The sequence below is a fragment of the Lontra canadensis genome, unplaced genomic scaffold, assembly GCF_010015895.1.
Source record: "Lontra canadensis isolate GAN:19392208 unplaced genomic scaffold, GSC_riverotter_1.0 scaffold130, whole genome shotgun sequence".
Lineage (NCBI taxonomy): Eukaryota > Metazoa > Chordata > Mammalia > Carnivora > Mustelidae > Lontra > Lontra canadensis.
This window is the reverse complement of record NW_022631124.1, coordinates 2770888-2842976: the sequence shown is the minus strand read 5'-3', so window position 1 is coordinate 2842976 and position 72089 is coordinate 2770888. Positions and strand designations below refer to the sequence as shown.

The 72089-nt window shown below is 39.9% G+C and overlaps 1 protein-coding gene across 1 annotated transcript; it reads right to left on the bottom strand.

The window, feature by feature from the left end:
* Positions 1-43473: 43473 nt before the first annotated feature.
* Positions 43474-69472, bottom strand: SULT1C2 (sulfotransferase family 1C member 2). The gene is made up of 6 exons (XM_032842417.1): positions 69434-69472; positions 66482-66659; positions 65895-66020; positions 62904-63001; positions 59186-59312; positions 43474-43587 (listed from the first exon to the last, which is right to left on the bottom strand). Exons 2-6 carry the CDS (start codon positions 66630-66632, stop codon positions 43475-43477), a joined length of 615 nt encoding a protein of 204 aa, XP_032698308.1. The 5' UTR covers positions 66633-66659; positions 69434-69472; the 3' UTR covers position 43474.
* Between the last annotated feature and the right edge of the window lie 2617 nt (positions 69473-72089).

The window sequence follows — 72089 nt, the reverse complement described above, 5'->3', positions numbered from 1 at the left end:
TAAAATAAAATATTCTCTATTACAGAAGGTTCTCTTCCTTTTGTAGGCTGTACAGTGTCAGTATCAAAACAGGCATGTCTCATTTAAAGCAAAACAGTTGCGGACAACTCCTTGCTTTTTCCTTGGAACCGTTTCTGGTTCCCCCTTGAATTTTCTTCTCCTGTTTCAACCATTACTTCTTCTCTGCTGGCCACCTCTCAAACAAGACTAGATTCCTTTTATCTTTTTTTTTTGTGTGTGATTTATTTTAGAGAGAGAAAAATAGAGTGAGCATGTGCACATGAGTGGGGGGGAGGGGCAGAGGGAGAGAATCTCAAGCAGACTCCCTGCAGCATGCAGAGATCTCAGAACCTCGAGACCACGACCTGAGCTGAAATCGAAAGTTGGATGCTTAACCCACTGACCCACCCAAGGCCCTCTCCTTTTAGTTTTTAACTGCTAAATATTATAGGTCACCCACCTAGTTTTCCTGTGTCTGACTGTGATGTAATAAAGAATGTATCAGGTCTTTGTTTCTGGTTCCTTGCACAGAGTTTCAAAAACTCCTGGAAGTTCCTGAGTGATTGGAGTATCTTTCGTTATTCGTAATGAGTCCCTTTAGACTATTCCTGAGTTTATGCTAATGAGGTTACTCCTGGTGGGCCCCTTAGATAGTTTCAGGACGGGCTGACCACACCAGAAAGATCAAGGAGGTATTAGAGGGTTGGAACTTTCAGTCCCATATCCAACCTCCAGCGAAAAGAAAGGGGCTAGAGACTGAGTCCAATCATGTGGCCAATGACAGAAGACCCTGGCAAAACTGTTCACTGAAGCTCAGTGGACCTTCCTGGTTGGTGAACACATTGATGTGCTTGGAAGGTGGTATATCCAGATTCCATGGGGAGAAAGCAAAGGAGTTCTGTGTTCCGTCTCTGTCAAGAACTTGCCCTGGGCACCTCTTATTTGGCCGTTCCTGATCTGTATTTTTTAGGATAAAACTCCTAACTGTAGGTATAGTGCTTTCAGTGAGTTCTGTAAATCACTCATTCTAGTGAATTGTTGAACCTAAGGGGTCATGGGAAACTCCAAATTTATAGCTGGTTTGTCAGAAGTGCAGATGGTCCCCAAGACTTGTGGCTGGCATCTAAAGTGGAGGCAGTTTTGTGAATACCTTTGTCCTTAATTTGGGGTGTGCACTAACTCTAAGTAGTTAGTGTCAAAACAATTGAATTGTAGAACACTCAGTGGGTGTCAGAGAATTATTGTTGGAATATCTTTCTTGCCCTAGGCTTTTTCAGAATCCATTCTGTTTTGGGCAATCAGGAGTTTCACTTTTGCTTAAAACTCTTCCCAGCCAACCTTTTGTCTGTACTGTCATTGCAAATAACTTCTCCCATTCCGTGGGTTGCCTCTTTGTTTTGTTGACTGTTTCCTTTGCTGTGCAGAAGCTTTTGATCTTGATGAAATCCCAAAAGTTCATTGGGAGGAGAAGGGAGTTGAGGGAAATTGGAAGGGGAGGTGAACCATGAAAGACTATGGTCTCTGAAAAACAATCTGAGGGTTTTGAAGAAGCGGGGGTGGGAGGTTGGGGGAGCCAGGTGGTGGGTATTAAGGAGGGCGCGTATTGCATGGAGCACTGGGTGTGGTGCAAAAACAATGAATTCTGTTACGTTGTAAAGAAAAAAAAAATGTACCTCAGGTTCTGAACTTCAAAAAAAAAAAAAAAAAAAATTCCCAGCCAAACCTTCCCAGCATCCTAGGAGGGCCTTCATCTCCTACCGGACTGCAGCCAGGAAGGCCTTTGTTCTCATCTTGGCAGGCCCCCAGCTCCTTCCTGTGTCGAAGCTGCCTTTCTTCTGTTGATACTGTCTTGGCTATTGCCTGTTTGGTTCTTCTTTGTTTTTGTTTTTGTTTTTTTTTTGCTTCCTCCAAGTCTCTTTTTTTAATGTCTTCCTTCAATGTATCCTTTCTGGAGAGGCTTTCTCTGAATTTTAGTGTCGTCTGAACTAGGTCCCTTCTATTTCCTTACTTGTGGCACCTTCCTTTCCTTTAGAATGGCCATCAGAATTTAGTCTTGCTTGTTTACTTGTTAACGTTTTCTGTCTTCTATCCTATACTCTTCGATGTGTAAAACAGGGCCTGGGATCTGTCTTGTCTTCTCACTCCAAGCCAACTCTATGCCTGGTGCCTAGTATGCCACTATTTCTTGAGATAAAGAATGAGTACACCTAAGTAGAAAATGGGAGAAATGAGTTCTGTGAGCCATCATTGTTTTGGGGATTAGGTATGCCTGGTGGCTATCACTTGGTAATCTGCAGACAGAAGTCAGGAGTCAGACTGTTTGTATTTGAATCCTGCGTCAACTCCTGGTAGATGTGGGTCTACAGACTTCTCACACATTGGGCACAAAGATGAAGTTGTACTCTTTCTCCTCCAATTCTTCCTCAAAGTACTACTACAGCATATGACTACTACTTCTACTTCCTCTTCTTCTGACTCTGTTACTGTTTTTTTCCTGGGTTGGAATGGAGATTCCAACTCTCCGTGCACTTGCTGGATGTCCCAGTTGCAAACTTTAGTAACCCATTCAGGGCACAAATGTGATCCATTTGAAAAAATTATGACTGGGACTTCTGGTATGTTTTTCTTAGGAAGAGTCTGAGTGCAGGTTACTCTCCTTAAATAGGTTCTTTTTTAGTGTTTTTACAAAAAGAATCTGTCTAAAATAGATTTTGATTCGGTAAGCTGCTTTAAAAGACAACTATTGGAAAGGGAGCGGAGTTTGTACTAAATAAAATTTAAATGGAATTGTGTTTACTCCTTGAGTCAATATTTAACTTAGGCTCATTAAAAATGCCTCATTTGTATGTAAGGCTACAAACCAAACCAGGAGGAAGGAACAACAAAGCCATAATCAATAAAAACTTGAACATCCAGACTGTGCTGGGATTGAGAAACATCTGTGGTTTACCCATAACTTGTTTCCATTCTACCTTATCCTGTTGAGATTGCTGAAACATCTATGGTTTACTTATAAATTGTTTCCATTCTACCGTATTCTATTTAGATGGCTCTTTATTATTATTATTTTTTTTAAAGTAGGCTCCATACCCAACGTGGATCCTAGTGTGGGGCTTGAACTCACAATCCCGAGATCAAGGTCTGAGCTGAGATGAAGAGACACTTAACCCACTGAGTCACCAAGGCACTTCTCTACTTATATTTCTTTATGGCTATTTGTAATACTCTGTTCCAGAAGTAAGTAGGGAAAAAAATTAATCTGAAATGAATTGTGTTAATACTTGCTACTTTGATCAACTCCAGAGAGGTTGGGGTTGAGTATGAACTCTAAGTGAAGTAAGGATGTAGGAAATCTTTAATCTTAGATAATTCTTTAAAATATAAATCCAAGAATTCTTTATATTCTTAGAAAAATAAGTGGTGTTAAAACACAGAACACCCAGTTACATTTGAATTTCAGATAAATAATGAAGAGTTTTCAGTATAGGTATATCCCATGCAATATTTGATGTACTTAAAAAATTATTTGTTGTTTATCTGAAATGCAAATGTAACTGGAGGTTCTATATTTTATTTGGAAACTCTAGGTAGGTAAGAAGATGCTAGCTAAATCTAACTTCAAAACAGAAAAACTCTGGAAGCTTAAGGAGTGAGATTAGAAAGATGACTGAACCAGAAAGCCCTTCAGAATTCCACACAAACTGAGTGAACTCCCTCCAGACTCTTTTCCACTGGTTTGTGGGCAAATGTGTACTGTTTGCACTTCCCAGTTATTAGCATCTTTGAAGGCTCTACTTCTAGGCCTTGAGAGTTACTCAGCTTGTTTTGTGGAGATGGCCCTACTTCATGAGTGACTATGGGTAAGGAAATGACACATAAAGATTTTCAGTATGAAAAGCGGTGAATAAACAGAAATTGGTATAAGTCCAGTGTGTTAGGTGAGACTTCTATGTATGCTTGGCCCTGATCTATCCTTATTAGTGTTGAGGGATTTAGGGGCAGGGAGAGATAGTGGGCACATGTGGGCCTCTTCATACTGTGTTTCACGAGAAGCTTACTTCATTGTGCTATATAGCATATCACAATATAGCGTATTCTACAATATCCAGTTTACTCAAATAAAACAAGAAAAGGATTTTGGTGCCAAAGAAGGAGTCTTTGAGCTCCCAGTATCAATGAAGAAAGGAAAAAACAGCAGGTAAGCAGCTGTAGCTAACATGTTAGGAATTCTGATTGACTGGTAAGGTCCCTAAAGGGGAAGGGATACCCTTGCCTCTGACACTGTGAGAACCACAAGGAGACCTCCTTCTCTGAACAGGGGGCTGCTTTTGCTTCGTCAGTGTTCCTAGGACCTGGAGCAGTTTCCTTTTTTTCTGTGAAGCAAACACAACCTGCCTCTGTTCCCAGCAAGTGGAGAGTGAGGGGGGTGTACTCTCCCTGCCTTTCCCTCCTACTCATTTGAAAACAAACACACAGGCTCTTTCTCTTTTCAAGCTTTTAAAATTCTTTTTTAATTAAAAAATTTTTTTTATATATTTTCAGCGTAACAGTATTCATTGTTTTTGCACCACACCCAGTGCTCCATGCAACACATGCCCTCCTTAATACCCACCCCCTGGCTCCCCCAACCTCCCACCCCCTGCCCCTTCAAAACGCTCAGGTTGTTTTTCAGAGTCCATAGTCTCTCATGGTTCACCTCCCCTTCCAATTTCCCTCAACTCCCTTCTCCTCTCCATCTCCCCATGTCCTCCATGTTATTTGTTATGCTCCACAAATAAGTGAAACCATATGATAATTGACTCTCTCTGCTTGACTTATTTCACTCAGCATAATCTCTTCCCAACCTGTCCATGTTGTTACAATAGTTGGGTATTCATCCTTTCTGATGGAGGCATAATACTCCAGAGTGTATATGGACCACATCTTCCTTATCCATTCGTCTGTTGAAGGGCATCTTGGATCTTTCCACAGTTTGGTGACCGTGGCCATTGCTGCTATAAACATTGGGGTACAGATGGCCCTTCTTTTCAATACATCTGTATCTTTGGGGTAAATACCCAGTAGTGCAATTGCAGGGTCATAGGGAAGCTCTATTTTAAATTTCTTGAGGAATTTCCACACTGTTTTCCAAAGTGGCTGCACCAACTTGCATTCCCACCAACAGTGTAAGAGGGTTCCTCTTTCTCCACATCCTCTCCAACACACGTTGTTTCCTGTCTTGCTAATTTTGGCCATTCTAACTGGTGTAAGGTGGTATCTCAATGTGGTTTTAATTTGAATCTCCCTAATGGCTATCTCTTTTCAAGCTTTAATGTTAATTGCTAAAAAGAAACATAAGGTTAAGAAAAGATAGCCTGCCTTTGGCTCAGGTCATGGTCTCAGGGTCCTGAGATCGGGCCCCGCATGGGGCTCTCTGCTCGGCGGGGAGCCTGCTTCCCCCTCTCTCTCTGCCTGCCTCTCTGACTACTTGTGATCTCTTTCTGTCAAATAAATAAATAAAATCTTAAAAAAAAAAAGAAAAGATAGCCAGTGGGGGTTTATAGAATTTGTAATTTTATGGTCTCTGTTTCCTGACTTCCCTGCAGTGTTTCTCTAAACCTTCATGTGTCTCCTGGACCAGAATTTAGCTGCTTTCAGAAAATAGAAGATCAGAGGAGGTAGCAGCCAGCATTAACAATGAAAGGATGGAGACAGAGCAGGGGACTTTGGCCGTTGATGAAGATAGCCTCACAGATGAAGAGGGGAGGAGGAATTCCCATTTACTAAGTGCCTTCCATTTGTAGGATCTTGTGACTGCCTCAGTGGAAAGACACAGTCTCTGCTTTCAGGGAATTTGCAGTCTGATACAGAGATAGATATGCAATAAAGAAATTAGAATATAGTATGATACTTACTTTAGTGGGGGTATGGACACAGTGTTCTACAGCATTGGAAAAGGAGCCCTGAAATCAGACTGGTCTTGGGAGAGATCTTCTGGAATAGAGAAGACATTTAAACTGAGGCCTAAAGGATGAATTGAGGTTGGCCAAGTGACTGAGAGAGGAAGTAGTCTAGGTAGAGGAGCTTGCATGTGCAAAGGCACAGAGAGGTAAGGTGTTTTCAGGGGGAAGTGGGCACACAATTCAGGGGGAAGTGGGCAGCATTGCTGGAGGGTAGGAGGTGTGTGTTGCAAGACCTTAGATGTTGCCAAGGAGCTCAAGTTAGATACTATGTAGATAAAGAGGATAAAGATAAAGTTTTCAGGATGGCAGTAAATGTCATATTTAATCCTTTGAGGTAAGAAGTTGTGTCTCGAATTTAGGTGGAAACTTGGAGAAGTAAAATAAGGGCCTCAACTTCAGAAGGTAATAAATGGTAAAGTGAGGACTCTTCCATTTGTTTTCAACTGCAGAGTTCAGGCACCTTCCATTTCACAGAGTTCTACAGTCTGGAGATGACGGATATGGGAGAAAGTGATTTTTAAGCACCTGTGCCCTTCTAAAAGCATATCTACTAACACACAGGTTAGTGTTGGGTCTGGCTGTCACTGCCTCTAGGAAGACAAGCAAGGTCATTTAGCCCTCTGGTCCATACTGTCAGCCTCCAGGGCCCTAGCATGGCAAGTTACAGTTTTAATAGTGAAGTCAACTGCACATTTTAGAAAGGTTTAAAATGAAAATCAGTATTTACATGTTAACTTCCAACTCTCTGGAATATTTGCTTAGAGTGAATGAATTATTTGAGGAAGGGCTTGTATAACCTATATGTTGGTTGGAGGCACTATCTAGCAATAAAATGAAAGTCTGCAAAACGTGGCCACAGAAAGTCCTTAAAGGTTGGGATAGTTGATTGAAGTCACACATGCTCTATGATAAGTATAGGTTGGAGTCACCAATAGTAGCATTTTAATCCCTGGCAAGGTATTGTGAATATTTTACCATTGATACAACCAGGCCATGTGAAGCAGGAGGAATGTATCAAAACTCAAGACCTCTGTGGAATTCACTCTTCCCTTGGGTTCCCAAAGTTTGAAACTGTAGACTCTTAGCAACAACTCTCTGGCTGGTGGTAATTGGTTCGGATCTCAAACCACAGGAAGCTTTATTGAATGAATATAAAATATTGTATGTGAATCCGAAACATATGGATCATCTTTACACTTGTGCACGGGTCTAGGCAAGCCTTCTGTGCTCTTGCAAAGAAAAGAATGCCAAAAAAGTTGCTAATATTACTCATAAAAATATTAATCTCATGCTGAAAATATAGTATCCCTAGTTTTTATCAGAACTATATAGCAGAATCAATGAAAATTTGTTTACTATTTTTTATTTTTGCATCACTTACAAGTACTTCATCTATTATGACACAATTCTATCAATAGGCACTGAACATAATTAATTTGAAATGTTTCGATACTTGCTCAAATACCAAAGCAAGTACTTTATTCATTCCTCTCCCTTCCTCTTCTCTTCTCTCTCCCTTTTTCTTCCTGCTACCTCTCTTCTTTCAGTACTTCTTGTCTCTGAAATGGATCAATCACCTCTTGGGCCTTTCTACTGAATTGACTATGTTGGGATGTTTACCTGTCCAGATGTCTCCTGTTGCTGGTCTCATAGCAACGAGATGAGGTAAAAATTAATAGGGTGTTTTTGGGGACTCTTTGAATCCCAGGTGTATCTCATTATCTCCTCAGTCATGTCTTACTACTTGAGAGAATATGTAGGGAACTGGGAGAGCAATAATTAATGGCTAAATAAGAGGTAATGTGGCAGAGACCTGGTAATAGTATCCCACATTTGTGTAGTGCTTTGCATCATCTCTGTTTTCCCACATATCCACATGAAGATATGCTAGCATAGGTCTTGGGGGGCAGCGGAATATGGTAAACTAAGGAGAATTCTAAATGGTGGATGTCCTTGGTAGAGGATACAGGCAAACGATTCCTCCACCTCACCACTTTCCACTGGTTATGATGAGACTGACGGATGTCAGATTCAGGTTGTCTGATGAGATCTTATTGTCCATGCCCTTATTGACACCCCTCCAGTGTCCATACCTATCATCCATGCATTTTCTCTAATAAGACTTTTTGCAATAGTCCCAGGAATGATGCAAAGTGGTAAAGGTGGAAGTATCCTCATAAAGGGTAGAAAGAATTGAAGTAATGGTTCATGGCACACTATCATCACTGGTCCTGCAAGGCCCCTCTCTCTTATTTTTATCCGTGTACCTCATTCCCATTGCCCTCTCCTGTAGAATCCATGACATTTAATATGTATCTGTGGTTTGTAAGTGTTCTTGCAAAGTGAATATTTTTGGTTTGAGTATATTTAAAAAAAAACTTACTTTTTTCCTCTAAGCACAATATTTTAGAGATATCTCTATATTTCTATGTGTAAATCTACTGCTTATAATTAATTATTTTCTGACATCCCTGAATGTGTGTCACCACATTTTACCCTATTTAAATTCCTGGCACTGGGCACCCAGACAACCTTCAACTCCTAGCCAGCAAAAAAAAAAAAAAAAAGTTACAAGAAATATGAACATAAATATCCTTATACACATCCTTTACAGAATTGCTTAAGCATTTATTTGGGATATATTAACAGGTGGGATTTCTGGGTTAAACAATGTTTACTTAATTTTAGTAGGCATTGCTAACTTGATTTTCTGGATAACTGCACATGAGTATGCTTCATCAGCAATATGGTATTTCACTTTCTAATTTTGGCTTGCTTAATAGATATGAAGTAGTAGGTCATTGTTTTAACTTGTATTGAATCTTTAGAAGATTTATTTATTTGAGAGAGAGGGAGAGTGCAAGCAAGGGGAGGGTCAGAGGAAGAGGGAGAGAGATCATCTTCAAGCAGACTCCCTGCTTAATGTGGAGCCCACACGGGGCTTGTTCCCAGGACCCTGAGATCATGACCTGAGCTGAAGCCAAGAGTCAGGCGCTTAACTGACTGAGCCACCCAGGTACCCCATAGCTTCAGTTTTTAAAAAGTTTCTCAGGATGCTTTAATTTTCATTTCTTTTCTTTTTCTTAAAGAATTAATTTATTTATTTGACACACACACACAGAGAGAGAGCACATGTAGGCAGAGAGGCAAGCAGTGGGAGAAGGGGAAACAGGCTCCCCATTGAGCAGAGAGCCCGATTCAGGGCTTGATCCCAGGATCCTGAGATCATGACCTGAGTGGAAGGCAGAGGCTTAACCCACTGAGCCAACCAGGCACACCTAATTTTATTTTCTATATGACAAAAAGAGAAACTTCTTATTTTCCTTATTTCAAAAATAAATTACATTGGTTAAGAAAAATGTAGAAAAATATGAGCATACAGACAAGTCAGAAAGAAAAGATGAAAATCAGGGTTTATTTTTGAAGTCCTTATAGCAAAAAAGCTGCTAGAGGAAGCAGTCTCCTTCTGATCACCCAGCAGCTCTGGGGGTTTGAAGGGGTGGAGGAATGACACTCCAGGGATGCTGCTCTGTCTGTGGGTATTTTCATCAAGGGCTCACTGCAGCATGGCTTGTGGACTGCCCTGTGACTTGAAGGATACTGACATAGGTGGTCTGGATAGCTGTCACTGATTGTCACTCTTTAGGGGTGATGTCACTAGTGACACACTAAAGGGGTGTCACTCTTTAGGCAATGATGGTTCCTAGGCAAAACATAAGAAAGACCAATGCAAAAAGATTAGCAGCTTTCCTCTACCAGTTCTCCCCTGTCCTTGCTTCCTCTAGCCACCCTCTGCTCCAGGCTGCTGTCCATCCCCAACCCTCACCCCAACTGAAGTTAGCAGTGGGTGTCCTCAGGGCTTCTCAGGACTATAGAGTTTGTCCCTGTAATGCACACACCCCTTCACTTCAGTTTTCTGCAGAACTGGTATTGAGGGGAAGTAGTTGGCAATCTATCAGGAACCAGATACTTTTGGGGATAATTCCTAAGCTAATGACCTAAGGAATTAATGGAAAAACAAGACTATAACTGCTATTAGGCTTAACAATAACCAGCACTTGGCAAGTCTACAAACATGTTCTTAGTAAATGGTGTTAGGTCTACATATTTTAAAACAAGGGCTTTAAGATGTGGTTTTGAATTTCCAGTTTAGATACTTTCTGTCTGTGAGACCTCAGAACAATTATTTAATCTTCTGAGCCTCAAAGTCCTTATCTGTAAAATGGGAATAATATTACCTGTTTCATGTATTGCTGGAGATTCAAAATGCATTTGAACTTAGACATATTTAAGCACCATAGTGTCTGACACATAGACTCTCTATACAAGAATTCCTTTTATGTTTGGTGTAGAGTACATTCCTCTTCTTTCTTTAATGATGGAGCCCTTGCCCTAGGTGCTGCTTTCTGTAGATTCCTTGATTTTCACAGTAGGCTTGGCCACTCTGAATTTACTGGGATATCTGGCTTTTATAAGGTATCATCCATATTCCAAGTTTATTCCCAGGACTTTCTTAGACTACTATGAGATAAGGTCTTTAGCTGGCATTCTGTTAAATTCTTGAGCTCATCCTCAAGTTGAAGTGAATGTTCAGTTGTTATTAATTTATATCATCAAGTCTGGCTTACATCCAAGGCTAGAAGAATGAACATTTAAACCAGTAGAGACAAAGTCTCTGGGGAAAATTTTCTTTCCATGAAGCATCTGCTGCTGTCTTATCCCTAAAGCTGGGGAAAGGACTTGGGGAGGTCGGAAAGCCCATCCTACCATATGAGCAGAAAATGGCTATGGTGTATTCCTTTTGTTTTAGATTGGTATTTCTTAAAAAGCATAACAAAAGGCTATATGGGTTATTAATTGTACTGAAAACCAAATGTTCTTCAACTGTATTGTAGCCGGTCAATGTGAATAAGGAGGTTGTCTTTATGACTGGTCTTGATGTCTAGTTTTACTTCTGAGAGCTCTATGCAGAAAGATAGAGAAGTACAAGCCACTTTTTTCCCACAGTTTTCATTAAATTATTCATTCTGAACCACTAAGTAGTGATTTTTTCCCCCTAACCTCCAGTGGTACTTAAAACATGCCAACAAATGATACTTTAATGTGAAAATACATGTATAGAAATACCTGAAGAATGTATTCCAAAATGTTAAAGCCACCTCTGGGAGGTGGGATGATATATAATTTAATGGACTTCTGGAATTTTCTATAATAAGTATGCATTATTTTATAATAAAAAAGTTATTTAAAAGTTAAAACAGTTTATAATTAATTATAATAGAAAACTATTTTGGAGATTTAAAGTATCTTAAAAGTTGATTTTCTCCTAACACCTTAGTGAGAAAGGAGAATTATTATTAGACAATTTGAAATATTGTCTTTCATAAGAAAGTCAGACAGCATATGTATATTAATATTATGATGATGATGATGAACATCAAGAAACATGGTCCAGGGATGTTCTGTAACTTGGACTTGAATAAACATATGAGAGATCAGAAGAGCCTGGCATTCTGACTCCTACCTCCGTGTTGACCGTATTTATTTATAGAGGGCACAGTTCTAAATTCTTTACATGGAATAACTCATTTATTCTCCACACACCTGCTCAGGTAGATACCGATATTTTCTCCGTATTACAGATGACTCAACAGAGGAACAGAGAGGTTGAGTAACTTATCCATGGTTATATCCCCTGTCAGTGGCAGAGCTGGCATTTTAGTATGAAAGTTTGGCTTCAAGGACAAAATAGAAAAAGATATATATAAAATGGCATTATATTTAGTGTGCTTTACATGTGTTTTTGAGAACAACAGGATGAAAAGGTACGGTTTGTCCCTGTACTTACACTTTAATTTACACTTAAAATTATGAGGTGTTTATCATATGTGAAGTATGTTTTAAGGTAGTGAGGAAACAAGAAGAAGTATGGTCGGGGCGCCTGGGTGGCTCAGTGGGTTAAAGCCTCTGTCTTCGGCTCAGGTCATGATCCCAGGGTCCTGGGATCGAGCCCTGCATGGGGCTGTCTGCTCAGCAGGGAGCCTGTTTCCCCTTCTCTCTCTGCCTGCCTCTCTGCCTACTTGTGATCTCTGTCTGTCAAATAAATAAATAAAATCTTTAAAAAATAAAAAAGAAGTATGGTCAGTGGTGCTGCCCTTGTGAAGCTCAGAATGGAGTGCAGGAAGGTAGCAGTGGAAACAATGAACATTATGTAATAAACACTGAATATTAAATGATATATTAAGTATGTGATCTTATCCAGTACATAGAATAACCACAAAGCAAAGAGTTTTTGGAGTTCCCACTTTAAATTTCTTGGTAGATATTGAATTAACTAAAAATAAAAATCACATATAATTTAGGAAAGCACTTTATAATTTCAGAAATGATAAAGTATATATGTTAATTGTTACACTAAGAAGGATAGGGCAAAAAAATAAGGTAAGCCTGCTGTGAGTTTGTTCCTCGATAGGGAAAACTTAGGTTTTCTATATATTGGGGAAGTTTTGAAACAATCTATTTTACATTGCTTCCGAAAAAGTAAAATTCTGACCTACTTTTTTTGTCAGTGGACACTGCATGAGGGTTTTAGGTGAAAAAGGTAGAATCTCATTGTGCTATTTCAGGTGGTAAGAAGGCTGAAGGGACTGTGCTGGGTTCTTGGAACTGGTATAACAGACCAACACCTTGGGAAGGGGCAATGCCTTAAGTTACGTCAGCTATGAGCACTCTAATATTTGCCCACATTTTATTTCTTTCCTTGTCCGAATTCCACATCCATATGGAAGGACATGGCAAGCATAACACAGCAACTAATGTAGCAGCTGATCTTGTCTTTTCTTGTGAGCTCTAGTCAAATCTTGTGACAGATTTGACTCAGGCTTGTGCTGTTTGGAGTATGATGAATCCTTGCTCTTGTGAATGGAGAACAATTTGCCAGATAATTCTGAATGTACCAGATAATTCTTTAAGAGGGAAGATTGATGGTGTAAGTAGTCCTCACTCAGCTTATTTGTAGGTTACCTGGAGTATGTTAGGTCACATGTCTATTAAAAATACTAAATTACCTCTCAGATTTTCAGACGGTTAATATAATTTCCTAAATAAGATAGAAAGTGAGTACAAAAAGTGGGACTCCGTTTTGGGAAGAAAAATGATCTATAAGATATTTGAAACTTTAGGTTGTACTTTATTATTTACAAAATAATGAAGAATACACATGGAGTGAACACAATTTAATAACAGAACCTTAGAATTCTATGACAAATCTGCATATTTTAAAGTTTGAAATTGGTAGTTTTAGAACAATAAAGTAGAAGCGAAGAGAATGATCTCCAGGGTCCCTTCTGCTTTAAAATTCTGTTCCTGTGTGATATGAGTAAAATTCTGGAACAAATTAACTGAAGGACTGAACAAGATGGTGATTGTTTTAGGAAACATTTAGTTCCTGGATGGATGGCAGTTTACCAAGAAAAGCTAGGGATGCTAAGACATGTGAAGATCAGTCTTGGTTACATAGCTATCTTAGATCAATTCACAGCCTAAATATGGTGCTGGAAAGAAAATTGGCTTGACGTCTTATAGGGATTCTGAGATTCTTTCCAGGGAGAATCTAAGTATTAGGTATATATTTTTGTCCAAACTTATACCACAATGATGGAGATAATAGTCATATGGGGAATGCATTTTCAGGGTCATTGGGAAGGCAATGCATTTATTTGAAAGCTGCAAAAATGGGTTTGGGCTGTTGCTCCTTAATCTGCGGGCAGAGTTTAGAATTTAATTTAGATTTAGATTTAGAATTTAATTGAATGTTTCCCAGCCATTCTGGCATCCCTTGGGTCATTCTTTTTATCTGTATTGTAAGATACTTTATTTGTGAGGCCTTCAGATAAGAATAAAATTATGTAAAGAAAACCTTGGGATTTGCATGTAAAATATTTAATAGGTTTACTTAGAAATGTAAAAAGCCTACTGTTTTTTAGTTATTTCCATCCTAGCTAAGTAAAATATATTTATAAGTCCCCTGGAGAAGACAAAGTTTTTATCTATTATCTATCTATCTATCATCTATCTATTATCTATCATCTACCATCTATCTATTATCTATCGTCTATCTACTATCATCTATTTATCATGTGTCTATCATCATCATTATCTCTCTGTCCATCATTTATTTTTTACTTGAGTAAAGTTCACAGACTGACAGCCTATTGCCAAATCATCTCATGAGATACATTTTTGGACATCTTTAAAAAAATTACCAATTAAAAATTTGGAAAATTTCACAGAAAATCTTGGATTTTCATTTCCTCCAGAAAAAATGTCCCATTTTGAACAACAGCAACAAAACAACAACAACAAAATGAAAGGTATGCAGAGAAATAATAAAGTATAACTTATACACTTGAAAAAAAATCAATGCCAACTGTCACTATTAACACAGATGTTGGATTTACTAGACTAACATTTGTAATCAGCTATTTTAATATGTTTGAAGAGCTAAGGGGTCACTGACTCCCTTAGACGCAGGGGTCAATGACATAACTGTAGGAGCTGAAATTGTAAAACTCTTAGAAGGAAATAAATGTAAATCTTTATGGCCTTTGATTAGGCAATGATATTTTAAAGATTTTATTTCTTTCTTAGAGAAAGAGAGAGAGCACAAGTGGGGAGAGAAACACACACCCCACTGAGAAGGTAGCCTGACATGAGACACAATCCCAGGACCCCAAGATCATGACCTGAGCCAAAGGCAGATGCTTAACTGATTGAGCCATCCAATCACTCCTAGGCAATGACTTCTTTTTTTAAATTTTTAATTTATTTTTTAAATTTCTTTTCAGTGTTCCAGAATTCATTGTTTATACACCACACCCAGTGCTCCATGCAATATGTGCCCTCCATAATACCCACCACCAGGCTCACCCAACCTCTCACCCCCACACCTCCAAAGCCCTCATCTATTCCTCAGAGTCCACAGTCTCTCATGGTTCATCTCCCCCTCCAATTTCCCCCAACTCCCTTCTCCTCTCCATCTCCCCATGTCCTCCGTGTTATTTCTTATGCTCCACAAATAAGCAAAACCATATGATAATTGACTCTCTCTGCTTGACTTATTTCACTCAGCATAATTTCTTCCAGTCTCATCCATGTTGATACAAAAGTTGGGTATTCATCCTTTCTGATGGAGGCATAATACTCCATAGTATATATGGACCACATCTTCCTTATGTATTCATCCATTGAAGGGCATCTGTGTTTGGCAACTGTGGCCATTGCTGCTATGAACATTGGGGTACAGATGGCCCTTCTTTTCACTGCATCCATATCTTTGGGGTAAATACTCAGTAGTGTGATTGCAGGGTCATAGGAAAGCTCTATTTTTAATTTCTTGAGGAATCTCCACACTGTTTTCCAAAGTGGCTGCATCAACATGCATTCCCACTAACAGTGTAAGAGGGTTCCCCTTTCTCCACATCCTCTCCAACATGTGTTGTTTCCTGTCTTGTTAATTTTGGCTATTCTAACTGGTGTAAGGTGGTATCTCAATGCATTTTTTTTTAAAGATTTTATTTATTTATTTGACAGACAGAGATCACAAGTACGTAGAGAGAGAGGAGGAAGCAGGCTCCCTGCTGAGCAGAGAGCCTGATTCAGGGCTTGATCCCAGGACCCTGGGATCATGACCTGAGCCAAAGGCAGAGGCTTTATGAGCCACCCAGGCACCCCTCAATGTGGTTTTGATTGGAATCTCCCTGATGGCTAATGCTGATGAACATTTTTTCATGTGTCTGTTAGCCATTTGTATGTCTTCTTTGGAGAAGTGTCTGTTCATATCCTTTGCCCATTTTTTGATGTGATTATCTGTTTTGTGTGTGTTGAGTATGAGGAGTTCTTTATAGATTTTGGATATCAGCCCTTTGTCTATATTGTCATTTGCGAATATCTTCTGCCATTCTGTGGGTTGCCTTTTTGTTTTGTTGACTGTTTCCTTTGCTGTGCAGAAGCTTTTGATCTTGATGAATTCCCAAAAGTTTATTTTAGCATTTGTTTCCTTTGCTTTTGGAGACATATCCTGAAAGAAGTTGGTGTGGCCAATATAGAAGAGGTTACTGCCTATGTACTCCTCTAGGATTCTGACAGATTCCTGCCTCACATTGAGGTCTTTTATTCATTTTGAGTTTGTCTTTGTGTATGGTATAAGAAAATGGCCAAGTTTCATTCTTCTACACGTGGCTGTCCAATTTTCCCAGCACCATTTATTGAAGAGACTGTCTTTTTTCCACTGGATATTTTTTCCTGCTTTGTTGAAGATTATTTGACCATAGAATTGAGGGTCCGTATCTGGGCTCTCTACTTTGTTCCACTGGTCTATGTGTCTGTTTTTGTGCCAGTACCATGCTGTCTTGGTGATCACAACTTTGTAGTAAAGTTTGAAATCAGGCAATGTGATGTCCCCAGTTTTGTTTTTCTCTTTCAACATTTCCTTAGCAATTTGGGGTCTCTTCTGATTCCATACAAATTTTAGGATTGTTTGCTCCAGATCTTTGAAAAATGCCAGTGGAATTTTGATTGTAATGGCATTGAAAGTATAGATTGCTCTAGGCAGTATCGATATTTTAATTTGTTTATTCTTTCAACCCATGAGCATGGAATGGTCTTCCATCTTTTTGTGTCTTCTTCAATTTCTTTCATGAGTGTTCTGTAGTTCCTTGAGTGCAAATCCTTTACCTCTTTGGTTAGATTTATTCCCAGGTATCTTATAGTTCTTGGTTCTATAATAAATGGAATCAATTCTCTAATTTCCCTTTCTGTGTTTTCATTGTTAGTGTATAAGAAAGCAACTGATTTCTGTACATTGATTTTGTATCCTAGGCAATGACTTCTTAAATATGACACTAAAAATATAGCACAAAAATAAAAAATAGATAAATTTTTCTTTATCCAAATTAAATATTTTGTACATCAAAGAATGCTACCAAGAAAGTGAACAGATAACCCAGAAATAGGAAAAAATTGTTTGAAAATCATATATATGAAAATGAATCTGTGTTCAGAATATAGAAATGGTTCTTACAAATCAACAATAAAAAACAACCTAATTAAAAAACAAACAAAGGATTTTTTTTGGATTTTATTTAAATTCAAGTTAGTTAACATATAGTGTATTATTAGTTTCAGGCATTGAATTTAGTGATTCATCACTTGCATATAGCACCAAGTGCTCATCACTTCACATATCCTACTTAATGTCCATCACCCAATTACCCCATCCCTAATCCACAACCCTTCCAGGAGCCCTCAGTTTGTCCCCTATAGTTTAGAGTCTCTTATAGTTTTCCTCCCTGTTTTTAATCTTGTTTTTTTTTTTCCCTCCCGTATATTCATCTGTTTTGTTTCTTCAATTACACATATAAGTGAAATCACATGGTACTTGTCTTTCTCAACTGACATTTCTCTTAGCATAGTATACTTTAGTTCCATCCACATTGTTGCAAATGGCAAGATTTCATTCTTTTTGATGGCTGAGTAATATTCCATTTTATATCTATACCACCTCTTTTTTTTAAATTAACATATAATGTTTCATTTGCCCCAGGGGTGCAGGTCTATAAATCATCAGAGTTACACACCTCACAGCACTCACCATATCACATACCCTCCCCAATGTCCATAAGCCAAGCACCCTCTCCACCCCCCAAACCCGAGCAACCCTCAGTCTATTTTGTAAGATTAAAATTCTCTTATGGTTTGTCTACCTCCCAATCCCATCTTGTTTTATTTTTTCCTTCCCAACCCCCCAAACCCTCCACTCTGCCTCTCAAATTCCTCATATCAGAGAGATCATATGATAATTTTCTTTCTGATTGACTTATTTTGCTCAGCATAATACCCTCCAGTTCCATCCATGTTGTTGCAAATGGCAAGATTTCATTTCTTTTGATGGCTGCATAGTATTCCATTGTATATATATACCACCTCTTCTTTAGCCATTCATCTGTGGATGGACATCTAGGTTCTTTCCATAGTTTCATTATTGTGGACATTGCTGCTATAAACATTTGGGTGCACAAGCCCCTTCAGATCAATACATTTGTATCTTTAGGGTAAATACCCAGTAGTGTGATTGCTGGGTCATAGGGTAGCTCAATTTTCAACCTTTTGAGGAACATCCAGCTGTTTTCCAGAGTGGCTGCACCAGCTTGCATTTTCCCTAACAGTGTAGGTTTCCCCTTTCTCTGCATCCTCACCAGCATCTGTCATTTCCTAATTGGTTAATTTTATGCATTCTGACTGGTGTGTGGTGGTATCTCATTGTGGTTTTGATTTGTATTTCCCTAATGCTGAGTGATGTGGAGCACTTTTTCAAGTGTCTGTTAGTCTTTAGTATGTCTTCTTTGCAGAAATGTCTGTTCATGTCCTCTGCCCATTTCTTGATTGGATTCTTTGTTCTTTGGGTGTTGAGTTTGATAAGTTCTTTATAGATTTTGGATACTAGCCCTTTATCTGACATATTTGTGAATATCTTCTCCCATTCTGTCAGTTGTCTTTTGGTTTTGTTAACTGTTTCTTTTGCTGTGCAAAAGCTTTTGATCTTGATGAGGTCCCAATAGTTCACTTTTTTTTTTTTTTGAGAGGGGAGAAGGTCAGAGGGAGAAACAAACTTCCCATTGAGCTGGGAGCCCGATGTGGGACTCAATCCCAGGACTCTGGGATCATGACCCGAGCCGAAGGTGGTCGCTTAATCTACTGAGCTACCCAGGTGTCCCCCAATAGTTCACTTTTGCCCTTGCTTCCCTTGCCTTTGGTGATGTTCCTAGGAAGAAGTTGCTGTGGCTGAGGCTGAAGAGGTTGCTGCCTATGTTCTCTTCAAGGATTTTGATGGATTCCTTTCTCACATTGAAGTCTTTCTTCCATTTTGAGTCTATTTTTGTGTGTGGTGTAAGGAAATAATGGTCCAGTTTCATTCGTCTGCATGTGACTGTTCAATTTTCCCAACACCATTTGTTGAAGAGACTGTCTTTTTTCCATTGGACATTTTTCTTGCTTTGTTGAAGATTAGTTGACCATAGAGTTAAAGGTCCATTTCTGGGCTCTCTCTTTGGTTCCATTGATCTATGTGTCTGTTTTTGTGTCAGTACCATACTGTCTTGATGATGACAGCTTTGTAATAGAGCTTGAAGTCTGGAATTGTGATGCCACCAACTTTGGCTTTCTTTTTCAACATTCCTCTGGCTATTCGGGGTCTTTTCTGGTTCCATATAAATTTTAGGATTATTTGTTCCATTTCTTTGAAAAAAAAAAAGGATGGGATTTTGATAGGGATTGCATTAAATGTGTAGATTGCTTTAGGTAGCATAGACATTTTCACAATATTTGTTCTTCCAATCCATGAGCATGGAAGATTTTTCCATTTCTTTGTGTCTTCCTCAATTTCTTTCATGAGTACTTTATAATTTCCTGAGTACAGATTCTTTGCCTCTTTGGTTAGGTTTATTCCTAGGTCTCTTATGGTTTTGGGTGCAATTGTAAATGGCATTGATTCCTTAATTTCTCTTTCTTCTGTTTTGTTGTTGGTGCATAGAAATGCAACTGATTTCTGTGCATTGATTTTATATCCTGACATGTTACCGAATTCCTGTACAAGTTTTAGCAGATTTGGAGTGGAGTCTTTTGGGTTTTCCACATAAAGTATCGTGTCATCCACGAAGAGTGATAGTTTGACTTCTTTGCAGATTAGGATCCTTTTAATTTCTTTTTGTTGTCTGATTGCTAAGGCTAGGACTTCTAGTACTATATTGAATAGCAGTGGTGATAGTGGACATCCCTGCCTTGTTCCTGACCTCATAGAAAAGTTTTAGTTTTTCCTTACTGAGAATGATATTTTCAATGTGGGTTTTTTATAGATGGCTTTGATGATCTTGAGGAAGTACCCTCTATCCCTATACTTTGAAGAGTTTTGACCATGAAAGGACACTGTACTTTGTCAAATGCTTTTTCAGCATCTATTGAGAGTGTCATACGGTTCTTGTTCTTTCTTTTACTAATGTGTTTTATCACATTTATTGATTTGCGGATGTTGAACCAACCTTGCAGCCCTGGAATAAATCCCACTTGGTCATGGTGAATGATCCTTTTAATGTACTGTTGGATCCTATTGGGTAGTATTTTTGTGAGAATTTTTGCATCTGTGTTCATCAAGGATATTGGTCTGTAATTCTCCTTTTTGGTGCGGTCTTTGTCTGGTTTTGGGATCAAGGTAATGCTGGTCTCATAAAAATGAGTTTGGAAATTTTCCTTCCATTTCTATTTTTTGGAACAGTTTCAGGAGAATAAGTATTAATTCTTCTTTAAATGTTTGGTAGAATTCCCCTGGGAAGCCATCTGGCCCTGGGCTCTTGTTTGTTGGGAGATTTTTGATGACTGCTTCAATCTCCTTACTTGTGATGGGTCTGTGCAGGTTTTCTATTTCATCCTAGTTCAGTTGTGGTAGTTTATATGTCTCTAGGAATACATCCATTTCTTCCAGATTGTCAAATTTGCTGGCATATGATTTCTCATAATATGTTCTTACAATTGTTTGTATTTCTTAGGTGTTGGTTGTGATCTCTCCTCTTTCATTCATGATTTTATTTATTTGGGTCCTTTCTCTTTTCTTTTTGATAAGTCTAGCCAGGGGTTTATCAATCTTACTAATTCTTTCAAAGAACCAGCTCCCAGTTTCGTTGATTTGTCCTGTTGTTTTTTTGGTTTCTATTTCATTGATTTCTTCTCTGATGTTTATTATTTCTCTTCTCCTGCTGGGTTTAGGCTTTCTTTGTTTTTCTTTCTCTGGCTCCTTTAGGTGTAGGCTTAGGTTGTGTATTGGAGATCTTTTTTGTTTCTTGAGAAAGGCTTGTATTGCTATATACTTTCCTCTCAGGACCACCTTTGCTGTGTCCCACAGATTTTGAACAGTTATGTTTTCATATCATTTGTTTCCATGAATTTTTAAATTCTTCTTTAATTTCCTGGTTGACCCATTCATTTTTTAGAAGGATGCTCTTTAGCCTCCATGATTTGGGTTCTTTCCAAATTTCCTCTTGTGATTGAGTTCTAGCTTCAGAGCATTGTGGTCTGAAAATATGCAGGGAATGATCCCAATCTTTTGATACCGGTTGAGACCTGATTTATGACCCAGGCTGTGATCTATTCTGGAGAATGTTCTATGCACACTAGAGAAGAATGTGTATTCTGTTGCTTTGGGATGGAATGTTCTGAAGATATCTATGATGTCCATCTGGTCCAGTGTGTCACTTAAGGCCTTTATATCCTTGTTGATCTTTTGCTTGGATAATCTGTCCATTTCAGTGAGGGGAGTGTTAAAGTCCCCTACTATTATTGTATTATTGTTTATGTGTTTCTTTGATTTTTTTATTAATTGGTTTATATAGTTGGCTGCTCCCACGTTAGGGGCATAGATATTTAAAATTGTCATTTCTTCTTGTTGGACAGACCCTTTGAATATGATATAGTGTCCTTCCTCATCTATTATAGTCTTTGGCTAAAATCTAATTGATCTGATATAAGGATTGCCTCCCCAGCTTTCTTCTGATGTCCATTAGCATGGTACATTGTTTTCCACCCCCTCACTTTAAATCTGTGGTTGTCTTTGAGTCTAAAATGAGTTTCTTGAAAGCAGCATATTGATGGGTTTTGTTTTTTATCCATTCTGATATCCTGTGTCTTTTCGTTGGAGCACTTAGCCCATTTACATTCAGGGTAACTATTGAGAGATATGAATTTAGTGCCATTGTATTGCCTGTAAGGTGACTGTTACTGTATATTGTCTCTGTTCCTTTCTGATCTACTGCTTTTAGGGTCTCTCTTTGCTTAGAGGACCCCTTTCAATATTTCCTGTAGAGCTGGTTTGGTGTTTGCAAATTCTTTCAGGTTTTTTTTTTTTTTTTTTGGTCCAGGAAGCTTTTTTATCTCTCCTTCTATTTTCAATGATAGCCTAGCTGTATAGAGTATTCTTGGCTGCATGTTTTTCTCGTTTAGTGCTCTGAATATTTCATGCCAGTTCTTTCTGGCCTGCCAGGTCTCTGTGGATAAGTCCGCTGCCAATCTAATATTTTTACTGTTTTATGTTACAGACTTCTTTTCCTGGGCTGCTTTCAGGATTTTCTCTTTGTCGCTAAGGCTTGTAAATTTTACTATTAGATAACGGGGTGTGGACCTATTCTTGATTTTGAGGGGGGTTCTCTGCACCTCCTGGATTTTGATGCTTGTTCCCTTTGCCATATTCGGGAAATTCTCTACAATAATTCACTCCAATATACCTTTTGCCCCCCTCTCTCTTTCATCTTCTTCTGTAATCCCAATTATTCTAATATTGTTTCATCTTATTGTATCACTTATATCTCAAATTTTCCCCTTTTGGTCCATCAGTTGATGTCTCTCTTTTGCTCAACTTCTTTATTCTCTGTCATTTGTTCTTCTATGTCACGAATTCTCTTTTCTGCCTCATTTATCTAGCAGTGAGAGTCTCCATTTTTTATTGCATCTCATTAATAGCTTTTTTGATTTCAGCTTGGTTAGATTTTAGTTCTTTTATTTCCTCAGAAAGGGCTTTTATTTCTCCATACAGTGTTTCTCTAATATATTTTGTGCCTTTTTGAGCCCAGCTAGCACCTTGAGAATCGTCATTCTGAACTCTAGATCTGACATGTTACCACTGTCCATATTGATTAGGTCCTTAGCCTTCGGTATTGCCTCTTGTTCTTTTTTTGTGGTTAGTTTTTCTGCCTTGTCATTTTATCCAGATAAGAGTATATGAACAAGAGAATAAAATGTTAAAAGGGTGGCAAAGACCCCAGAAAAATGTGCTTTAACCAAATCAGAAGAAACCCCAAATTGTGGGGAGAAGTAAGGGGGTAAAAAGAAGTTCAAGCAATAAAAAAAAAAAAAAAGAAAAAAACAGAAAAAGAAAAAGTAAAAAGTAAATACGTATATTAGACTTGCGAATAGGACAGTGTCACCCACTTGATTTTGGGAGTATTTTGGTCTCTTAGAAGAAACTACTTCCCAAAATTTTAAAGAGAGAAAAACCTATATATGTGTGTATATATATGTATAGATATATTTTTATCTATCTATCTATTTATCTATCTATATATATACAAAAATAAGGGTAAACACGATGATGTGATAGAATATAACTGTAAAGATGAAAATTTAAAAAATTCTAAAAAAGGAGTTGATAAGTTGGTTGGGAAAAGAAAGAAAAAGAAAGTGGAGAGAATTTGCTGAGGCTGGAAACTAGAACAAACCCTGTGCTAGATTTAGGGTATATTTGGATCCATTAGAAGAAGTATAGTCCCAAAATATTTTAGAAGAAAAAACCCTATGTGTATACAAAAGATGAAGTTAGATATAATGAAGGACAAAATATGACTATAATAATAAATGTTGAAAAAGATTTTTTAAGAAAGGTATTGTTAAGATAAACTAGTTAAAAAAGGTAAAAGAGCTTTCCTCTTTTCCTCTTAATTAAAAAAAATTAGAATAAGAAAAAAATTAAAAAAATTTTAATTAACTCTGCAAGACTAAAGAGTCATGGGGAGAAAGCCAGGAATTCCATGTATTGCTTTCCCCTCCTCTGGAATTCCACTGTTCTCCTGATCAGTGAGCTTGGTCTTGGCTGGATTTCTTGCTCATCTTCTGGGGAAGGGGCCTGTTGCTGTGATTCTCATGTGTCTTTGCCTGAGGTGGAATTGCTCTGCCCTTGCCAGGGGCTGGGCTAAGTAATCTGCTCTGGTTTGCTCTCAGGAGCTTTTGTTCCCTGAATGCCTTCCGTAGAGCTCTGGAGGATGGGAATGAAAATGGCGGCTTCCCAATATCCAGCCGGAGGTGCTGAGAACTTGGGGCTCCACTCCTCAGTGCGCCTTTGGAGTAAAGTACTCAATCACTCCCATCTCCCTGGTCTCTGGCCATGCTTAGAGCTCACCTGGCCTGTGACTGAGCATTTCTGTCTCTGGCGCACAGCCCTGTTTGGAGTCTCCAAACCCAACAGATCCCTGCCACTCTTCCAGGGGTGTCTCCCTGGATCTGCCATTTGTGGGGTCCCTGTTCAAAGAACAGTGGTCTGACTGTGCCACAGATCTCAGTTTAAGGTAACCCCGAGCTGAGAGCTCACTCCTCTGCTCAGTCTCTGTAGCTGGCTCCCCCTCTCTGATACCTGTAGCTCTGCTACACTCAGACACCCCTGCTCCTTTTGTGACCCCGTGGGACCTGAGACCACACTGTCCTTGCAAGGGCTCCACCCCCGCTTAGCCTCTGGAGCAATGTCCCTCAGTGGAGCAGACTTCTAAAAGTTCTTATTTTGTGCTCCATTGCTCTGGTGCTTGCCAGGAGCTGGCCCCTTCCCCCACGGTCTATCTTCTCGTTGCTTCAGATTCACTTCTCTGCAGGTCCTACCTTTCAGAAAATGGTCAATTTTTTGTTTCTAGAATTGCTGCTCTTCTTCTCTTTGATCTCCTGTTGGATTTGTAGGTGCTCAGAATGGTTTGATAACTATCTAGCTGATCTCCTGTGACCTGATGTCATCTCAACCTGCTACTCCTCCACTATCTGGACCCATTTTCTGATTTGGTTTTAAATGGAAAATAACCTTTGCTCAATTTGCAGTAATATTTGTTTCTCTCTAAGGCCTCATCGACTATCTCCTTATGGATCAATGGGGGTGGGTGGGGTGGGTGGGGTGGGTTCCTCTCAGCCCTGAGTCCCCTTGACCTGCCTCTCCAGTGTTTAGCCTTCTAGAAAGTCTCTCCCTGTTTGGCTTCTGGGACACTTGGCTAACTTGGTCTTGTGTCTGTGGGAGGAAACATGGTTTGAATGTGTGGGGCTATTGAAACAGTTGGACTCTAATCCTATCTCTGGGATATAAGAGTTGAAAGTTTTTGGATAAATTGTGTAAACCCATTGGGCATCATATATTCTTGTTGGTTTTGAGAATTAGAAGAGGAAAATAAGCAGAACCTAGTTTACAGTAGGCACTAAATAAACATGTGTCCCAAGTTTTTGACTGGTGTTAATATATCTAGAGGGCTAGAGCCAGGACATGCAAGGCCATCTTGCTCATGTAACCCCTGAAGAGACAGGTGCCATTCTTGTAATGGTGCCATCATGCCAGTTTCCCCTTTCCTTAGTACCTTGATGGTGATCTCTGGGTGCTGTCCTAAGGCTCCCCTATATACTATACTTTGGTATCACATTTGCTCCGCTTCTAGTTGGTTCCTATTCTGCACTAAAACCAATTTCTCCTTCTGCCCCTACAAAACCAGAATTAAATTCAGCCTTGAATCTCTTGTTACTTTCTTGTTGGCTTATTGTCTTAACTCCGTACTGCTTTGTTCTGGCCAATCCAGGCTGCTTTGGGATCATCAGAGAGCTGGTTCTCTTCATGGACTGGCTCTGTTTTCTTTTCTGGACTCTTGAGGGTGGTGAAGCCTCTCAAAGAAAGTGATTTCATCTATAACCTCCACCTCTGAGCTTGGCTTTGATGTTGTAGATGCTGTGAGCATTTCAGGAATACTGGGCTTCCTCAGATGTTATTCTAGGGCATCCAAGGGCTCCTTCCAGACTTCTTTGATTTATACTCCAGACTTGTCTTGTACACATGCCCTCACACTATGATTTGAACTCACCAGTAACTACCCCCTCTAGTCCCAGGAGTGTTAATTCCCACTACTAGCCCATGCTTCTGCAGTCCTCATTACTGCCTTATTTCCAGTGCAGTCTGATATCTGTCCTTCCATGGACCCTACCTGCTAGCCAGAATTTTCCCAGATATGAATGTTGACCTGAATGGGACCTCAGCAAACTATGACATGGCTCAGGCAAGCTGCAGCTGGAGTTATGTCCTATAGCTCTATATAGAGGGTTGTAAATGGAGGGATATGCCCACTAGATTTCCTTCTGAATGAAAGGATTTATTCCAGCTGCCTGGGAAACTGCTGGCAGACAACCCTGAGCTATTCATTCCTCTCTGGGACAAAGTTCATGTCACTTTCCTGAGGAAGCTTGCATCTGTTGACTGGCTGACACTGGATCCTCTCACCAAACTGGCATAGCACCAGCTGTGAAAGGCCATCCAACTTCAGAGCATTGGATGAGGCCCTTGCTGGGATGAAGTTGTAGTTCAGTTTCTCCTTCTGCTCATTAAACAGGACACACACTTATTTCTGACTCAGAGTCTGCCTTCCAGGGAACTGGCCTAAGACATGGAAAGAAAAAAGTCTCCTTTGGGAGTGAGGATCATGAATTAGGATTACAACAGGCCAACTCATGTAGGTAGCAGATGGGGACCTAGAACTGTGTGTAACCTTATTTAGAGTTAGGGTCTTTACAGAAGTAATAAAGTTAAAATGGTATCATTACGATGGGTCCTAATCCAATATGATGGTGTTCTTAAAAAAAAGGGAAATTAGGAGACAGATATACATACAGGGTGAACACCATGTGTGCATGAAGATGGCCATTCTCAAGCCAGGGAGAGAGGAGGCTTGGAACAGACCCTTCCCTCACAGCCCTCATAACTAAAGCACTCCCTGAATAATAAGCACACTAATTCAGTTTCTACATTATACTTTCCTCCATCTAAATTAGGACCCACCAGTATTCTTTCATTATACTTTTCATTTTTCCTTCTTATCCCTTATCACATGTTGTAATCAAAGGTCTGTGCAATGATTTGCTTAATGGTTTCTTGCCCTCCAGGCTGCACAGGCAATGCCAGCAAGGTAGAGATAATGAACATGTTATCTATCACTATGTCTGGTGCTGGTCTCTGGTGTTTAAAAGGTTCTTTATGAGAACCAAGATGCCCTTCAACGGACGAATGGATAAGGAAGATGTGGTCCTTATACACTATGGAGTATTATGCCTCCATCAGAAAGGATGAATACCCAACTTTTGTAGCAACATGGATGGGACTGGAAGAGATTATGCCGAGTGAAATAAGTCAAGCAGAGAGAGTCAATTATCATATGGTTTCACTTATTTGTGGAGCATAAGAAACAACACAGAGGACATGGAGAGATGGAGAGGAGAAGGGAGTTGAGGGAGATTGGAGGGGAAGATAAACCATGAGAGACTATGGACTCTGAAAAACAATCTGAGGGTTTTGAAGGGGTGGGGGGTGGGAGGTTGGGGGAACCAGGTGGTGGGTATTGGAGAGGGCATGGATTGCATGGAGCACTGAGTATGGTGCAAAAACAATGAATACTGTTACGCTGAAAATAAATACAAAAATTTTTTTAAAAATAAAAGGTTCTTTATAAATTACTGTCAAATGAAAGAAAAAAAAGTTTAGCATGGATATTTTGACCCAAAGATCTGTTTTGGCTAGCCATATATATATACATCTCCACGCACACACACGTGTGTGTGTGTGTGTGTGTGTGTGTGTATAGTTTATTTATTAGAGACACAGAGAAAGAGAGCACAAGCAGGGGAGTGATAGGCAGAGAAAGAAGCAGGTTCCTTGCTGAGCAAGGAGTCCAGTGCAGGACAGGATCCCAGGACCTCAAGCTGAAGGCAGACGCCCAACCGACTGAGCCACCCAGGCATCCCTGGTTATATATTATTAATAAATCAGCTATTCCATCTCTAAAAATACCCCCACAGTTTGATAAAAAAAATTTCGGTTCTTTGCCATTCTGTGTGATTTATAGACAGGGAAACTGCTTTCCCCAATTTACTGCATTGACCTAAAAAGAGCTCAGACATGCTGTCTTCTCTTTCCCCCTTCTCATGTCTGTTTACATGTCTGCTTGGGTTAGGAAGTAATGACCAAGTCATCAGGCTTGGCTTGGATGTTCCAGACTTCATCCCAGATGTTGAATAACTTTTTCTCTAACACAAACCCATCAATTTGGGAAACTTCTGGTGGGGAGCAAGGCCACTTTAACTCTCTTGTCTTCTCCACAATATGCTTGGCTATTCTTTTGGTCTTAGACACAAGCTGGAGAAAGTGAAAAGTAAATGAAAGTTAGGATTCACATAGGCTTTATATCCCCAGTGCCTATATCCACAGAGCTCTAGTCATTTGTTACATGTAAGTATGCTCAGGCAAACAAAGAGAAGTAATTTGCATGACTCTATCCTCAGTGCCACTGGAACAAAATCCTTAATGTTGTGCCAGAATAGCCTCCTTGACACTTCCTTGATGCTGCCAGGAGAAAAAACATGGGAAGATAGGTCTGCGAAGGGGCTTGCCCAAATCCAGGAGGTGATTTCCTGGTTCCCACAAAAATGGGAAATTGAGAGCTGTCACTGGAGGAGTATCTGGAGCAAGTCTCCAGGAACTACCCTTCCTTTCTCCCTCTCTTCACCCAGATTTAGTAATTCTTTCTTCTGGGTTGGGTCATCCATGGAGATTTGGAGAAACACCTTCCCAAGACTGAGCAGAACGGAGCTTCTGTTAGCATGCTTTGATTTTAAAGGCATATGTTGATGTTGCCAGCTGGGACAGTTCGGTTTGGAATTCCATCCCAATTTCCAAGGCTGAATTAGAATTACTTAATTCTCAGGGTTCTGCCCTTTTTTTTTTTTATTGTAAGTGTGAGGTTAGACTGTAATATTTGATGACTATTACCAGATAGAATTTTTGAAAAATCAAAGCATAATATATAGTAAAATGTATAAAGTTAAGTTACATCTTGATGAATTTTTATTTTTACATACACCCATGTAACCCATCACCTCAGAGAGTTCCCTCCTGCTTCTTTCCAGTCAGTGCCTTACCACCAACCCATGGCCAAGGAGAGCACTACTTTGACTTTGATCACCACACATAAATATTGTTTATTTTTTTAAATTCAAATATAATTAACATACAGAGTCATATTAATTTTAGATGTATAATATTATTGAACAATTCTATATATTTCTTAGTGTTCATCAGGATAAGTGCACTCTTAAAACCCTTCACCCATTTCACCCTCCCCCCCAACCACCAGTCTATTCTTTATACTTAAATATAAGACTTAAAAGTCTGTTTTTTGGTTTGTGTCTTTATTTTTTGTTTATTTTTTCATTTGTTTTGTTTCTTGAATTTGACATATAAGTGAAATCTTATAGTATTTGTCTTTCTCTGACTGACTTATTTCACTTAGCATAATGTACTCTAGCTCCAACCATGTTATTACAAATGGCAAGATTTTGTTCTTTTTTGTGGTTGAATAATATTTATGTATATATATACACACATGTACATATGTATATATGTGTGTGTCTATATATATAGACACACACCACATGTTCTTTATCCACTGATCTTCAATGGACACATGGATACTTGGGTTGCCTCCATATCTTGGTTATTGTAAAATGTTATTTTTAATGGTCAATAATTTATTTAAAAAATTGAAGTATGGTTGACATACAATAATATATTAGTTTCAAATGTGTAGTACAGTGATTTGACAGGTATTGCTTATTGCTTTTGCTTTTTAAAGAAGTTTTTACTTTAATTCCAGCTAATTAACAGATAGTGTTCTATTAGTTTGAGTTGTGCAATATAGTGGTTCAACAATGCTATGCAATACAACACACTCATCAGGACAAGTGAGGTATTGCTTTAGCCTTATGGTAATGGTATCGTACATTGTGTACTCTTTCCTGTCTGGCATTATTCTTTCAACAGTGTTTCTGAAATTCAGTGATATGATTCTAAGTGTCAGTGTAGTTCATTTCTTTTATTTTTTAAAAGACTTTTAATTTTTTAATTATTTTATTTATTTAATTTGACTTAATATAATTTTTTTAAAAGATTTTATTTATTTACTTGACAGACAGAGATCACAAGCAGTCAGAGAGGCAGTCAGAGAGAGGAGGAAGCAGGCTCCCTGCTGAGCAGAGAGCCTGATGTGGGGTTCGATCCCAGGACCCTGGGATCATGACCTGAGCCGAAGGCAGAGGCTTTAACCCACTGAGCCACCCAGGCGCCCCAGACTTAATATAATTTTTTAAAGTAGTTTCCATGCCTAGTGTGGAGTCAAGACTTTTTACTTTTAAATAATCTTTCCACTCAATGCGGGGCTCAAAGTCACAACCCCAAGGACAGAGTTGCACACTCTACCAACTGAGCTGGATAGGTGCCCCAGCAATTCATTTATTTCTATTGCTGTGTACTGTATTATACTACTCTTTGTTTATCTACTCTTCATTTGATAGACATATGGGTTGATTTAAGTTTTTGGTGATTATGAATAAAACTTTTATGAGATTTTTGTACGATTGTTTGTGTGTGTTTACACACAAATGTATGTACCTCATTTTTCTTGGGTATATGCCTAGGATCTGAACTGCTGAGTCATAGATATATTTAACTCAAGTAGAAACTGCCCAACAGTTTCTCTGTGCACAGATAAGTACACAGATTAATGACCTCAAAAAAGACCACCTGACCACCTGTCTGAATGACTTCAAAGAGGTTCTAACTCTGAGATTCTTTCTGGTGGAGTGGGAGGAATGGCAGCCTTTTGTTTCTGTTACTTAGTTGCTGGCTCAGGTGGGTAGCTGCCTAGTTGGATTGTAAGTTTCATTCACTTTGGAGTGAATCCAGTATTGTCCTCAGGTCACTCAGTGTCATTCTATTGGAGAGTCAGGCTTATCCAGATATCACCTCTCCTAGAATTGCCCAGCCTCAAGATTGACAGCCCAAGCAAGGGGATTCTTCTATACCTTAAAGGGATTTTAGAGTCCATACTTTTCATCTATTTTTGGAGTATGTTTCCTTCCACACATTGGGCACTGACATTAATCACAAATTTTAAGCAAACCATTAAACATGCCATCCAGGAAACAGTAATTTCTCAACATTTGTTTCTTAACTGCTGCTGCTGCTGCTGCTACAGGTGCTGTGGGAGCTTAGGCAGAGAAGACCTTCCACCTGGAATCCCAGAGCAGAGGTGGAAAAGAAGGAAGAGTGTGCTATATACTATATCATAGCTGATTGCTTCGTTTCCTTTAGATAAGTAGATATTTTCCCAGTTCATTTTTTTTATATGAGGTATATGTATTAGTTTGAACCAACCAAATTGCAATTTCTGAGATTTAAAAAGGTCAGATATTGGCTGGCCCAGCTTTTAAATTTTTGCCTCTCATGTCTGAGTCTACCAGTCTATGGTATTTTTTTGAGATCCAGGGGCTGGAACAATCAGTCCAGGTTTCTGTTGGCTGGCTGGCCCCTCTGAGTCTCTGCAATCGGGAGCCTGAGAGACAAGAAGGAGAACCTGGATTTGCTTCCTCTGTGAGCAGGACCCCGAGCTGAGCTGCTGCTTCCTCCAGTGTGGCATTTTCTCCCTGCAGCCAGAGCTGCCCTCCATGTGCAGGTTATGCAACCTCACTCACTAATGCAAACATCCTTACTGTGGTCTCTTCAGGGACAGGAGCTAGGTCCAGCAGTGCTTCCTCCCCAAAGGTTGGAGTTTCCTCTCCAGGTGCCCCATCTCCCAGCTTCTCAGTGTTAGTAATTTCAGTCATCCTGAAGTTGCTGCCTTTGGGACACTCGAGTGTTTTTTTCTTGTGTGTGTGTGTGTGTGTGTGTGTGTGTGTGTGTGTGTCCAGTTTCAAATGACTCAACCAATATATTTACTTGCACATCTGAATTTAATAGTACAGGTCGCTCTAACAAAGCAAGAGTCATGTTCTCTTTTTCAGTGAGAAGTGGACCCTTGGCATACAAGAGATTTACTGGGGCCAATGCCTGTGTAGGAAAAATGTGGGGGGGGGGCTGTCAGTGCATGGTGCAGGACCAAACCCTGTGGAGGAGAGGGAGGGATAAAAGAAAGACCAAGTGAGAAATGTCTTAGCTTGTGGTTTGGGTCCAAGAGTTTTACAAAGCCACTGTGGAATTCTCAAGATACAGGGGCCCACTAGAGAAGATACTCCTACTGGGAAGGTCAGGGCCAGGTGAAGGAAGACTTGGCCAGCAGGCCTCAGGAACTTTGTACCTTGCTTTAGGGACATAACCACCAGTCTCTTAAGTTCCTCAGGTGCTGTTACAACTATGCAGTCTGTGCTTGAAGACCTGCAAGACCGGCTCTTTAGTTAATATAATGGTTTCATATTCTAAGTGCATGCAGAAAGGAAAAAAAATGTACATAAGTTCTAGTTCTTGCCTGAACAATTTGAGAAAGTTCAGAAAGTCATTTCTAAAGGAAAAGCAATGATAAGGAAAATAAACACGAGATAAGGTAATAACATTTCCTCTGAGTATTCTAGATTTTGTCTCCCTTTCTGCAGAGTTCTATGTGGAAGGTTGGGGAAGTGCCAGCCATTTTTCCCTCTCAGTTTTCACTGGACCTCTCATTCTGTGCACTTTGAAGTAATTCTTCCAATCTCCCATCATCCCTGAGAGACAATGAAGTCATACTTGAGAGACTAGGTGGAAAGTCTATTCTGAACGCTTTCTCTTTGAAGTAAAATTTTAGACATAACTAAAAAGTACTAATTTCTCTTCTAAATACAGGTCACAATCTATTTTCTTTCAAATAATGGTTTGAGGAAATCTCAGAATTATTGGCAGCCTCGTGACAGTTAAAAGTGTAATAAGCATATTCCTTCCCAGAATATTAGCTATGCAATTGTATTGTTCTTGAAGAACTTCATGATGGCTGGAAAGTACCATCTGTCATTAATGGGGAGATGGACTGGTTGACAACTATACAAGGCAAGGTTGTGTAGCTGGTCATCGGGTTTGTCTTTATGTCTGCAAATGAAGTGTGCTGAACAATCCTTCTAGCTTCTTCCCCATGAGTGCTATTTTCTTTTCATGTTCCTAGTTCTGTGTGGGGGCAACAAGTAGTCATTAGGGGATTTTTGGTAAGAGAAAAAAAAAGGCAAGGAAACAAAATCTGGGAGAAGTTCTCTCAATTCATCCCATCTCGGTATTTATGATCTTATTGGTCTTGGTCACCTGAAGAACATGAGATGCTCTTCATCTTGAAATTCAGGGGCATTATATTATCTTGCTTTCTTTCTCTCTGTGTTTCTTCTGCTTTTCTTACCATTCAATGAGCTTGTAGCTTCCCTGTCAGAAACATATGATGTCTTCCAGTAAAGGACTGAACATTATCTAGAGCTTTCCCCTTACTCTGGTGGGCCTGGGTCCCTATTCTATTACCCCATCCCAAACTCCTGCCCCAGACATAAACCTAAATTCTTTTCCTTGTGGTTTCACTCACTGAACAGCTCCTGCTCTGACCTTCCCCATTCCCATCTTTTTCTCTTAAACACAAAATTTTCTTTATCCTCAATTTTGTACTAGATACCCCTTCATCAGAAAGATATTTCATTAATATTTCATCTAGAATATTCTCTTAGCTTATGAGTATGTCTTTACATATTTATTTTAGTTTCTATGGGGCATGAATACTATGAATAATATGACATGTACAGGAAGATGATTTTTATTTCTGAATTTTTGAAATTGGAGGAAATAAAGCAGTGAATTCATCCACTTAGGCATTTTCATAATCCAAGTATGGATTACCCAAGTATTAGGCAATATTTATTTGCAATAAAGATTGCAGAACATTTCCCCAGGGAGTTGAACAAGTTATTCAATGTTTTTTGAGCCAAATAGAGCACCAGTAGGAGAAAAAAATGTTTTATGTGATTGGTGGGTACTTCAAGGTAATAACTTTACATGGATCTGATAAAGCTAGAAGCAAATTATCTCTGAGAACAAAGTGAGAATACAGACAATTTGAGAACCAAGACAGCTGTAGAAGTCAGTTGCATAATTCTTGCCTTCAGGAACCTCTTAAAGAAAACAATTTTGGACTTCCAAAGGCTACCATGGTTCAACCAGCTCACCCAGCCTTAAGGGTCTAGGTATCCATGTCTGGTTCCTGCAGCATAGCACAAGGCAGTGGGTGTGTGCATATTCTATCGTTGTAGTTTGCTTGCTTTGCTAATGTGAATGGGGAGGTGCATCGCCTCCTCTTTTTCATTTTCTTGTAGAAGAAGTAGAGGATTAGATGCATACTTGGTCTTTCTCTTTCCAGCTTCCATTTTTACCTGGTCATACCAGGAACCCCTGCACACTGAAAGAAGAAAAGAAACATGAGAATGGGCTCCCTAGGCTGGGGCTGAGGTGTCAAGGGGAAGCACTTAGTGAAGTTGGCTTCAGAGCTGGATTGTTTTGTCTCCTTTCTTCTCACTGTAGAGTAGACATTGCTAAGACTTCATAGGACCCTATGAGAGCCAATCTCCCCATTCACAGATCCTTGAGAGTACTGTTTCCATGTTAAGGGCCTGCAGGGATGTGTAAGTAATAGGAGGACACTGTGCTCTCCTTGCCCTTCCTTACTCATAGGTTATCTTGATGGTGTATGAATCAGGGGTGAGAGAAAGAAAATTCTGTTGTGTCATCACTTGTTTGCAAATAAAAGAATGTTTCCCCAGGGAGCAAATAAATGCATAAGGTCTCTAGCAGAATACCGGAAGCAATTTGGTTTAGGAAATATTTAAAATACTCTTCTTCCTGGTTTGTGCAAATTTAATTTTTTTTTCCTTGTTCAGGGAATAGAATAATATTCTGTTTGTTTCAGGCTAATGCTGAATCATCTGACAAATTTCTAAGGCTCTTGCTCAAGCCTAGGTCTCTTCCATTTTCTCTGTCAGAGCATCCAAGGACTCAACTTTTTCATTTCTTTTTGAGAACTGACATTGCCCAAATTAACTCTCTGTATTGGTAGTACTAATATTATTCTCCCAACTACTAATGCTAATAACAGCAAAACAACAATAACAACAACAACAATAAAACCCCACAAAGCTTACTGAATGCTTACCAGCTGGCTAGCTGGAGACTGTTCCAGGGGCTTTATATGCTCAGCTCATCTATTCCTCAAATTTTATGAGATAAGTAAGAGTCTGACACCAATTCATGAGTGTTTTTTTCCAGGTAATTCTCCAGCAACAGCAGGGTGTCCTACAATTCAAATCGATTCTGACACTATCTAAATGGAGACTGTCAGATTCCACAGGCTAAGGACTCAATTCCACAAGACTACCCTTACTACCCGCTACCTGATCTATCAGTTCCAAGTTCAGGTTTTTACCCAGGCCTATTGGCTATAGATCAGAAGTTCCCATGACCTCCTTCCTCCTTGGGTTCAATTAATTTGCTAGAATGGCTCACAGAACTCAGAAAAACATTTTCCTTACTAGATTATCAGTTCATGTAAAAGGAACTCAGGAACAGCCAGAGAGAAGAGATATGTAGGGCAAAGTATGTGGGAAGGAGCTTCCATGCTTTCTGCGTCTGCCACTCTCACTATATCTCCACAAGTTCACCAACTTGTAAGCTCTCTAACCCAGTCCTTTTGGGTTTTTATGTATGCTTAATTACATAGGCATGATTGATTAAATCATTGGTTGGACTCAACTTCCAAACCCTCTCCCACCCCCAGAGATCAGGGATTTCCAACCTTCCAATCACATGGTTAGTTTCCTGGTAACCAGCTTCCCTTCCTAGATAACTTAGAAACTTTCCAAAAGTCACTTCATTAATGTAACAAAAACATTTGTGCTGCCCTTATCACCTAGGGAATTTCAGGATTTTAGGAGCTCTCTGCCATGAATGAGACAAAGAACAAATATATATTTCTTATCAAAAATCATAATGTCACAGTTGGAATGATTGCTGACTCCATTTTCCAGATGAAGAAACTAAAGGTGAGGTAGTCGACTAGCACAAGGCTGCACATCCAGTAGTTGAAAGAGCCAGAACTCAAACACCTGCAGTGGGTTCCAGAGCTTGCTGCACTAGACTGCCTGTCTAGGATGACAGAATCATTAGCATGCCCCTTTCGCATGACCTGAAGCTAAGCACATGGACACTTTTTATTTGAGAGTTTTTTTGGCTATTCACTGTGGGAAAGTAGTTGTGGGGCATCATTAAAACAATGTCAAAATCACAAAAATTTAAGAAGTCTTAGCAAGTTCTGGCCATCTTTGTGGCTAAAGTTGTAGATTCTCTTTCTGGTGTGGAGCTTATGCTTAGGGCATACTGGGCATACTATGATGCCCCGCGCATAGTAGGTGCACAGCACATACCTGCTGCGGGGTGGGCAGAGGGACTGAGGACTGTCCCTCAGTCCCGCCCCGGACGACACCGCGGTGCCTGTCCCTGGGCTGCCGACAGAGCCGGGGGAGAACCGCCTGAGCCTGATCACACTTTTTCGTGTTTAGACTCATTTTAATCTCTTTATTTTTATGTATTTTGAAAGCAATCCTAATCATTTATATTTAAAATTTCCTTTAAAAAATATACATGCGTAGAAGGTAGGTGCTTAAATGTCTTTAATTTCCTCCTTGTGTTTTTAGTTTTCCAGTCACAACAGCTTTAATTGCAGTGGTTCTGTGTGGAGGAAGAAATAAAGACTCTCTGTTCTGGCTGTTTAAAAAAAAAGCAAAAAACTGTTTAAAAAAAAAACAAAACAAAAACTGCCCTGTTTCAGCTCCAGCCCTTTACTAGCTGTGATGCTCTCATCAGCTCCTCCAGCACTGGCCTGAGGGCAGGCACATCACAAGCTGCCCTACAAGAGTGAACTAGGCTCCAAGCACTGACTCACTGTGAATTTCTGGGGACTTCCAGAATGAGTGATGCCCATCTCCTTGCTAAACTCAAAGGAAACTTTTTTCTTTCATTTCTCTTGTCCTCTCTATAAGTTGACCACTATCGATCACTCCCTTCTTGATTGGTTCCTCCTCTCTTAAGCTCCTACATTCATTTATTCATTCATCAAATACTTATCTAGCACCTGTTAGACACTGGGTATATAATACTGAATAAAACAGACATGATCCCTGCCCTGAGGGCACTTAAATTCTAATAAGGAAGTCAAGGAATAAACAATTTTTCTAATAATTGAGTACACTGTGTTTTGTAAAAATGGGAGAATTTTTGAAAGCTCCTTGGAGACACCCCTTCCTCCCATGAGAGATATGAGAAAAGGGATCACTGACAGGACACCAAGGAAGTGATGGGTGGGTGTGATCTGAAACACAGATGGCATGGTCAGCCTTGGGTGGGAATAGGGTCTTATCTGTCCCAGAAGCCAGAGGGGAGATCCAGATTGTCACTAGGGAACTTGGGGGGCTCAGGCTTTGAGAAGTCAGGAGAAAGTTTAACATAGAGACAGAAGGCCCTGGGGAGGCAGTGATGTTCCGGCTGAGGAGAGACACCAGAATTTGCAGTGATTTCTGTAGCATTCTTACACAATTTTTTTCTAGTAAGTCTGCAGCTCAAAAGGGAGAAAATGAAAGGTGAGTGGACTCAGACCTGGGCATTTACAAGTTGAAGACAACAATTAAAAAGCAGAGTAACTGCGGGACTCCTGGGTGGCTCAGTTGGTTAAGCATGTGCCTTCAGCTTAGGTCATGAATCTGGAGTCCTGGTACTGAGTGCTGCATTGGGCTCCATGCTCAATGGGGAGACTGCTTTCCCCTCTCCCACTCCCCCTGCCCGTGCTTTCTCTCTCTGACAAATAAATAAATAAGTAATCTTAAAAAAAAAAAAAGCAGAGTAATTGGAAGTGACGGTGACTGAGCTGGAAAGAAGGGATGGATTCCAATTCAGACAGGAGATATTGGTTTTTAAAATATCTGAGGCACAGCAGTTGGTTATTTCTATTTAATCACCCTTTCTATTAGATGCAGAAAGGGCTAGTCTCTCCGTAGACCATGGAAGTATTTCTAAGGGCCATGGAAGCTACTGGGACTCAGATTCTTTTTTTTTTTTATTTTAAAGATTTTTATTTATTTATTTGACACACACACAGAGAGAGATCACAAGTAGGTAGAGCAGCAGGCAGAGAGTTGGTGGGGGGAAGTAGGCTTCCTGCTGAGCAGAGAGCCCAACAATGCAGGGCTCGATCCCAGGACTCTGAGATCACGACCTGAGCTGAAGGCAGAGTCTTAACCTACTGAGCTACCCAGGTGCCCCTGGGATTCAGATTCTTGAATGCTGTGAAATTTTTTTGGTTTTAGTTTAATTCAAGTTAGTTAACATATAGTATATTATTAATTTTGGGGTAGAATTTAGTGATTCACCAGTTGTATATAAAACCCAGTGCTCATTACATCAATTACCCTCCTTAATGTCTATTGTCCAATTATCCCAACCACTCACATACCCTGAATGCTGTGAATTGACATTGCCCTGGGATCTCAGAGCTGCCTATTGGCCCAGTGGTCAAGGGGTTTTAAATTCCATTGCAAACTATGATATGTTATGGGGTATAAGTAGCCAGCAACATGGTACCCAAGGCTATTCCTGGGGCTTCTTTAAGGGACCTGATAACAACTTGGAATAACACATAAATTTGAACCAGTGGAGAGGGAAGACATACAAGTTAAAGGACAAGCTAAATTTCAGAATTACTTCAAAACAATAATGATGTGTTACATTAAATTACATTTGATGAGTTAGGATAACCATTAATCAATCTTTTTAAGAAGGGTTCTTAACCAATTTTACTTAATAGAGTTTAAGTGTTCTCTACAGTTAGCAGCAGGGCATTAACTGTGCACATCACAGTTTATCCGTAAACATATAGAGACATTGATTTGTGTAGAAATAATGAACATATAAGAGTACTTCAGTACCATTTAATCCTGTAAATTGTAACTGGGTTATAACATTTTTTTTGAAATCTTGTTTATACAATTAATAGTTTAGCAAGACATTTTTCTTAGCTGTTACAAAAAGCAAACAAGCTCAGACTAAATTTTCACAGATCCAGAATCTTTTAAATTAAATGGACTGTCTAATTTTCATAAAACAGCACTTTTTTTTTCTGTTTCTTACCTTACAGTTTTTTCCCCCAAATGGATGGCGGCATCAATTGGAAGATGAGCTTTAGTGACCCATGGGAAGGCATTCTTTCGGCCTTTTCTAAATCTGTGAACTGATTTTACTTTATTTATATCTGTTTAAGAAATTTCATTTGAAGAGTTTCTGTTTAGATGGTTTTATTTGCTGGATGAAGGAGAATACTCTGGCACTAACTAGGTTACCCCTGCATGTCCTGGGAGTTGTGGTCACAGAGAAATACTCTTCTCTAACAGCCTGCCTGATTCCACTTTCTTCTCTTCATCCAACACACATCACTGCCATAAGTTCCCGTCATCACCACTCTTTCTCATAATCTGTCCCTCCTTTCTGCCTTCATCCCTGCAGCTACTCTTACTAGGGTTCTCAATGCCCTTGCTTTTTTTGCATTTCCCTTTAACTGGGAGCTTGGATAAATATGGATCAATGTACTCTGCTTCCACAGGATGGCCTTTTCCTCAATCAATATGCTCTTCAGGGTCAATTGCAGCTTCTCTCATGGCTTCATTTCCTGGCCGTGGTCTGGTGACTCTCCTATTTACTTCTCCAGTCCAACCATCTCTTTGGATCCTATCTCCACTAACATATTTTGTGGGTGCCTCTTAATTCCCCAAGGAAGATTAAATCCACCATCCTCCCAGATGCTCAAGCTGGGGACCTGGGTAACATGGGAGGCCCAGAGAGGTTAATTAATTTGTCACAACTTATAAGTGGAAAAGTCTGAGACTGAAGGACTTTCTCTTTCCCCTGATCCATATCTTAGCCTCTCTTATACGTGGGAGTAAGGACTATTTTTCTACTCATCTTCAGGTGTCCAGTCATGCATAGCATACTGTAAAATTCAGTAAATTTTTATTAAAACAAAGAATGCAAGTATCTTAGAACATTCTCTTCCACTTCCTCACTATGGATGTAAGGAGATGAAAGCCAGAGGAATTAGAACATTTTTTCAAGTGTGTGGGGCAGGCTCACTTTTACTACTTCATACACACCACCAACTGACTAGGAAATAGATTTATTTCTTCTCTGCCTCTTCCCTAATCAGGAGCTGATGGAAGAAGGAGGAAGATATGAGGAGAAAATCTAAAATAAAATAAGATGATAAGGAAAGAGAGTTGAGGGAATCCTCAGGGTCAGGTTTAGGGAAGAGGTTTAGGAAAATTTACTTCCACATATACTTCTCTCACTCCTGGGCAGAGGCAGATGACACTGCTGCCTGACTCTGTATGTTTTGTGTGTGTGCATGCATGTGTATGTGTGTGTGCATATGTGCCTGTACTTTGTGTTTTGATGCATATTGCCTAGCACTATTCAACTGGCACTTGCTCTGCCAAGGGGAATAACCAGAACATTGGAGGTGACATGTACGAGTATTAACCCTATGTTACACATGAGGGTATATACGTGAAAAGACTTGGGTCTTTGACTTCCTATCTTCCTGAGCAATTTTGCACACCTGCTTTAGGATGAATGGCAATGAGATCATTAGACCCAGTCTGGAAGTACTGGATTTCATCCCAAAAGACATACATGGCTTTGGTCAACTAAATTCCCTGTACATCATCCATTTTGGGGTGCTGAATTTGGCCTTTCTGCTCTGTGACCATTGGGAAATGGTATTCTTTTTATTTTTTTTTTAAGACTTTATTTATTTATTTGAGATAGAGAGAGTGAACAAGAGAGCAGGAGCAGGGGAGCAGAGGGAGAGGGAGAAGCAGGCTCCCTAAGGGAGCCTGACATAGGGCTTGATCCCAGGACCCTGGGACCATGACCTGAGCCGAAGGCAGGCAGATGCTTAACTGACTGAGCCACCCAGGTGCCTCATGGGAAATGGTAGTCTAAAACAAACAAACAAACAAACAAACAAACAAAAAAAACCCAAAGAGAGAGCAGTATATTTCATTTTAGACAATGTAGGTTATCTCACTAGAGATGTTCAGAAATATAGAAGCTTGTAGCAATGTGAATGCAAGCTTGTCTGAGTTGGGGGTGGTTTTATCTGCCAGCTTGCTGGGAAGCAAATGTCTCACTGTAAAGAGAGTTTGGGAGGGCAGTGGATATGATTTCATTTGCAGTGCTGCTGATTATAGCTGGGGCACTGTAATTTCTAATTTATTACATCATGACTAAGCACAACAGGAGATATTGGTGTCTTGACTCCTGGGGTGGTTTGAAATGGTTTACCAGAAGACCTAAGAATACATATGATTGTGAATGGGCTGACTGGCATTCTAACTTTCTTGGTAAGTGGATTAAGAGCCTGAAACTATTTAAACTGGTCATTGGGGTTAGGTAACTTGTCTTTTCTTTTTGTTCTTTCTTTCCTTTTTATCTTTCCTTTTTCCTTCCTTTCTTCTCCTCCCCCTTCTTCTGTATAAATTAATCTTCATTGGAATTCTGCATAGTTTTACCATAGTTTTCTTTCATTGAAAATTTCTATAAGTATTTTTCTGGTGGGAGGAAGTGTTCTGACTGAAGATGACCTACATTTCCTATACAGTTCAGTTACTAAATCATACCACTGATGTAATGTTTCATTTTCTTGATTCACTTTTGAGTTTTAAAACTGTTAACAACAATTAGAGAAGAGAGGAAATTTCCGTTTTAAAGATATTACTCAAAATCAGCAAACTATTTCCTCTAACAACAAAACTTTGCATTTACTAAACAAAAATTTTATACCTTGCAGTTCCCACTTCTTTAAATTTCACTATTTTAAATTCTGAATACATACAAAACTCCAGTCACAAAAAATGGCAGAATTGAAGAAATTCGGATTTTGATTATTTGTTCTTACAATCACTGTGCTATCATTGTTTGTTCTGAGTCTACTACTGTTTAAACACAAGGGTACTCCTACACAGCAGGGACACAAATTGTATCTGAAGTGAACTTGAAGGATCCTGAACTGTAACGAACTTACCCTGAAAGGAAGCAGGGCTGGCTGCATCTGTGTGATAGTTACCGAGGCTGGCTCTACGCCTGCCTCTTCTTTGAATTAACTTCCAAACAGAGTTAAATAGACAGGAAACCAAACAGCAAAAAATACTTACAATCTAAAATTGCCAACTGTGGGGATATAGACAACTTTTTTACACAGTAAAAAGGTGCTAATATGAAGTTACATAGATATGACTAAAACTTGGTAGTAACCAGATAATTGTTTAGAATTTAGGGCTAATAGGGGAGCCTGGGTGGCTCAGTGGGTTAGGCGTCTGACTCTTAATTTTAGCTCAGGTCGTGATCTCAGGGTCATGAGACTGAGCCCCCTGTGGGGCCCCTTGCTGGGTTTGGAGCTTGCTTGGGATTCTCTCTGTCCCTCTCCCTCTGTGGCCCCATCTCAAAATAGATTAATTTATAAATAAAAATAAATAGAATTTAGGGCTGATACGAGATCTTCCCCCTTTACCCCAGGGTATTTTATTGTCGGCATTGTCTAGAACTTCCAGAAGAGGGTGATAATAAAAAGCAGTCAGAATTTTAGTTGGCTTTATTCAGCCTCTTATTGCGTTCTCCTGAGGCAAACTGCTCAGCTTTGGAATGCTACCAGCTGGGACTCAAAGTGGGGAATTTGTGACCTGAAATGTGTACACCTTCTTGTAGTTATTCATCTATGCATTCATTTGCTTATTTACCAAGTATTTGCTGGACACCTGTTATGTACCATGCACGGCATTACATGCTGGGAATAAAATGTTGAATAAGACATGAAACCAAATATTAAAGAATTTATGATCAAGTGGGGGGACATAGACAAGTAAATCTATAAATAGATATGGAGCAACAGGGCTACAGCAGGGTAAATATGGGAAATCAATGAAAAGGGCACATAGTTTGGTAATGCAGGCCTCTAGAGGGCACAGCTTTGCAGCTGAGACTATCTCTAAGTCTGACAACTATGCCTGAGCTAACTTTGTCGATGTTGCTTGTCTGTCTGTGTTTTCTGTTTTTACCAGGATTCAACTCAGACCCCTGAATGGACACCCTTGAACTTTCTGTTTTCTGTTCCCGTAATTAAGAACTATGACTCCTAATCAGGTTTTTGTCTTCTGACATCCCCCTCCATCTGCTTCCCTTCTTCCTCACCACTGGGGATGGCATTTGGAACATCTTTTCTCAAGGCTGTCTGCATCAGGACTGCCCTCAAGGAGTCCCTTCCATAGTAATCAGGTGGAACCTTAGAACCTAGCACTTTTGGAGTTTTCTTTGAATGGCTGGGACAGATATCAGAGATTTCATATTATCAATATAGATGTAACCTAATATTTGCATACTTGTGCCCAAGATATTTTATATTACAGACTAAAAAAGTAGGATGCACTTTCCAGAATAATGGAGACTTAAAAAAGCCTTGCAGTATTCAACTCTTATATTTTATTTTGTTTATTAAGCCACTTTATTTCTTACTTTGGAAAGAATGGTTGAGAAAATAAGCATTGAACATGATCCTTCTAAAAAATAAAGCTGGTACACACTGTTGATAATCACAAAGACAGTGGTGCCATAATTGTATACTTTTATGAAAAGCTTTCAGAGATTCTTTGGGCTGGGCTGAAGAACTGAAGATCATTTCCCCATTCTTGTCATCCTCTTCTTTGAATTAACTAAAACTTGGTAGTAACCAGATAATTGTTGCTCAGAGTTCTGTCAAGAATTTTATTGATGTTCCTTTCATCTTTTGCCTATAGATTTCATCAAATCTCTCATTCTGAGCCGCAGTGAAGTGGTTTTTCCAATCCCCCACAGTTCCTAGAAGAGAAAAATCAAGACGAGGTTGTCACTCTGAAAGTTTCTGTGACCCAACAACATGCCTGCCTTACTCCATCTACCCTTCAGAGCATACCCACCCACTGCAGCTCTCTGCTCTGAGAAGGGCCCTGGGGTGCTCTGTGCAGGGGGTAGGCTCCTAGCTCGGGCAGACAATTTATGCAAACGCACTGGTGCCTTGGCCACACCTGTGGAATATTCACATGATAGACTACTGCACAGAAACGAAAAGGAATGAACTACAGACACAGCCCCATGAAGGAATCTCAAAATACTACATTGAGTGACCAGACACAAGAAGGTACATACTGTATTATTTCATTTATATGAAGTCCAAGAACAGGCAAAATCAATCTATATTGACAGAAATGAGAATGATGGTTGTATCTGAGGGTGGAGATAGACAGAAAAGGACCATGAGAAGGAACTTTTTTTTTTTTTTTTTGAGTCTCTGGATTAAGCTGTATTTGAAACCTCTGGTTGAAGTTTTTTGCTTAATCTTCTTTAAAAATTTTTTTTAAATTAGCATATAGTGTATTATCAGCCCCAGGGATACCAGTTTACACACTTCATAGCACTCACCATAGCACATACCCTCCCCAATGTCCATAACCCAACCACCCTCTCCATACCCCACCTCCCCCAGGAAACACTCAGTTTGTTTTGTGAGATTAAGAGTCTCTTAGGGTTTGTCTCCCTCCCGATCCCATTTTGTTTCACTCTTTCCTTCCCTACCCCCCAAGCCCCCACTTTGCCTCTCAAATTCCTCATATCAGGGAGATCATATGATAATTGTCTTTCTCTGATTGACTTATTTCACTCAGCATAATACCTGCTAGTTTCATCCACATCATTGCAAATGGCAAGATTTCATTTCTTTTGATGGTTGCATAGTATTCCATTGTATATAGATACCACATTTTCTTTATCCATTCATCTGCTGATGGACATCAAGGTTCTTTCCATAGTTTGGCTATTGTGGACATTGCTGCTATAAATGTTCGGGTGCACATGCCCCTTTGGATCACTACATTTGTATCTTTAGGGTAAGTACCCAGTAGTGTGATTGCTGGGTCATAGGATAGCTCTATTTTCAACTTTTTGAGGAACCTCTGTGCTGTTTTCCAGAGTGGCTGCACCAGCTTGCATTCCCACCAACAGTGTAGGAGTGTTCCCCTTTCCCCAAATCCTCTCCAGCGTCTGTCATTTCCTGCCTTGTTAATTTTAGCCGTTCTGACTGGTGTGAGGTGCTATCTCATTGTGGTTTTGATTGTATTTCCGTGATTCTGAAGGATGCTGAGCATATTTTCATGTGTCTGTTGGCCATCTGGATGTCTTCTTTGCAGAAATGTCTATTCATGCCCTCTGCCCATTTCTTGATTGGATTATTTGTTCTTTGGGTGTTGAGTTTGGTGAGTTCTTTATAGATTTTGGATACTAGCCCTTTATCTGATATGTTGTTTGCAAATATCTTCTCCCATTCTGTCAACTGACAGAATTTGTCAACTGACAATATTTGTCTTTTGGTTTTGTTGACTGCTTCCTTTGCTGTGCAAAAGCTTATGATCTTGAGGAAGTCCCAATAGTTCATTTTTGCCCTTGCTTCCCTTGCCTTTGGCAATGTTTCTAGGAAGAAGTGGCTGCAGCTATGGTCGAAGAGGTTGCTGTTCTCCTCAAGGATTTTGATGGATTCCTTTCTCACATTGAGGTCCTTCAACCATTTTGAGTCTATTGTTGTGTGTGGTGTAAGGAAATGGTCCAGTTTCATTTTTCTGCATGTGGCTGTCCAATTTTCCCAACACCATTTGTTGAAGAGACTGTCTTTTTTCCATTGGACATTCTTTCCTGCTTTGTCAAAGAGTAGTTGACCATAGAATTGAAGGTCTAGTTCTGGGCTCTCTATTCTGTTCCACTGATCTATGTCTCTATTTTTGTGCCAGTACCATGCTGTCTTGATGATGACAGCTTTGTAATAGAGCTTGAAGTCCGCAATTGTGATGCCACCAACTTTGGCTTTCTTTTTCAACATTCCTCTGGCTATTTGAGGCCTTTTCTGATTCCATATAAATTTTAGGATTATTTGTCCCATTTTCTTTGAAAAAAAAAATGCATTAAACATGTAGATTGCTTTAGGTAGCATAGACATTTTCACAATATTTGTTCTTCCAATCCATGAGCATGGAACATTTTTCCATTTCTTCATGTATTCCTTAATTTCTTTCATGAGTACTTTATAGTTTCCTGAGTACAGATTCTTTGCCTCTTTGGTTAGATTTATTCCTAGGTCTCTTATGATTTTGGGTGCAATTGTAAATGGGATTGATTCCTTAATTTCTCTTTCTTCTGTCTTGTTGTTGGTGTATAGAAATGCAACTGATTTCTGTGCATTGATTTTATATCCTGACACTTTACTGAATTCCTGTATGAGTTCTAACAGTTTTGGAGTGGAGTTTTGGGTTTTCCACATAAAGTATCATATCATATGCAAGGAGTGATAGTTTGGCTTTTCCTTTGCTGATTTGGATGCCTTTAACTTCTTTTTGTTGTTTGAGTGTTGAAGCTAGGACTTCTAGTACTATGTTGGAATAGCAGTGGTGATAATGGACATCCTTGCCATCTTCCTGACCTTAGCGGAAAAGATCTCAGTTTTTTCCCATTGAGGATGATATTTTCACTGTGGGTTGTTCATAGATGGCTTTGATGATCTTGAGGAAGGTATCCTCTATCTCTACACTTTGAAGAGTTTTGACCAGGAAAAGATGCTATATTTTGTCAAATGCTTTTTCAGCATCTATTGAGAGTATCATATGGTTCTTGTTCTTTCTTTTACTAATGTGTTGTATCACATTGATTGATTTGTGGATGTAGAACCAACATTGCAGCAGGAATAAATCTCACTTGGTCATGGTGAATAATCCTTTTAATGTACTGTTGAATCCTATTGGCTAGTATTTTGGTGAGAATTTTTGCATCTGTGTTCATCAAGGTTATTAGTCTATAATTCTCTTTTTTGAAGGGGTCGTTGGTGTTAGGATCAAGGTAATGCTGGCCTCATAAAATGAGTTTGGAAGTTTTCCTTCAAGTTCTATTTTTTGGTACAGTTTAAGGAGAATAGGAATTAATTCTTTTAATGCTTGGTAGAATTCCCCTGGGAAGCCATCTGTCCCAGGGCTCTTGTTTGTTGGGAGATTTTTGATGACTGTTTCAATCTCCTTACTGATTATGGGTCTGTCCAGGTTTTCTATTTCTTCCTGATTCAGTTTTAGTAGTTTATATGTCTTTAAGAATGCATCCATTTCTGGGGCACCCGGGTGGCTCAGTGGGTTAAAGCCTCTGCCTTCGGCTCAGGTCGTGATCTCAGGGTCCTGGGATCGAGCCCCGCATCGGGCTCTCTGCTCAGCTGGGAGCCTGCTTCCTCCTCTCTCTCCGCCTGCCTCTCTGCCTACTTGTGATCTCTGTCTGTCAAGTAAATAAATAAAATCACCTTTTTTTTAAAAAAAAAAGAATGCATCCATTTCTTCCAGATTGTCAAATTTGCTGGCATGTAGTTACTCATAATATGTTCTTATAATTGTTTGTATTTCTTAGGTGTTGGTTGTGATCTCTCCTCTTTCATTCATGATTTTATTTATTTTGTCCTTCCTCTATTCTTTTTGATAAGTCTGGCCATGGGTTTATCAATCTTATTAATTCTTTCAAAGAACCAGCTTTATTTTATCGATTTGTTGTACTGTTCTTTTGGTTTCTATTTCATTGATTTCTGCTCTGATCTTTATTATTTCTTTTCTCCTGCTGGGTTTAGGCTTTCTTTGTTGTTCTTTCACCAGCTCCTCTAGGTATAGGGTTAGGTTGTGTATTTGAGACCTTTCTTGTTTCTTGAGACAGGCTTCTATGCTATATAGCTTCCTCTCAGGACCACCTTTGCAATGTCCCACAGATTTTGAATGGTTGTGTTTTCATTTTCACTTGTTTCCATGAATTTTTAAATTCTTCTTTAATTTCCTGGATGACCCATTCATCCTTCAGTGAGATGCTCTTTAGCCTCCATGTATTTGAGTTCCTTCCATCTTTCCTCTTGTGATTGAGTTCTAGCTTCAGAGCATTGTGGCTTGAAAATATGCAGGGAATGATCCCAATCTTTTGGTACCAATGGAGACCTGATTTGTGACCCAGGATGTGATCTCATCTGAAGAATGTTCTATGCGCACTAGAGAAGAACGTCTATTCTGTTCCTTTGGGATGGAATGTTCTGAATATATCTGTGATGTCCATCTGGTCCAGTATGTCACTTAAAGCCTTTATTTCCTTGCTGATCTTTTGCTTGGATGATCTGTCCATTTGAGTGAGTGGGGGTGTTAAAGTCCCCTACTATTATTGTCAATGTGTTTCTTTGAGTTTGTTATTAATTGGTTTATATAGTTGGCTCTTCCCATGTTAGGGACATAGATATTTAAAATTGTTAGATCTTCTTGTTGGACAAACTCTTTGAGTATGATATAGTGTCCTTCCTCAACTCTTATGGCTTAAAATCCAATTGATCTGATATAAGGATTGCCACCCCAGCTTTCTTCTGATGTCCATTAGCATGGTACATTGTTTTCCACCCCCTCACTTTAAATCTGGAGGTGTCCTTGGGTCTAAAATGAGTTTCTTGCAGACAGCATATTGATGGGTTTTGTTTTTTTTTATCCATTCTGATATCCTGTGTCTTTTGATTGGGGCATTTAGCCCGTTTAGTAATTCAGAGTAACTACTGAGAGATATAAATTTAATGCCATTGTATTGCCTGTAAGGTGACTGTTACTGTATATTGTCTCTGTTCCTTTCTGGTCTACTACTTTTAGGCTCTCTCTTTGCTTATAGGACCCCTTTTAATATTTCCCGTAGGGCTGGTTTGGTGTTTTCAAACTCTTTTAGTTTTTATTTGTCCTGGAAGCTTTTTATCTCTCCTTCTGTTTTCAGTGATAACCTAGCTGGATATAGTATCCTTGGGTGCATATTTTTCTCATTTATTGTTCTGAATATATCATGCCAGTTCTTTGTGGCCTGCCTGGTCTCTGCAGATCACAGCCCAAGGTGCTTTCAGGATTTTCTCTTTGTCACTAAGACTAGTAAGTTTTACTATTAGATGACGGGCTATGAAGCTATTCTTATTGATTTTGAGGGGGGTTCTCTGTGCCTCCTGGATTTTGATGCTTGTTCCCTTTGCATATTAGGGAAATTCTCTACAATAATTTGCTCTAATATACCTTCTGCCCCCTCCCCTTTCTTCTTCTCTGGAATCCAATTATTTTAATATTGTTTCATCTTATGATATCACTTATCTCTCAAATTCTTCCCTCATGGTCCAGTAGTTATTTGTCTCTCTTTTGCTCAGCTTCTTTATTCTCCATCATTTGGTTTTCTATATCACTAATTCTCTCTTCTGCCTCATTTATCCCAGCAGTAAGAGCCTCCATTTCTTATTGCACCTCATTAATAGCTTTTTTGATTTCAGCTTGATTAGATTTTAGTTCTTTTATTTATCCAGAAAGGGCTTTTATTTCTCCAGAAAGGGTTTCTCTAATACCATCCATGACTTTTTTGAGCCCAGCTAGCACCTTGAGAATAATCATTCTGAAGTCTAGATCTGACATATTACTAATGTCTGTATTGTTTAGGTTCCTAGCCTTCAGTACAGGCTCTTGTTCTTTTTTTTTTTTTTTTTTGTGATGAGTTCTCCTGCCTTGTCATTTTATCCAGATAAGAATATATGAATGAGAGAATAAAATACTAAAAGGGTGGAAAAGACCCCAGGAAAATGTATGTTAACCAAATCAGAAGAGATCCCAAATTGTGGGGAGAAGAAAGGGGGTAAAAAGACATTAAAAAATGGGAGGAGGAGTCAAGATGGCGGAGAAGTAGCAGGCTGAGACTACTTCAGGTAGCAGGAGATCAGCTAGATAGCTTATCTAAAGATTGCAAACACCTACAAATCCAACGGGAGATCGAAGAGAAGAAGAACAGCAATTCTAGAAACAGAAAATCAACCACTTTCTGAAAGGTAGGACTGGCGGAGAAGTGAATCCAAAGTGACGGGAAGATAGACCGTGGGGGGAGGGGCTGGCTCCCGGCAAGCTGCGGAGCAAGAGAGCACAAAATCAGGACTTTTAAAAGTCTGTTCCGCTGAGGGACATTGCTCCAGAGGCTAAACCGGGGTGAAGCCCACGCGGGGTCAGCGTGGCCTCAGGTCCCACAGGGTCATAGAAGGATTGGGGGTGTCTGAGTGTCACAGAGCTTACAGGTATTAGAACGGGGAAGCCGGCTACAGAGACAGAGCCGAGGAGTGAGCTCTCAGCTCGGGGTTACCTTGAACCGGTCGCAGGCTCAGTCAGCTTGGAGTGTGGCCAGAGGCCAGGGTGACGGGAGTAATTGGGCGCTGTTCTCTGAGGGCGCACCGAGGAGTGGGGCCCCGGGCTCTCTGCTCCTCCAGGCCGGAGACTGGGAGGCCGCCATCTTCATTCCTGTCCTCCGGAACTCTATGGAAAACGATCAGGGAACAAAAGCTCCTGAAAGCAAACCCGAGTGGTTAGGGAGCCCGGCCCCTGGTAAGGGCGGTGCAATTCCGCCTGGGACAAAGACACTTGAGAATCACTACAACAGGCCCCTCCCCCAGAAGATCAACAAGAAACCCAGCCAGGACCAAGTTCACCTACCAAGGAGTGCAGTTTCAATACCAAGGAGAGCAACGGAATTCCAGAGGAGGAGAAAGCAAAGCACGGAACTCATGGCTTTCTCCCCATGATTCTTTAGCCTTGCAGTTAATTTAATTTTTTTTTCTTTTTCAAATTTTTTTTCTCTTCTTCTGCTAAATTTTTTTAACTGCTAAACGTTTTTTTAACTAGTTTATCTAATATATATATATATGTATATATATGTATTCCTTTTTAAATTTTTTTTTATTTGTTTTCTTTTTTAAATTGTTTCTTTTTTTTTTTTCTCTTTTCTTTCTGAACCTCTTTTTATCCCCTTTCTCCCCCCTCACGATTTGGGATCTCTTCTGATTCGGTTAAAGCATATTTTCCTGGGGTTGTTGCCACGCTTTTAGTATTTTACTTGTTCCTTCATATACTCTTATCTGGACAAAATGACAAGGTGGAAAAATTCACCAAAAAAAAAAGAATAAGAGGCAGTACCAAAGGCTAGGGACCTAATCAATACAGACATTGGTAATATGTCAGATCTAGAGTTCAGAATGATGATTCTCAAGGTTCTAGCCGGGCTCAAAAAAGGCATGGAAGATATTAGAGAAACCCTCTCGGGAGATATAAAAGCCCTTTATGGAGAAATAAAAGAACTAAAAACTAACCAAGTTGAAATCAAAAAAGCTATTAATGAAGTGCAATTAAAAATGGAGGTTCTCACTGCTAGGATAAATGAGGCAGAAGAAAGAATTAGCAATATAGAAGACCAAATGACAGAGAATAAAGAAGCTGAGCAAAAGAGGGACAAAGAGCTCCTGGACCACAAGGGGAGAATTCGAGAGATAAGTGACACCATAAGATGAAACAATATTAGAATAATTGGGATTCCAGAAGAAGAAGAAAGAGAGAGGGGAGCAGAAGGTATATTGGAGAGAATTATTGGAGAGAATTTCCCCAATATGGCAAAGGGAACAAGCATCAAAATCCAGGAGGTTCAGAGAACCCCCCTCAAAATCAAGAAGAATAGGTCGACACCCCGTCACCTAATAGTAAAATTTACAAGTCTTAGTGACAAAGAGAAAATCCTGAAAGCAGCCCGGGAAAAGAAGTCTGTAACATACAATGGTAAAAATGTTAGATTGGCAGCAGACTTATCCACAGAGACCTGGCAGGCCAGAAGGAGCTGGCATGATATATTCAGAGCACTAAATGAGAAAAACATGCAGCCAAGAATACTCTATACAGCTAGGCTATCATTGAAAATGGAGAGATTAAAAGCTTCCAGGACAAACAAAAACTGAAAGAATTTGCAAACACCAAACCAGCTCTATAGGAAATATTGAAAGGGGTCCTCTAAGCAAAAAGAGACCCTAAAAGTAGTAGATCAGAAAGGAACAGAGACAATATACAATAACAGTCACCTTACAGGCAATACAATGGCTCTAAATTCATATCTCTCAATAGTTACCCTGAATGTTAATGGGCTAAATGCCCCAATCAAAAGACACAGGGTGTCAGAATGGATAAAAAAACAAAACCCAGCTATATGTTGCCTACAAGAAACTCATTTTAAACCGGAAGACACCTCCAAATTTAAAGTGAGGGGGTGGAAAAGAATTTACCATGCTAATGGATATCAGAAGAAAGCTGGGGAGGCAATCCTTATATCAGATCAATTAGATTTTAAACCAAAGACTATAATTAGAGATGAGGAAGGACACTATATCATACTCAAAGGATCTGTCCAACAAGAAGATCTAACAATTTTAAATATCTATGCCCCTAATGTGGGAGCAGCCAACTATATCAACCAATTAATAACTAAATCAAAGAAACACATCAACAATAATACAGTAATAGTAGGGGACTTTAACACTCCCCTCACTGAAATGGATAGATCATCCAAGCAAAAGATCAACAAGGAAATAAAGGCCTTAAATGACACACTGGACCAGATGGACATCACAGATATATTCAGAACATTTCATCCCAAAGCAACAGAATACACATTCTTCTCTAGTGCACATGGAACATTCTCCAGAATAGACCACATCCTCGGTCCTAAATCAGGTCTCAACCGGTATCAAAAGATTGGGATCATTCCCTGCATATTTTCAGACCACAATGCTCTGAAGCTAGAACTCAATCACAAGAGGAAATTTGGAAAGAACCCAAATACATGGAGACTAAACAGGATCCTTCTAAAGAATGAATGGGTCAACCAGGAAATTAAAGAAGAATTGAAAAAATTCATGGAAACAAATGATAATGAAAACACAATGGTTCAAAATCTGTGGAACACAACAAAGGCAGTCCTGAGAGGAAAATATATAGCGGTACAAGCCTTTCTCAAGAAACAAGAAAGGTCTCAGGTACACAACCTAAGCCTACACCTAAAGGAGCTGTAGAAAGAACAAGAAAGATACCCTAAACCCTTTAGGAGAATAGAAATCATAAAGATCAGAGCAGAAATCAATGAAATAGAAACCAAAAAAACAATAGAACAAATCAACGAAACTAGGAGCTAGTTCTTTGAAAGAATTAATAAGATTGTTAAACCCCTGGCCAGACTTTTCAAAAAGAAAAGAGAAAGGACCCAAATAAATAAAATCATGAATGAAAGAGGAGAGATCACAACTAACACCAAAGAAATACAGACAATTATAAGAACATATTATAAGCAACTCTACGCCAACAAACTTGACAATCTGGAAGAAATGGATGCATTCCTAGAGACATATAAACTACCATAACTGAACCAGGAAGAAATAGAAAGCCTGAACAGACTCATAACCAGTAAGGAAATTGAAACAGTCATCAAAAATCTCCAATCAAACAAAAGCCCAGGGCCAGATGGCTTCCCGGGGGAATTCTACCAAACATTTAAGGAAGAACTAATTCCTATTCTCTGGAAACTGTTCCAAAAAATAGAAATGGAAGGAAAACTTCCGAACTCATTTTATGAGGCCAGCATCACCTTGATCCCCAAACCAGAGAAGGATCCCACTGTAAAAGAGAATTACAGACCAATGTCCTTGATGAACACAGATGTGGAAATTCTCACCAAAATACTAGCCAATAGGATGCAACAGTACATTAAAAGGATTATTCACCGTGACCAAGTGGGATTTATTCCAGGGCTGCAAGGTTGGTTCAACATCCGCAAATCAATCAATGTGATAAAACACATTAATCAAAAGAAAGAATAAGAACGATTGATACTCTCAATAGATGCTGAAAAAGCATTTGACAAAGTACAGCATCCCTTCCTGATCAAAACTCTTCAAAGTGTAGGGATAGAGGGCACATACCTCAATATTATCAAAGCCATCTATGAACAACCCACCGCAAATATCATTCTCAATGGAGAAAAACTGAAAGATTTTCCGCTAAGGTCAGGAACACGGCAGGGATGTCCATTATCACCACTGCTATTCAACATAGTACTAGAAGTCCTAGTCTAAGCCATGAGACAAAAAGGAAATTAAAAGCATCCAAATTGGCAAAGAAGAAGTCAAACTATCACTCTTCACAGATGATATGATAGTATATGTATAAAACCCAAAAGACTCCACTCCAAAACTGCTAGAACTTGTACAGGAATTCAGTACAGTGTCAGGATATAAAATCAATGCACAGAAATCAATTGCATTTCTATACACCAACAACAAGACAGAAGAAAGAGAAATTAAGGAGTCAATCCCATTTACAATTGCACCCAAAACTATAAGATACCTAGGAATAAACCTAACCAAAGAGGCTAAGAATCTATACACAGAAAACTATAAAGTACTCGTGAAAGAAATTAAGGAAGACACAATGAAATGGAAAAATGTTCCATGCTCCTGGATTGGAAGAATAAATATTGTGAAAATGTCTATGCTACCTAAAGTAATCTACACATTTAATGCAATTCCTATCAAAGTACCATCCATTTTTTTTCAAAGAAATGGAACAAATAATCCTAAAATTTATATGGAACCAGAAAAGACCCCGAATATCCAACGGAATATTGAAAAAGAAAGCCAAAGTCGGTGGCATCACAATTCCGGACTTCAAGCTCTATTACAAAGCTGTCATCATCAAGACAGCATGGTACTGGCACAAAAACACACTCCTCGATCAATGGAACAGAATAGAGAGCCCAGAAATAGACCCTCAACTCTATGGTCAACTAATCTTTGACAAAGCAGGAAAGAATGTCCAATGGAAAAAAAGCCTCTTCAATAAATGGTGTTGGGAAAATTGGACAGCCACATGCAGAAAAATGAAATTGGATCATTTCCTTACACCACACACGAAAATAGACTCAAAATGGATGAAGGACCTCAATGTGAGAAAGGAATCCATCCAAATCCTTGAGGAGAACACAGGCAGCAACCTCTTCGACCTCAGCCACAGCAACATCTTCCTAGGAACATCACCAAAGGCAAGGAAAGCAAGGGCAAAAATGAACTATTGGGATTTTATCAAGATCAAAAGCTTTTGCACAGCCAAGGAAACAGTTAACAAAACCAAAAGACAACTGACAGAATGGGAGAAGATATTTGCAAACGACATATCAGATAAAGGGCTAGTGTCCAAAATCTATAAAGAACTTAGCAAACTCAGTACCCAAAGAACACGTAATCTAATCAAGAAATGGGCAGAATTCATGAACAGATATTTCTGCAAAGAAGACATCCAGATGGCCAACAGACACATGAAAAAGTGCTCCATATCACTCGGCATCAGCGAAATACAAGTCAAAAGCACAATGAGATACCACCTCACACCAGTCAGAGTGGCTAAAATGAACAAGTCAGGAAATGACAGATGCTGGCGAGGATGCGGAGAAAGGGGAACCCTCCTACACTGTTGGTGGGAATGCAAGCTGGTGCAACCACTCTGGAAAACAGCATGGAGGTTCCTCAAAATGTTGAAAATGGAACTACCCTATGTCTTAGCAATTGCACTACTGGGTATTTACCCTGAAGATACAGACGTAGTGATCCGAAGGGGCACGTGCACCCGAATGTTTATAGCAGCAATGTCTACAATAGCCAAACTATGGAAAGAACCTAGATGTCCATCAACAGATGAATGGATAAAGAAGAAGTGGTATATATACACAATGGAATACTATGCAGCCATCAAAAGAAATGAAATCTTGCCATTTGCGACAACGTGGATGGAACTAGAGGTATCATGCTTAGCGAAACAAGTCAATTGGAGAAAGATAACTATCATATGATCTCCCTGATATGACGGAGAGGAGATGCAACATGGGGGGTTAAGGGTGTAGGAGAAGTGTAAAGGAAACAAGATGGGATTGGGAGGGAGACAAACCATAAGTGACTTTTAATCTCACAAAACAAACTGAGGGTTGATGGGGGGAGGGGGGTTGGTAGAGGAGGTTGGGGTTATGGACATTGGGGAAGGTATGTGCTATGGTGAGTGCTGTGAAGTGTGTAAACCTGGCGATTCACAGACCTGTACCCCTGGGGATAAAAATATATGTTTAAAATAAAATAAAATTAAATTAAATTAAAAAAACTAAAAAATATATATCTATTAGACTGGTGAATAGAACAGAGTCATCCATTTGATTTTGGGTGTATTTTGGTCTCTTAGAAGAAACTACCTCCCACAATCTTAAAGAAAGAAAAACTTATATATGTACATAAAATAAGGGTAAATATGATGAAGTGATGGAATATGACTATAAAGATGAAAATTAAAAAAATTCTAAAAAAGTAATTGGTATGATAATTTGGTTGGAAAAAGCAAGAAAAGAAAGTGGAGAGGATTTGTTCAGGCTGGAGACTAGAGCAAAGCCCTTTTCAAGATTATGGTATATTTTGATCTATTAGAGGAAATTGTTTCCCAAAAATTTTTAGAAGAAAAAAACCATATATGTATACAAAAAAGAAAGTTAGATACAATGAACGACAAAATATGACTATAATAATGAAAGTTTACAAAGACTTTTTAAAGAAAGGTATTGTTAAGATAAACTAGTTAAAAAACGTTAAAAGAGGAAAGAGGAAAAGTTAGAAAATTAGAAAAAGAAAAAATAAAATTAAAAAAATTTAATTAACTTTGCAAGACTAATGAAACATGGGGAAAACGCCATGAATTCCATGCTTTCCCTTCCCCTCCTCTGGAATTCCACTGTTCTTCTTGATCAGTGAGCTTGGTCTCAGCTGGATATTCTTGCTGACCTTCTGGGGGAGGGGCTTTTTGTAGTGATTCTCAAATGCCTTTTCCTGTGGTGGATTTGCACTGCCCTTGCCAGGGGCCAGGCTAAGTAATCTGCTTGGGTTCACATTTGGAAGTTTTGTTCCCTGAATGCTTTTTGTAGAGCTCTGGAGGACAAGAATGAAATTGGCGGCCCTCCCAGTCTCTAGCCCAGAGGAGCTGAGAGCTTGGGGCCTCACTCCTCAGTGTGCCCTTGGAAAAAAGTAGTCAATCACTCCTATCTCCCTGGTCTCCGGCTGTTCTCCGAGCTCACCTGGCTTGTGACTGAGCGTTCTGTCTCTGGCACATGGCCACGTTTGGAATCTCCAAACCCAGCAGATTCCTGCCACACTGCTCCTCCAGTGGCGGAAGGTGGATCTTCCTGGATATGCCACTTTGAGCAGGGGTCCCTGCTCAAAGAGCATTGGCCTGACGGATCACAATTTAAGGTAACCCAAGCTAAGAGCTCATTCCTTGGCTTGGTCTCTGCAGCCAGCTTCTGCACTCTGATACCTGGGAGCTCTGCCACACTCAGACACCCCTGATTCTTCTGTGACCCCGTGGGACCGGAGACCACACTGTCCCCATGAGGGCTCCACCTCCACTTAGCCTCTGGAGCAATGGCCCTCAGTGAAGCATACTTCTAAAAGTTTGGATTTTATGCTCCATTGCTCCATTGCTTGCCAGGAACTGGCCCCTTCCCCTGCAGTATCTCTTCCCGTGGCTTTGGATTCACTTTTCCACCTTTCAGAAAGTGGTCGATTTTCTGTTTCCAGAATTGCTGATCTTCTGCTCTTTGATCTACTGTTGGGTTTGTAGGTGTTTGGAATGGTTTGATAACTATCTAGCTGAACTCCTGTGACGTGATGTCATCTCAATCTGCTACTCCTCTGCCATGTTGAATCTCCTCAAGAAGGAACTTTTGAGACATGGGAATGTTTCATATCTTGATTGGGATGCTGGTTATATGGGTGCATAAGTTTTTCAACACATTCACTGTATACGTACTTCAAAGCTGTGCCTTTTTTGGTACGTTAGTTACATCTCAACAACAACAAAAAACTTTTAGGAAAATGTGAATGAGATACTACTGTATATATATGAGCTTTTTCACTAAGCAGTTAACTATTAAAATGTTAAAAAAAGAAAATACTCTGTCCTCCCTTTGCCTCTTCTGGAAAGTTGTGCAACAGAAATAAAAGCATTAGGACATAAGAACACACATAGAAAGATGTTTACTGTAGCATTATTCAAAAAGATAATAAAAAGTAATAGTAATGCCCTTCACTAGGGGAATAGTTGAAGGAGTTATGATGCATCTATCCATACTCTGGTACAACATGAGACCATTAAAAATAGTGGGTTACATGGACCTACATGACTTGCCCTGGAGGTATATCTGATATTCTGGTAAATGAAGGTATATATTATGACCACATTTAGCCATCATCATGGTATATATCTTTGTTTGCACATGTATGTACCTGAGGGAATGAGGGTATATAGAAAGATATGTATGGATCTAAAGAAGGGCTTCTTGTGAAATCATTGCTATTGATTATCTGAAGAGGAAAGAAATGGTATTGTTTGGTTTGTTTCACTAGCATGGATGCTGTTGTAGATTCTAAAATGCAACAAAATGCTTCTCCCTCTGTGCTCTCCCCTCCCTCAAATAAATAAATAAAATATTTTTAAAAAGGTGGGGGGCATCTGCGTGACTCAGTGGGTTAAGTGTCTAGGGTCCAGGGATTGAGCCCTACTTCAGTCTTTCTGCTCAGTGGAGAGTCTGCTTCTCCTTCTGTATTCTCCCTCTCTCTCAAATAAATAAATAAATAAAATCTTAAAAAATAAAAGAAAATGTAACAAAATAAACTAATAAAAAAAGAAGACAAGTTGCAAAGCAGTAGCACATCATGGTTCTTCTGGTGTGAAAAGAAGTGCCCATTTTGGTTTGTTTGTTTGTTTTTAGAGAGAGAGAGAAAAGGGAGGAAGGGCAGAGGGGGAGAGAGAGAGAGAGAGAGAGAGAATCTCAAGCAGGCTCCATGCCCACAGAACACACTGTGGGGCTTGATCTCACAACCCTGAGATCATGACTGAATCGAAATCAAGAGTTGTCCTCATAGAAGAGGAAAAGAATCTGGTACCTGTCTTTTATCTCCCACCATCCCTTCATATGGTCAAACCAAGAACCCCAACCCACTGTAACAGACACAGGAAACAGAACAGTCTACAAAACAGAAGAGACTGCAAAAGAATCACCCAGAGCCTCAGATAGGTCCCGAGTCCTGATGTGTTTGAGTTGGAGGGTGATGTGGTACTATACAGCCTTGGAGTAATTTATCTAATTTACCTAAAGTGGCTTCATATTTAATGTCTATAATAAATTGTGTATATATTGTGTATATAAAAAATATTGGGACAAGGATACTCTTTGGAATGCAGGTGACTCTACAGGTCAAGTGACCCAGAATAAAGGCTTTCACATCGGGTGAAGGATGTTTGCTGGGATTGTGGGTATTCACTCTGAGCTCAGTCAGCCTACTCTTCCCAGTCCCAGTCTGAGGTAGGACACACTTAAGGAGGAACACAACCTTCTAAGGGGCCAAAATGTTATGCTTGATTCCTAAACTGAACTTACCTAGAGCGGGCAAGCAAAGATGTGAAGGATTATTCTTTACCTTTTCTGCTTATGAAGGTTTCAAAATACTCTTCCCAGGTACCAGGGTCAGGAAGAATTTGATTCATCCTTTGGAAATGGTAATAGGAAACCATGCAGTCTTTGGCATTTCGAGCTACATAAAGGAACTTTGGGATACGGAGAGAGGTGGGCAAAAGATAGTAAGAAAAGTGAATTTTCACAGAATTCACTCAGGTGAATTCCATGACAAGAGCAGCTTTGCACACTTGGCTCTGCTCTCCTTTGCCAGCAGTTCAACTTAGCTGGTGACCCCCTCTTCCTCTGGCTGTCCTGCTGTTCTGCTGATTCTCCTCTTTAATCAAGCTCAGTCCTAGTACATAGCCTGACTCCTGATTGGCCCTTTAGTTTTCAGGCTCCCACCATTCTCTAGCAGCGATGACATCAGACAGAAACTTCCACGTGCATGCTGATGATCCTCCTAAAACCTTCCTGTCCATTTCCTGGAAAAGCAGGATGGCTTCATGATCTCATCCCCCCCCCCCCCCCGCCCCGTTCTCATCAACTCTATTATTATTTTCATCAACTTCAAAGCATCCTGTTTAGGTTTCATTTTGACAACAACCTTGTATCCTTTTACCTTCCCAGCTTTTCCCTTTATCCCAATTTGACCTTTAATCTCATCATGACTACTAAGTACTTGACTCCCTTTCTGACAGCATGAATCCTGAGCTGGCCTCATTGAGTAGCTACCTCACATCCATGACTAGTCATTTCATAGGGATGCTGGTTTTTTTTTAAACCCTAAAACAGTTCTCAGTTGAGAATGATTTTGCATACAAGGGGGTATTTGGCAATGCCTGGAAGTGTTTTTGCTTTTACAACTGGGGGTGACAGTGCTACTGGTATCAAATGAATAAAGGGCAGGGGTGCTGCTCAACATTGTACAATACTCAGGACAGCCCCTTGCCCCATCCCACCCGCCAAAGGAATTATCTGGTCCAAAATGTCAATAGTGCCATTTTCTGTATTCTGATGCTTTGAATCGGAACCATTGCTTACCTTGCTATTGCCTTGCAGACCCTGGATAGACTGCCCCTACCAGTTTTAGCTGATTACTACAGGTATTAACAACTCACTATCAAGCTCACTTTTTACAAGCAAGCCAACCAGTCCCGAGCCTACACCTCCCTTATTATCCACTTGCTCTATTTACCCCAGAGCCAGGACCACAGCCATCTATGCCCTGGAGCCTGCAGAAATCAACCAAACTACCCAATCCTAAACCTGATTACCTGTCTCACCCATTCCCTCCCTTGGAAACTACAATAAAGGCTCTTGCCCACAATTTACCCTTACCTTCTCTGCCTCCTGAACGACCCTGGTGCTTCTCAGTTGTGAGGGGCCCATCACTGCTTGGTAATCATTTTATTAATCTTTCCTCTCATGTTTCTCCCCTCCAGCCATAAGACTCTTCTTTCTCTCCTCAAAACTCCATCCCATTTCCCCCTGCAAGTTCATTAATTCTCTCTTCCACTGTGTTTATTCTGCACTTCGTTGAATTTTTGTGTGGGAGTGGATTTTTTTTAAATTCTTTTTTTTCCTTAGAAATTGAAAGGGCTAAAAAGAAAGAAACAAATCAACCGATGTGAAATAGCCACAGGTGATCAATAACACATTTTGTGAAAGATTCATGACAATAGATGGCAACAGTAGCTGTTTTCATGGCAACCTCACATCCCACAAACACCAAAATGAAATTCCGTTGTCAGGGCTTGGTTTCTACCTCCAGTTTTGTGGTGGTAGTTTTAGGTGCAAGGAACACGATCTTCCTAAGATTGGTGCTTTGCATGCCAAAGCAGAGACCGTGGTGATGAAGCTGACGGCCACAAGCCTGGGGACAGCAGGAGGGAGAGAAGCCTTCGCTTCTGGGGGTGAGTCCTGCAGGTGCAGCTCGGGAGGAGTGGAAGCCCTGCCCTAGGCCAGCAGACCAAGTAGCAAGCAGGGAGATGAAGTGGTATGGGGCACCTCCTCCCTCAACCATGGTGGGCTTTCTGCCCCCATGGCCACCCAGCTGCCACCCACGAAATTTTCTAACCTGCTCCAGTACCCTGGTGCCTTCGAGGCCCCAGTGTGCACCATGCCCTCCCCCATCCCCTGGGGAGAGCCACCCGAGGGTTGGCAAACCAGAGACCTGTTGCTGAATTTTTATAGCAAATGCTTTTATCTTGTTTCAGTTACAGAAATCCTATTTGTTTAATTTAATAAGAAATTCCATTTTAAAAATAGTGTCCTTTTTAAATTTTTGATTTAGTATTTCATTTACTTACACAACTTCAACATTCTTCTTTTGTTTCTATATCTGATCATTTTAATATCCGAAATCCTTGAGGTATAACCCTGCTGGTTGCGCTTTTTGCAACTCTCTTTCTTGTGCTGGCTTGCTCCTTGGCGTATTTTATAATGTGAGGGGGTGAACTCAAGCGGGAATTCTGCTGCCCAGGCTGAGGCTATGTCCTCCCTGTGTTTGTTTCTGTGGGTCATTCTGGGGATGTTGGCAATGGTAACCACCAAGCTAGTTTTTTAGCTTGGGGCTTTTTGGACAATTCAAGTATTACAACATTGACTCTCCTTTCTTGAGAGTAGAAGCTTATGGCCACATATTCTCAGGGCAGCTGAGGGCCCAGGTCAAGCAAAGAGGTTTCCTCGTGTCTGCCTTGGCCCCCTCCCCCTATCCATTGAAGATGAAATCCTTCAGCTGTCCCACCTTCGGTTCCTCACTTTTCTGGTTCCTTCTGCTCTGGGCTTTGACCACATGTAGTCACTGAAAGTCATGCTGCTGGATTCTCCAGGTCATCAAATAAACCACAGCACAGCTCTAGTCTCAGTGGCCTCTTCTCTAGTTCCAACTCCCTCTTTATTGTCGAACTTAGGGATTTCCTTTACTCTCTCTGGATCTCAGTTACACACTTACAAAGGGAACTTTTTTGTGTTATGTATTATTGCTAGGTGTTTCATACAGAAGGTTTTAGGGAACTTAGTCAGTCATAATCCAGAAATGGAGGTTCTTATTCCCTTATGCAACTTCACTGAAAGGACTCACAGAATTGCTATTGTTCCCTAGAAATACACTCTTCCGAGCCCTTTGTTCCCTTCATTCCCACCTTTGAGAAAACTTTCCTACCAATGTTGGCCAACACCTTAGTTTCTCCCCTCACCTGCATGCACTCTACAGCTGCTCGCTTGTTATTCACTCAGCAAACACATTTTGAACATCCTCTGTGTGGCAGGGACTGATTAGGTACTAGAGTGCAGAATAAATAAGGTCCCCAAGTAAATAAAGCTAAGAGCCCAGAGTTCACCAGAAGCTAAGGCCAAATGTTCCTCTTAAGTAATATAGCTCCTTCTATTTACCCTTTTAAATGATCTTCAGGAATTTTTTCTTTCCCCTCAGTTTTTCTTCTCTGCTCTAACTCTTAATTACCCACACCCTTGGGTCACTGGACACTCATTATCTCTAGTTCTCTCCAAAAATTCAGTCTGACTTTTGCCTCCATGTCTTGCTTGAAAACCATTCAGGTAAATATCCTGAAGAGTACAGAGAAAACTTTACATCTGCTCTTATTGCTGATCAGCAGTCAACACTTCAGAGATGGTGGAGGAGTAAATATGATGACATTGTTGTGAGTTAGGGAGTGGGGGCTTTGCTCCCAGGAGACCTAGTCTACTGCGAGCCCCAAGGGAAACTGTTGCTGTCTTACCTTGCAGTTGTTTTCCCAGAAAGATGGAGGTAACAACTGAGTTGGAAGGTGAGTCCTTAGTATCCGTGGAGAGGGCATTGCTTTGTCTTTTTCCACCCCTTTAAAGTAAATCAAGAGAAAACATCGGCATAGTACAAGTATTGCATGGGGCAAGTTACATTCTGGGCTCTGTCCCGAATGTTCCATCACCTCCCATCTTTCTCCTTATATCTTGACTTTCCTTTGGAATTTCATAATGAGATTATAGAGATTACCATCACTTCTCTAGATTCCCACAGCTTCAGAGCTGGAAGGGAGCTTATATTAATCTGTCACTTTCAGGATGAGGAGATGGAAGCTGAGAATGGACAAGCTAGGTCTTATGGCAGAGCTGGGGGGTTCGATCTCAAGACCCTGAGATCTCGACTGGAGCCAAAATCAAGAGTTGGATGCTTAACTGATTGAACTACCCAGGTGCTCCTGGGGTGTTTCCCAGCCCTGCTCTCAGTGAGCAGTCACATATGCAATACTTTTGATGTCAAACAGCTTTGTAGCTGGAAGTTGGTGCAGGTGGTATGGAAGGAGGCCTGGGAGGGAGGCTATGTGGGGCACAAGCTTGCACAATAGGCAGCAGTGTCTGTCTGCTCCTGAACCCTCTGTGGATGGTTGGTATACCTGACCAAGACCCATCAGTCTGTAGCCCTTATCTCCAGTGGCAGGGACCATCTACCCTGAAATAAAAGCACTGCCCAGCTGATCTCCACCTGGCCTCTGTCTATTTGTGGCTGGAAAGACCATAAATCCTATAACTGTTTGTAACATTTTTGGACATGGGGCACCTTGGGTTTTAAAGAACCATCTTGGTTTATGTATAATGGGCCATGCTGGGCTATTGGTTATCATCCTTTCCTGAATTCTGCAGCTGCTGGCATTGCCTTGAGAGAAGCTCTCTCTTGTTTCTTATGCTAACTTAGTGACAGCACATTCTGCTCCTCACTGCCAAGAATCCCTCACTAGAAATCATGCTTTGACTTTTCATTCTCTCTAATCTCCCAAATTGTCAGAAGTAAGGCAGTGGTGGCAGGGGTGGGATGTAGATGTGAGATCAAAAGCTGGGCTTGGATAACCTAGGGAACCCATACCCTTGAGGTGGTCAATAATACCTAACACTTAATAGGATCCACTCTGTGCCAGGCACTGCTCTGAGCTTTCTACACACATTAACTCATTTAATCCTCACAATGACTTTTTGAGGTAGGCACTAATTCTACTGACATTTTGCATCTGAGGAAACTGTAACACAGAGAGGGTAAGTAACTTGTTAAAGGTCACTGAGTGAGTGGTGGCGTCAGGACTTAAACCCTGGTTGTCTTTAACCATTATGCAATCCTGCTGCTCAAGGCATCAAAAGACCAGACACCAACAAAAATGGAAGGCCCTGATGACACAGAGTGAGATCAGAGTTAAGCAGGAAGACAGTGCCCTTTGTGGGGGGTCAGAGCCCCACAGGTAGTTCAGAGAAGGCATCAGACCAGGCGCTGCTCTTAGTAATAAGCTAATGGTCAATCAGATAGACAGGAACTGAGGACCAGAGGAGTCTGAGCAGCAGGGTAAGTAGAACCATAAGGACAAGCAAATGCCTCAGGGCTGTTCTAACTTGGACACATTCTTGTGCATGTTTCAGGTCTTATGCATGTCAGATCAAGAATTTATTCTATTTCAACGCATTGGTAGATTTATCAGATCTCTTCTCTGTCCACAATTGCTCCAAATTAGACTTCAACATCCGACTTGTATTGTCTATAATTCAGTAGCTCTAGCTAGGTGAGTTTCCAATTTTTTTTATTTTGCTGACCTATGCAATGCTGAAACATAGAGAAGTAGGCCTCCCTCTTATCCTTGTTCCAAAAAATGCTTCCAGCAGCTGGAATGGCTTCTTTCATATTTTGGTTGTCTTTTGTCTTTTTTTTTTTTTTTTTTTGGTGTGAAGAAAAAAATTTCTAGGTTGAGTATTACCTTAAAAAAATTTCCCTACAGAACAGAAATGGTTGGCTGCAAATGCATTATGTTTGCTAATTATCTGGTACTTCCTTGGCTGGACTGAGCATTTGTATGGGTGGAGTGAGGAGAAGAAAGAATGAATTGTTCCATAAATAACTCTCCAACCTCTCTGTGTGTTGTACAGCAGCAATGGTCAGAGGGAGAATTTAAGAAGAAAATAAGGCAGATTCCTTTTTACTTGGTGATTTGCTTTTGGCAAATAACCTTAGGTAATATGTAGAAAGAATCAGGAAGGGAAAAAGGAGGAGGAAACACATGGTTATAGAAATGAGAATGAGAGAGACAATGGGGGGGGAGGAAAAAGAGACAAAATAGAGGAGAGAATAAGACAGAGACAGGAGAGAGAAGAAGAGAAAGGAAGGAGAGCCTCCAGGATCTTCAGTAGGTGAATGAATACACTATGGCACATCTAAGCAATGGAATAGTATTCAGCACTGAAAACAAAAGAGCTCTCAAGCCATGAGAAGACATAGAAGAAACTGAAACGCACATTACTAAATGAGAGAAGCCAGTCTGAAAAGGCCACATACTGTATGATTTCAACTATATGACATTCTGGATAAGGTAAAACTGGAGACTGCGAACAGATCAGTGGTTGTCAGGGGTTGAGGAGTAGGGAGGGTGAACAAGTGGCTCACAGAGGATTTTTAGGGGAGTGTAACTACTCTGTATCGTAGTACAGTGCTGGATCCAGGTCATGTATGTTAGTACAAATCCATAGAATATACAACATCCAGAGCAAATCCTGTTGTGAACTATGGGCTTTGGGTGATTATGACATGTCTGTGTAGGCTCATCAACTGTAACAAATACACCATCTGGGAGAGAAGACTGTGCATGTGTGGGAAATTCTGTGCCTCTACTTTGTTGTAAGCCTAACACTGCTCTAAATAATAAACTTTTAAAAGAAGAGAGAGAAAGGAACCAGGGTAGGAAGTGGGGAGCTCTCACCAGAGGGCTGGGGTGGCCGAGCCCACTCAATGAAAGGATGGCGGTGTTGAATGATGGCTCTCTGACATTTCTCCACATCTCCATTCTGCTCAATCATGTCCAAAATTTCCTGAATCCATGTGGTGCCTGGGGCCCAAGTGGAAAAGACAACAAGAAGAAACTGGTTAGACAATCAGTCTTGAGTGTCCTGGGGAGGAAAGGGAATGTAGAGACTGATGGTGTTTGGTCCTACCTCCCCTCAGGTCAGGATCCTGTCAGCCACAACAGGTGGACATCCATGCGGGAAAAACCCACAAGGTCTCTTATGGAGAGAAAGAGCAGCAGAGGCAAAGCCACACAACACTGTCACCCAAGAGCAGTCCATGACAAAGCACAGCAGGCTGGGTTCTCTAATGCCATTATGTTTGACCCTGGATAAACCCGGGAACACGAAGCATTCCAGGATCGCCTTGTCATGGGACAGTGAGAAGGAGCAGCTTTCCTTGAATGAGTGCAAACACCATATGAAGGGGGATTCTTACTGATGTGAACAACCCTTGCTGACTCTGCAAGCCAAAGTCTGGTTGTTCCCCGGGTCCCAGAGTCACCTGATTTAAGATAGGTACAGATGAGAAGATCATCTGGCTTGGCCTCAAAGTTCTGGATCTGGCTCCAGTTGTCCACAGTGCTAGCCTGCAAGGGGATCCCCGAGACCTCTCTCAGTTGTAGCTGTCCCTCCAATGCTGCAGCCAGGGCCATACTGTCTTGCAATGGGAGGGGAAGTCCTAGCGGGCAGAGGATGGAGGGGACTTTTAAAACAATGTAGTAAAATACACATAACATAAAATTTACCATTTAAGCCTTTTTAAGTACACAGTTCAGTGGCATTAAGTACATTTCCAGTGTTGTGCAGCCATCACCAACATCCATGTCCAGAACTTTTACATCTTCCCAACTATGTCATTAAACACTAACACTCCATTGCTCCTTTCCTACCATCCCCTTCTACTTTCTGTCTCTATGAATTTGTCTACTCTAGATCCTTCAAATCAATAGACTCATACAGTATTTGTCCTTTTGTGATTGACTTATTTCACTCAACATAATGTCTCTCGAGTTCATCCATGTTGTAACATGGGTTAGAATTTCCTTCCTTTTTGAGGCTGAATAATGTTCCATTCTGTGTATATGCCACATTTTGTTTGTCCATTCATCCATACATGGACACTTGGATTGCTTCTAACTTTTGGCTTTTGTAAGTAATGCTGCTAGAACATGCCTTTCAATTCTTTGGTATTGGAATTGCTGGGTCATATGGTAATTTCACATTTAAGTTTTTGAGAAATTGCCATGCTGTTTTCCACAGCAGCCTACACCCTTTAACATTCCCACCAGAAAGGCACAGGTGTTCTAATTTCTTCACATCCTTGCCAACACTTGTTATTTTCTGTTTATTACTTTATTTTATTTATTAAGTACATGTTTTAAAAATTTTTAAATTTCTATGATAGTCATCCTAATAGGTATGAGATGATATTGCTCTGTGGTTTTGATTTTCATTTCCCTAATGATTAGTGATGCTGAGTGTCTTTCCATGTGCCTGTGTGTCACTCATATATCTCTTTTGGAGAAGTGTCCATTTCAATCTTCTGCCCATGTTTTGAATTGGGTTTTTTTGCTTTAAATGAACAAAACGAGGAAGCCAGGAGTAGTGGGCCATATTACTCCAGAATAATTGGCTATTGAGATAGCCATGTGCTGGGCTTAGAGCCCAAACTCATTTTAAGTGTTGCATAAAATGACTCTAGAGCTAAAAGGATCCTTACAGGAGATGTAATAGTACATACTTACTGGAAGTCGAATAAAAGAATCTGACCCAGCCTTTCCAGGGAGTGGGTGAGAAGGAGTTAGTGCCACATTGTGAGGATTGTTTTTGAGGTGGCTTCTACTTTTAGACCGAGTCAAGTCCCTTAGAATGGAGACTGTGTTTTCAGAAATGAAAGATGAACTATTTCAAAAAAATTTCAAGGGTTAAGTAGCGACTGTGTTGACAATATGTCAAAGAAGTGGAGTTTGGATGATACTGAAATTACTGTGTGATCAACTTTAAGAGAAAGGAGAGAATTAACATTTTTTACAGTCCTTCTATGTTAGATCTCTTAAAGCTTTTTACCCCCTCTTTTAATTCATATTACAATTTTACTAGGAGGGAATAATTTATACTCATAAATGTGAGGGAGCTAGGAGTCATATGATCAATAACTTGTCCAGGGTTGCAGCCAGTGTCTTTCTGAAAATTTCATATTCTTTTTAAAAAAAATTACCCCTCCTGTCTTTTATTGTGAGTGTATATATGTACCAGAAAATTTGGAATAAGCCCAAATGTATGAAGAAAAATTCATCACCTAGGAATTATTATTTTGATGTATTTCTATTTTTTCAAATATATATATATATGAAAACAAAAATATAATCTACAATATAAATGTACCCCAAAAAGATGGGGCTCAGAGAACTTCCAGGTTGATGAATACGTGGAGTTGCTGGGAGAGCAGTGTCCTTGGAGAGAGCATAGAATCTCTGTGCTCCTTACCATATACATTGTCCTGTGCATCTCTTCCATCTGGCTGTTCCTGAGTTATATCCTTTTATAATGGTCTAGTAATCTAGTAAGTAAAGTGTTTTCCCAAGTTCTGTGAAGCACTCTAGCAAATTAATCAAATTTAAAAAAGGGGTCATGAGAACCTTCAATGTAAAGGCGGTTAGTCAGAAACACATGCTCTAACCTGAACTTGTGATTGACATCTGAAGTCAGGGTTGGGGGGCAGTCTTGTGGCACTGAGCCTTTAACCTGTGGGATCTGATGCTATCTCCAAGTAAAGAGTGTCAGAATTGAATGGCTGGTATCCAGAGAATGGGAGGATTGCTTGGTGTGGGGAACTTCCACCCTCTACCCCAAATCTGGTCACAGAAGTATAAAGTTTGCTATCTAAGTAACATGAAGGAGAGCACAGGAAGAGTTTTTCCTTTACAGGCACAAAGGCACAAAAATTCCCACTTGAGCAACCAGCTGGAAGCTTTGTCATCCCTCCAGGTCAGATCATATAATGCATGGCCTCCTTTGTGAAGCTGTCTCTGACTCCATGGACAGAAAGAGTGCCTTCTCACAGGACCTTGTAGCATTTTGTATGTAGATTTTATAGTTCTTACTCCACTGTCCTAAAATTACTTGTTTTTATGTCCAACCCTGCTGGAGCTCAGGGACCTGGTCCAATCCCCTTTGCAGGCTCAACATGTAGGGGAAGATCTGAGTGGGAAGGAGAGATGGTATTACAGGACAGTGATTTTGGAGGTTTTTGCCTCTGGGTCCTGAATTTCTAGGCTTTATACTGTTAGGTTGGTCTGTATTGGTTACAAATACCTTCTATTTTTTGGGTTCCTTAAAATACTCTCTGGTTTTAGTTAATAATTTCTATTTATACAGCAGTACATATATTACCATAGTAAAAATTTAAAAAGAAATCAGTAAGTTAAGGATTTCTTTTAAGCTATATTCTTACCTTCAAGCTCCAGCGGAGAATCAGCAGCCCAAAGTCCTGATGAAGGGTCAGTGGGCACTAAAGTGCATTCCAAGGAAGCAGGAAAGCATTCCTTGGGTATGACAATTGCAGAGGCTCAAATTAGTGTCAGAGGCATGCAAGGCCTTCAGCAGGTAAAGGCCCTTTGGGTGGCGCTTTGCATCAGTACAGTAATTTGGAGTCATTCCTGTAAGTATTGGTATTAAACAGGAACAAACCCTGTGACCTTGCCTAATGTGGAAGAAATGTAAACAAGGTCAAATGTAGCTTTGACCTCTCTGCAAATTTCCCTTGAGTTTATGCAAACTTGAGGGCTGTTTGGATGAACATACTGTTCCTTCTTCTGAGTTCACTGCCCAGCATCTGTGCATGCCTGTTGGTAACTGAGCTTGGCAGAACCCAGATTTCATGCTGCAGCAGCTCCTTTGTCTGGCAGAGAATCTAAAACACTTGGACCTGTGGGAAAATGGGAACTTGGCTTCAGGAGCAGATGCATCCAGCTCCGAACAGACTCTCACTCCTTTAGTGTTCTTCCTTTGCTTGACTTCTTAGCTTAACTCCCTTTCTGAATGTCGGTGACAGTTCCTGTCTCCCACTAATGTTTTAAGATTAAAAAACAGGAATGTTAATGAAAACACCTTGTCTAGTACATAGTAAGTGCTTTAAACTGCTGGTTCTTCTTGCCTTTCTTCCCAAAGTGTACTCAGCCAAACCTAAATGCACAGAGAGAACAAAGTCTAGAACCTAGCTAAGTGTGTATTTATTTATACTTTGCCTTGTCCTACAGAGGGTGCACCTTCATGGACACAGATCATATTCTCTCGTGTCTTTGGCTATCAGGAAATGGAATCTATGCCCATTTTAAATAATCTCTGAGCTACTATAGTTCTGCCAACTCCCAACCCGTGCTTTTCTTTCTGGAATTTAGGTATAACCAGGCACCCCAGCCACCCCTCCTGCCAACATCTTCTTGTCTTCTTTGACTCTGAATCTCATGATGCTTCTCCACTGGCACCTCTTCCTCCTGTATCTCAAAGCTTTTTCTTTTTTTTTTCTTTCTATAATCTCAATCCATTTTTCTTCATTCTGTTCTCTTCTCTTTGACAAGCTCACTTACTCCAGTGCTGTTAAATCTTGGAACCTTGGCTGACTCATAAGTTCTCTGCACTAACTCACAATCTTTCTCTGTGAAGTCCCTCATTTCCAACCACCTGCTAAGGCTGCGCCAATTTGAGAGCCACTTGGCACTGCATGTTTCACCTGCCTCATGCTCTCCGCTGGTTATGGTAGCACCATCATCCACATCTGAAGCATCATCTTGAACTAAGGGTGCAGAAGGCCCTCTACTTAACAATGTCAGTTATAAATTTAACATATAGGTACTGATTACAACTGTAAGCAGTGAATAAACCCATGGTTCATTCAATCAAAGAATTTATTGTTAGAAACTACTATGCATGTCTCCTTCTTCCCGCATCCACAGCAGATGAAGTGTAACATTACAGAACTTTCTAGGAGATCTGTTCACCTCTGGCCTCTTTTTGTCTGGTCTCCCATGCACTTAGCATATAAATTAAGTTTTATGAGTTCAGATCAAGTTATCTCCTGATTGTTTATGGCCCAAAGTCTGAATGATTTTAACTTAAACTACTTGATATCAAGATTTATTATAAGAGGACATTATTTAAGGCAGTGCAGTATTTGCGCAAGGACAAATAGTCTGATGATAGAGCAGAGAGAGTCCACAAACGGACCCACACAGAGACAGTCATCAGGTTTACGAAGGTGTCACTGCAATGGAGAAGAGGAAAGTATGACCTTTCCAACTAATAATGCTGGAAATTGGATATCCAGCTGGAAGATGCTGAATTCTCACCTCATCATATACCATACATGAAAATCAATTCTAGGTGGAATATAGATCTAAATGCAAGAAGTAAAACAATAAAGCTTTTAGAAGGAAACATGAGAGAACATTTCTATGACCTTTGGAAAAGCCAAGCTTCATTAAATAGACTCAAACAAACATAGACCATAAAGGAAAACAATCACAAAATTAGATTAAAATGAAGAATTATGTTTGTCAAAAACACATTAAGAGAGTAAAAAGGCAATCTACAAAGTCAGAGGAGGTATTTGTCAAAAGACTCATATCCATGTTATACACAGAACTCTTTCAAATCCATGAGAAAAAGACTAACACGCTAAGAGAAAAATGGGCAAAAGATTTGAACAGATACTTCAAAAAATTACATGGCCAAGAAATACATGGGAAAATACTAACATCAGTAATTACCAGAGAAATAGATCAAATCAATAAGTTGATAAATTAAAATTTAAAATAAATTAAATGAAAAATTAAATTGCAAATGCAACTACCCAGCCACCAGAATGTGTAAAAGTAAAAAGACAGTATTTATCAAGTTGGGGGGATGATAAGTAAGTAGGATCTAATTACAGTTGCCCTTTCTTTCTGTTGCTCTGTATTTTCTGAATTTTCTACTGATTTTATGTTCTTTTTGTAATCAGAATATAATGATATTTTTCTCCAGAGCATACTCTTTTTATTTATTTTTATTTTTTAATGCATCTCAGCTCTGCAACTGAAACCAGGTTAACAGCAAAACTAAGGGATCTA

Bases quoted from the DNA above. Each gene is read 5' to 3' on its own strand.
- SULT1C2 (XM_032842417.1), bottom strand. From the start codon at position 66,632: ATGGCCCTGGCTGCAGCATTGGAGGGACAGCTACAACTGAGAGAGGTC. The intron at 66,021-66,481 runs GTGACTCTGGGA...CTTGGGCCCCAG, and splicing joins CTGTACCTATCTTAAATCAG to GCACCACATGGATTCAGGAA. The intron at 43,588-59,185 runs GTAAAGAATAAT...TTTCTCTTCTAG, and splicing joins AACCTTCATAAGCAGAAAAG to GAACTGTGGGGGATTGGAAA.